The 72,089-nt window shown below is 37.3% G+C and overlaps 2 protein-coding genes across 2 annotated transcripts; both read right to left on the bottom strand.

Annotated features, from left to right (window-relative positions):
* Positions 1-18,823: 18,823 nt before the first annotated feature.
* On the bottom strand, positions 18,824-25,283 carry LOC121951846 (homeodomain-interacting protein kinase 2-like). The gene is made up of 9 exons (XM_042498333.1): positions 25,083-25,283; positions 24,281-24,478; positions 23,420-23,607; positions 23,183-23,306; positions 21,151-21,228; positions 20,877-21,037; positions 20,047-20,175; positions 19,055-19,161; positions 18,824-18,963 (listed from the first exon to the last, which is right to left on the bottom strand). Exons 1-9 carry the CDS (start codon positions 25,281-25,283, stop codon positions 18,824-18,826), a joined length of 1,326 nt encoding a protein of 441 aa, XP_042354267.1.
* A 7,693-nt stretch (positions 25,284-32,976) lies between these two features.
* On the bottom strand, positions 32,977-69,961 carry LOC121951285 (solute carrier family 12 member 7-like). Its single transcript, XM_042497551.1, has 27 exons — positions 69,218-69,961; positions 62,092-62,183; positions 60,840-60,971; positions 54,184-54,330; positions 50,999-51,053; positions 50,340-50,470; positions 50,120-50,244; positions 49,937-50,041; positions 48,622-48,833; positions 47,785-47,952; positions 46,872-46,970; positions 46,601-46,658; positions 46,335-46,509; positions 45,282-45,400; positions 45,094-45,192; positions 44,203-44,322; positions 43,948-44,052; positions 42,889-43,057; positions 42,029-42,224; positions 40,842-41,011; positions 39,419-39,550; positions 38,679-38,786; positions 38,320-38,415; positions 36,220-36,386; positions 35,621-35,635; positions 35,184-35,317; positions 32,977-34,039 (listed from the first exon to the last, which is right to left on the bottom strand). Exons 1-27 carry the CDS (start codon positions 69,363-69,365, stop codon positions 33,948-33,950), a joined length of 3,369 nt encoding a protein of 1,122 aa, XP_042353485.1. The 5' UTR covers positions 69,366-69,961; the 3' UTR covers positions 32,977-33,947.
* Between the last annotated feature and the right edge of the window lie 2,128 nt (positions 69,962-72,089).

The raw sequence follows: 72,089 nt of genomic DNA, 5'->3' as shown, positions 1-72,089 counted from the left end.
CAGATAATGGGGACAGTAGTGGGGAGGGTGGTAAAAAAAGCTGACGGCACTTTAAACTTTTTCTGACTAGTGGCTAAATGGCCTCAAGTGACACTTATGGGATAGTTATGTAGCCTATAGCCTAAAACGTAGTGAATCCTAACTGTCCGATAAGTTAAACGGAGCCAGTAATGCTAGTCATACAGCGTTATTTGTTTAGGGTAATGCTGTAGCAAAACATGTCAGTGAGTTGAGGCAACAGTACCTTTTAGAGCCCGACTGATTTATCGGTCAAGCGATATTATCAGCCTACATTAGCCTTTCACAGACATATGGGAGCATATCAGTGTCAGCATATATTTTTGAAGATATGCGCCAATAAGAAAACTTTTTTTACAGACCATGTAATGCAGAAAACGACGCTTGGGTGGTTTATAAATGGTCAGCAATTGACTGATACTGAACAGTACTGACGTTGGTTTAGCTATTTATTTTATTGTATTTATTCTTTATTTAAATGGTCAGCAAAGACCATACAGTACTGATGTGTACTTTATTTTAATATTATTTATTTGATTGGTCAGCAAAGACTGATGCTGAATACATACAGTACTGATGTTATTTTTATTCATTGTCTATTTTTGTTTGTGTAATGTTAAATAGGTAAATTGTTAAATAAAAGCTGTTTGTTTAAGAAAGCAGCCTTCTTAAATTACTACCTTTGCATAGTCATATCAGTGCAAAATCAGTGCACAATCCACATAGAAATGATCTATTTTCATTTCAGCTCAAAAATTCCCAATATCAGTCGCCTTACCGGTAATCGATGAATTATTCCACTATAAAATCGGTAATCAGTGAATTTTACAACTATAAAATCGGTAATCAGTGAATTTACCACTATAAAATCGGTATCTGTTTTAAAAAATCTCATATCGGTCGTGCTCTAGTACGTTTTATCGTTTACGGATTGAACTTTTCATTTGTAAAAACAAGATTTGTTATCTTTTTTCACAAGTTACATCATCTTTTTTACTTGAGGCAGCACACAAGAAAAGCGAACAACATGTCACCATGCAAAATTCTAAAATTTTTAGGGCGAGCATATTGCTTTTTTTTTTTTTACACGTCTAGCAACATTAGCATTCATTGAGAGTTGTGCTACTGCCCGCCTGTGAAACGTTAGTCCAACATTCAGTTTCCTATTAGCTCTGTTTTTGTCTCCACCAACTCCTGAGAACAATATCTCACAAATATTTAGCTAGATAAATGTCCCACTATGTTCAATAACTAGTCGCTAACTTTGTCTTTTTGTCATTTGGTGTTGAGTAGGTACCTTACAGCATTGGGATACTGGATAATAAACATTTTTGCTAAAAACAGCCTCCTACTGCTACTGGAAACCATGGGCTGAATTATACAGAAAATGCAGGTTATTTTATACACGGGATTTCAAGGTTGGCAGGTTGAATTCCAACCTGTGGCCCTTTGCTGCATGTCATCCCCTCTCTTCCCTGTTTACACTTAATCTGTCATATCAAACAAATGCAAAAGTTAAAAAATATAATTAAAAAATTAAACTAAGTCATTTAGTTTAAATAAAAAAAGGCAGTTATCAGGTTAATCTAAATATCACAAAAGTAGCTGCCAGATGTTATGGTGGTTCGGTGGCTGTTGGTCATGTAAAAGATTCATTTTTAATTTTAGTCATGAAATTTAGTTAAATTTGTCACAGGGTAGGTGGCATGTGATTGAAGCAGTGCAACATGAAAGCTGATTGGTTTAATGGCTTACAGGCTGCCTGCCGATCCACAGGTTATTAAGGCAAAGACCGCTTGACTTGGCTAACACTGCAGATGAACTTCTGACTTTGAAAACAAACATGCACACGCATGCACACGCACGCACGCACGCACACACACACACACACACACACACACGAGTTCACTCAGTGCCATACTGTAAGGCCTACAACATATTTGGGATAAAAGAATGCATTGTTTGGAGTTGTTTTGGGGTCAGAGGTGGACATCTGCAGAGGGACAGTTTCCATTACATCAAGTGTCCTGGATTTCACCCTGTCCTGCCCCCCGATCCCCCCCATCCCCCCAACCCTATCTTCCCACGTCATCCCCTGAGATACACAATCATAGAGACAGAGACAAAGAGGTCAACCAGTGTGCAGTTCAGCGACGGGTTTTTCCCCCGAGAGCTCGTGCCCACTGCGATGCAGCTGAACAGAGGGGGACGGAGCGATGACCAGGAAAGGTAGACTGAAATGACATCAATGACAAAATCTGTCACCCAGTCCTCTCTCCAACCCCATTTCCTCTTTGTCATTTGTTTTTTGGCCATTTCACAAATGCAGCTGGTATTTTTCTGAATATATTTTTTTTTAAACCTCATTTCGCTCCAAACCTCTTGAAAGTGCTTGCTTTTGTTAATCTTTGACATTAAAATTGATACCACATTAAATTTGAGAAAACTGTAACTAATATAGGTGGTACCAAGTCATTGTGTCGCAAGTCACAAGCAAGTTCAAGTCCTTGCATTTGAGTCCTGAGTCCATACTTTGAGTCTTGAGTCCTAAAAAATCATAATGGGCTCTTCACAAAAAAAGTAATGCTATTAACAGTTTACAAAAATCATGCTTTTTAAAATTTGAATTTCTTTGTTAAACAAGTTTGTTAAAAATGACCTTGCTGTTAAGCTAAAGTTAGCTAAGCTTTAGCTCGCTAACTATGTTAACATTAGCCTTGACTTATCATTCTTTGCATGTCAATTGTCAAAGAAAGTGGAAGTTTTTTAGTCTTCGTTTGTAATTTTCAACCTGCACATTCTGGATACTGCAATTGTATTCTTCGTTTACCTTTGCATAGTCTTTATACCTAAACAAAATTATCTTTGATGTCATTTTTTCCAACTGGTGCTCAGTAACATTAGCTCTACGTGGTTCTCGCCTGCCACTTGATTGGATGCTGCTGACTTGGTTAAAGTGAATCTGGGGAATTGGAAGTGTTGACTTGTTTGTAATGAATCATGTTAATGTTAGTTGATTCAGGAAATGAATTCATTCATGGCACACTTTTTAAGTAGCCCAACAAACTTTTTAGTAATCTTTGGACCTTCGAAAAGGTTTCAAGTATATTCAAGTCAAAAGTCAAAAATCCATGTGAAGTCAAAAGTCATTGGTGTTAAAGTTCAAGTTTAGTTGCAAGTCTTGGTTAATTTTTTCAAGTTGAGTCTAAATTCATTGAAGTTACTAGGTGACAGAGATATTTGATCTCAGTGAGACAAACCTGGTTAAATAAAGTCTAAATACATTTTTTAAAAAATTGCGACTCGAGTCAGACTTGAGTTCAAATCAAGTGAGTCAAGTAAGTTGCCAAAAACAACAAACTGGAGACCGGCAGGTTTTTCCAGCTTCAATAAATGTGTTTTTTTATGACAGTACAATATATTTGTTGTATTGGAACATACTGCATTTAAAACTTACCATAACAGTAGTCTTAATGTTGTGTCATAGTAAGAGTTTTGCAGTATAATAACATCTTATAATAACATCGTTTAACACACTTTTATCACTGGGAGACAGATTTGATGTTCAAGAATTTAGGCCAACTTAGTTTTTACCTGTAGTAGATAAAGACAAGTAATTCATCATTCAAATCAAAAAGAAAGTTTTTCTTTTTTAGAAATTAAGTTTACAGTAAACTATTGGTTTCTACCAATACTGTAAACTTCCATTACATAAAATTTCTTCAAAGTAACTTACTTTACTGAGGGTTACACTGAGCTATTCAATCAATTTCTCAAACTATGTGGTATCATAGATACAAGTTGCTAAACTATTTACATCTGCTTATGTCCTGATTATGCATGTAGAGGGCACAGGGCACTAAATGTGAAACTCTCAGTGTGAGTGTGAGTGTGTGTGTGTGTGTGTGTGTGTGTGTGTGTGTGTGTGTGTGTGTGTGTGTGCGCATGTTGGGTGTTGGGAGGTGTTTGCTCAGCTGCAAGTGTTGTTCTCCGAGCAAACAAGCTCTCTGAGTTTCTCGCATGGACTCATCTCCTCCTCCAATACGAATGTTAATGAAACACATGGGAGGCACAGTAACGGGCAATTCTCTCACACATTTAGATGTGAGCTGCCTGGAATGAAAGACAACCTTTAGAGAAAAATGTGACAGGAAAATATTATCTCATGTTCACTCCACTGTCCCTCTGGCAGAGTACCATCTATTGATGTGCACCCACTATAGTCGCACCACAAAATTCACCATTGTTCCAAACTGGGGAAGTAAACTGCTCTGCGGTTTTGTATTTGGTTGTTTGTTCCTCTGTGTAAATGAATCTTTTGGGACTTTTCTTATAGGCTGGTGCAGGTGGAGATGTGTACAGTCAACACTAAACTAAGATGTAATACTAAGTGCACAGAGAGTCAGATCAGTCCCTCATCTTAAAACTCATATTTATATGCAGAAAGAAATATATCTGTGTATCTGCTATGGCACAGGGTCAGACTGCATTTACATGTGTTGCAGTCCAATATAAAAAAAGCTTAGTTTTTAAACTGATCTGTTTAGATGTTCCCCATTACCCCTAAGAGGATCTGGGACGTTTATCTTATAGTGGTAAATTAGTCCTAAGTAACCGTACAGTACACAGAACTGTCCTCCTGTAGTAATAGGAATAACTGAAATTACTGCCTTGCCTTATATGTTTCTGCCAGCAAGTCAGGCTGTAGTAAACAGTTTGTCTAGACTCATATAGCATATGTAGTGCACACTCTGAAGGAATTAAATAAATGGTATCAAGTGTTTTTTTTCCCGAAAGGTGGATTCTTCGCACAAATTATCGACTTGATTTTTCCAGCCCCCACAGATTTTATGATTATTTTAAGATTGGGAGTCCCCAATATTCCTTCTCCACCGGTATGCATGTATTTTTAACACTTTAACACCTGGATCATCATCAATTTTCTTGAGTTCAGATGCCTTTCTCAAGCATTAAAATCTCAGAAACTTAACATTAGTTTTACACTTCTAGTAGCACTACAGAGCAGTTTAGTTACGAGTCGGTCACTGTCTCGTGTATGCATACATGCAAGAAGACACACATGTAGAACCCCATAAAACTCCACATAAAGCACAGGCCTGTTATTATGAAGATGTTAGTTGGTTAACAGACAGATTTGTCCTTAAAGGGAGAGCATGTTGGTGAGTGTGTGTTTGTGTAGCGGACCTACTCTCCATCTGCAAACACAAGTGACCATAATTTCAGTACCCACAGACTCCAAAATGCCAAAGCATACCTGAGCATAAACACACACAGAAGAACAGTGTACTTTCAACCTTTTCCTTTAAACCGGTTACTGAAAGTAGCCTTAAAATGAGAAACAGTGTTCCCTTGTCACATTTTGAGTGAAGTTACCAGCATGACAAACTTCCAGCACACAGGTTAAGGGCCCTGTGTGATTTAGGATCTGTTTGTGTCGTCTTGTAGTTAAAAGAGCTCTATACCGAAGCATATGATTCAGAATGTGGGGCTGGGATTGCTTGCGCATGTTTCTTAATACGGAGGAATTGGAGTCCCCAGGCGCAGTGTCGTGCTTTGAAGCCAATTTTACATTGTGGTCAAAAGTGGAATAACACTAGGCGGGTTTCTATTACAAAACGTGCCAAACATGAGGGGCATTTTCAAAATGTCGACAAAACGTAATTGCGAGATGACTGCGCTTCCACTGAGTCTTATAGTGCGACTTCTCTTCTCACGATAACATTCAAAGAAGCAATGGATGTTCAAAACATCAGCAGGTTTATATCTTTTGCAGCCACCACACTAACTGTTGTTGCATTGCATTTCAAAGGCGACATAGTTTTTATGAGCGATAATGGAAAGGCGAACCCCTTATACGTGGGAGCGGCCACGTGTGAGGGATTTCTGGGAGGTGATAGTCCACAATTTCACAGAAGAATTGTGGATTCAAAACTTCCAGATGATCCGCTTAACTTTTGAAGACTTCTGCGACACAATAACACCTCTTGTAGCTCCTGCTGCATCATGAGGGAGCCAGTTTCTACTGACAAGCACATAGCTATAGCATCATGTGACCTAGAAAAGCCAAAAAAGTGTTTCGATTACAGTTTTGCAAAAATATGGCTTTTTCTAATCACCTGAAATACCACTTCATGCGAACGTAAAACTTTTTTATGATAAATGGGAGTTTTTTTTTAATTGACCTATTTCTATTTGGCATACTTCATATATGCAATTTAAATTTGCACAATGCCTAGTGTAAGGGTCATTCATGTGATGCCATAGGGCTCAAAAACACTCTATGCGCACTGACTTTCATTAATAAATCAGGGGTACATATTTTTTTTCAGTGTTACAACCCCTGCAAAATGTCTCATTTCACTATCAAGATTTGATCCATTCTGTCTAATAACATTTTGAAGGTCTGGAAGAGTTGCAATATTAAATAATTTTATTCCAACTCCAGTTAGCAGAGCACTAATCAGGAAGTTAGCTGCTTGGCTACCCTCAGCCGCTGTAAATCTTCAGTGTGCTTGCTCTATATGCCCCATAATGTAGAAGTTTTGGTAATTTCAAGAGTAGAAACAGAGCTTTTTGGGTTTCATGCGGCACTGACAGACTTTCACAGGAATTAATAGGTGCCCTGCATCAAATGCTGTATCCAGGGGTATTAATACATCCATGGCAGCTAGCAGCTAATGTTGCTAACAGTGGAAACAGTGCTAACAACGGCAACATTGCAAACATAGCAAAAAAAGTTAACCAGGTATGCATCATATGAGCACGGTGCAAAGCAGCGTCAATAACTAGCCAATAGGATACACACACAGGAAGTCACATGCACTCACTTGCACACGCTGCCGGACCGTCCACGAACAAAGAAGCCCAGGATTAAAACACACACAGAGGTAGCATAACTTCATTCTCTGCTCAGGAGGCCATTACTTCTATATCTTTACATGACAAATTCGCTGCTGAATTAATGTTCTGAATGTCATAACACAGCCGAGAGCATCTCTTTTGCTCTCTAAACACACTTTCATCTCTGCATAGAATACAGAGGTGTTCGGCACTCACGTAAATACTCTGACTGAATTATGACGACAGAGTTGAGATGCTGTGAGTGATTGTGGGCTGAGGAGCCAAGCGGAGTTTGTCCTGTACCAGCATGGTTGAATACCCTTATTGTTAGTCGCTTTGGATAAAAGTGTCAGTGAAATAAATGTAATGTCATGTAAGAAAATGTGTGTGTGTGTGTGTCAGAGAGAGAGAGAGAGAGAGAGAGAGAGAGAGTTTACACAACACACAGGGTATTTTTCTTTTTTTACAGAAAAGAGAAGTTTTAAAAATCATGGCAGGATTAATGAATAAGTCCAGGGGCCCAAAGAGTCCCCTGACTTTCACTTGCAACATATCACTCAGATTAACACATACTGACTACTTTAAATGACCAAAAAGAAATGCAAAAAGAGCAAAACAACCATGAAGTGACAAAAAATGACCAGAGAAGCTACAAATTACCTCAAAAAGTTGCAAAACCACAACAAGTTCTGTGGATCGTGCTCTAATTACAAGAGGTGATGGGACCTTTTGCATATCTGTACCTAGGGGCCAATTGTCTCATAATCCACCAGTGGTAAAAAAAAATATAAAAGTACTATATATTGTACCACAAAAAAACTTACTTTGTTAGTTTCAGACTGCATCAAATAAATATAGTTCTCTGGACATTTTCCCCAAGCTTATTAAAAATATAATAATAATTTTCTAAATCTCTCTTCCTGTAATTTGTGGGACATTTCTTGCCAAGTTCCTCATGACCTTTGTAACCCATATTTTCGAAAGAATTCAAACCAATCTGCTCAGTGTTTGAAGATTTAAATACTTGCGAAAGGTGTCTGACTGCAGCAAAAGAAAAGTGACGTTGATCCAGGTTTCAAAGGGTTAAGGAAATAATATGGGAAAAAAAGCTCTTAAGTGAACGCCCAAATGTTTTCTTTAATTTGACAACTAATGTTGTGTGCATTGACATGCGGAGCAGGTAAAGGTCGTAAAGGTCTGAAATAACAGCCGTAAAGTGTGCACATTAACAGAATGTTAACACTCTCCTCAAGTAAATGAAGTTTTTAGATTCTCTGGTAAAAAGGCTTGCTTTGTATGTTTCCTGACCCAGAGCAGAGATAGCAGGGAACAGATACACAATGATGATGATTCAGGACAACTTTGTTCGACAGTAACTATGGAAACAGTGAACCCTAACAACAGTGACAACAGAAAAACAGTGACCTTTCAATGTTTCCTTTCTAAACCAGTACAGTAAGAGCTTTATATAAAAAAATTTTAAAAAATCAGGTCATTTAAAAAATGCGCTGATATTAGTTGAACTGCTACAGCTATAGAACGCCTTTTGCTCTCATTTTGAATCCGAGCACAGTCTCTTTTCCTCTGTACATATTGAGAACTCAAGTGAAAGAATTACATCATCTCAGTGAGCATCACATCACGGAAAAAACTCAAGACCGTTTTTCAACGGAAAGTCAAAAGACCCTTAAAGAAACAGCCATTCTTGCTTTCAAGGTTTCCAGCGACTGATTTTTTTCCCCCATTAAAATCTCATTGAGCGGACCGTTACACACATACAGCAATGACACCTTTTACAGTCGCTCCATTGTGCCCGACCGTGTTAGAATCAAAGTGACTCTGGCTCAATGAGCACATTCCAGACAGGACGCCGCTGCAGCGAGGGCGCTCGGTTCTCTAATATACTGACGACTTTTAGGAAGGGGCCCTTTCATACGGCTCTATGACACTCTCGCCTGCCAGCTTTTGGGACTCATAAAACACTAAATGGAGCTCGGTGGGAGTTTTATTCCAGCTACATCAGAGTAAATAAGGTCAAGAGTGGAGGCAGTTAAAAACGTTTACAGGTAAAACTGAAACTAAAGAAACTAAAATGCGTTTATGACAGCAAGCTTGTTTTCTAGAGGTGATTAGGTTCATAGAGAAATCGTTCAGCTGGAAGCAGAATATGGCTGATTTTGTGGGTCCCAACAGTAAATCAAAGTGACTAAGTTTTACAGTACAGAGGAGCGCCTCGCTCAAGACAGACTCCTACTGGGCTCACCTCAGAATCATTTATATTGGCTAAACATGGAATCCTTTCAGAGCAACTCAACCAACGGTAAATGGAAAGTGAAGGTTCCTGGAAGCAGGAAGAAGAGTGGTTTTGGGGGGACAGGGTGAAGTCTGGAGTGTGGAAAACAGTAACATAAAATGTCCTTTTGCAGCTAGAGTTCTGTGCGTTTGGAAATACAGAAGCCAACAATGAATCTCTGTGAAATAAATTAACAATAAAACAACTACACCTACTAAAAAGATGTTTAAAATGTGGGGAAATGATCGCTGTCGATGCAGAGACAGCCGAACAATAGCGAAATGGCTGCAAGGCCAGGTTTTCGGGATTAATGAACTCTGCCACTGTTTTGGATTTTGACAATGATGGATGTACCCAGAAAATAGCAAGAAATCGCAAGAAAAAGAACAAGGAAATTGCCTAATAATTAGTAATAGATAAATAAATAAAACACCCCACCCACACACACACAGAAATTGGAAAAGTAAAAATAAAAAAGTAAAAAATAAATAAATAATGCAATCATTTGAAAAAAACAGCATAAAAATGTATGTAATTCTGTGAAAATATGTAATTATTATTTTTACTATACTATATTATTCAGATTTAGTTATTGTAATACTCTGTATAATTTATCTATTTTTTTCTTGCAATTTGTGTGACATTTCTTGCCAGGTTGCTCATTACCTTTTTTCCCCATATTTTCAAAAGAATTCAAACTAATTTGCTCAGTGTTTAAACACATCTGCCGCAGCTTTTCTGCAGCACAGCGCCCAAAATGCCCATAATGATCAACTGGAGCCGCTATGTTCACCACGGAAGTCGTGTTTGAATGCGCAGATATTGCGTGGCTCGACACTATATTTATCCAGCTATACCAACTTTTTTTTTTCCAACATGTCATGTCTGTGGCCATCCAACAGGTAAAAACTACAAGAACTGCGAGAACAACAAGCACAATCTATTTGATTTAAAATCAATACCTCATTGTCGCAGAGTTGATGTAATGCAGCAGAGCAATCTTGCCAGTTCTTTCAGTACCAGTTAACGAAGTATAGGCCTTTAAACCCTCCATAAATGCATTATCAGTTGGCAAAACTCAATACACACACACACACAGTGAAGCTGGCAGCAACCTTTGTCCAAATAATCGGTCCAATCCATTGATCAGAGTGCAGAGGTGAAAAAGTAAGAAGGATCTGAACTTCTCATACATTCTCATTCTCAAATCCTACAGGTGCACCGCAGTAAATGCTTTAAAGAAAAGGCTGTAAAAGTGTCTGCAGTTATCCACATATATTTGCCCGCTGTCTAAGATGGCAGGCTCTTATCCCTGCCTGTGAGTGTGGGTGTGTTTCAAATCAACTCAACACTTGCCTTCTGATGTGGTGGCATGCTGCATTTATACGGATTTTCTCAGTTTGAGCATTATCTCACAGTTACATTTCATGTTGCACCACCTCCTGCATTGGTACTGAATGTTGGCACTGGACATAAATCTTAAATGACATGGACAGTGAGCTGACTAAAACGTGTGACATAGCATGTCACATATGTTTACTATGTCGATTACATGGATATATTGAAGTTGGAGTTGGAATGTATCACAGGAATCTGTGATAGACTCAAAATCAGGACATTTACAGTGTTTTGCTCAAGAGAACACTGATGTTCTAAGGTGGTTTGTGGATTTCAGCATATGATTTTCTAATCATAAGGCAGCCTCTCTAACCATCAAGCCTGTGGCGGTCCGCACTGAACACTATTCAGTGTGCAAAATAAATAACTCTTTTATATCCTGCAGAAACACTTGATCCTGGATTCTGTCTCACTTTTTTAAAATGTTCTTAATAGATTTATTTAATGCCATCCTTGTAAAAACAAAGCAAAAAAAAAAACACACATGCTGACATTAAACTGGCAGAAGGTGTTAGTCTAAGTGTGTTCTCAACATCCTGCTTCAAAGCTCTGTGTGACCCGGCCCACGCCGTCCTCTCTGATGTTCTCAAACAGCAAGTGCAGTGCAGCCATTACCATACAAACTAAACACTTGAGTTCTCACCCCGGTGCAGCATTTGACTTGCCTGCCACTTCCAGCTACCTCATTGTACACACACACACACACACACACACACACCCACTCACAGGATACAGAGGGCAGAGGAAGCCTGGTCTATTGCCAAACAAACAAACTATCTGTCTCCTACAGAGCTGTAGAAGAGGAGCCTCACAGCAGGGAGTAACTAAGTGAAAACCACCGCAGCGGATTGAGGTGTGACAATGGAAATGGGAAGAAGGGGAGTGACCCCAAATTATGGGTCTTGTAATGGGTCTGTGGGGGGAGTAGTGGATGGCTGATGAAACTTGTTACTAACATTGATAACAACGTTATTTTAGGAAATGAGCTGCCGACTTGACGTCATAAATGCATAAACATGGTGGCAAAAGATGGTAAGAAGGTGACGTTTTTATGAATTCACGTATTAAATATCAGTTTTTGATCACATGTAAAGTGTAATATGGCATGAATGTTACCTGCTGTCCACAAAGATTGACCTAGATTTAATATAAAAATATTTAACAATGTAACATCTATTGCACGTCTGTCCATCCTGGAGGAGGGATCCCTCCTCAGCCGCTCCTCCTGAGGTTTCTTCCATTTTTTTCCCCCGTTACAGTTTTTTTAGGGGGGGAGTTTTTCCTTAGGCAATGTGAGGGTCTAAGGACAGTCACATGCTCCAAAGCGCTCTGAGGCAAACTGTGTTTTGTGATAATGGGCTTTATAAATAAAACTGAATTGAATTGAACATATGAAATACATAAATAATAAAATAATATATAAAAATATAAATAAATTGGAAACCGCTTCAAATCTCTTGTTTAAATGCTTCTAACATAAAATGCAACCCATCTCCAACTGCAGCTTCCATATCGCTCCCACTTTACGACTTCAAAGCTCATGAAAAGAGCGAAGTTGGAAAAACAACTTTCCAACTCGAAAACTACGACCTTCCGACATCACATGAAGGCAACATAAGAAAACCAGAGTCTGTACCGTGGGGACCTGCCAATACACCCGTCCAGCCGGTTGGCACACACAGCTTTAAATCACAACGTCAAACCCCGATTTTAGCGCTTCAAATAACTAGGCCTAATTGTAAGCAAACATTACAGAGAAATAAACACTTAAAACACTTGAGCTCGAAGGAGCTGCCATTTGTACTTACGGCTGCTATGATACACAATCACTGTTCAGGCAAGCGGTTTTTCAACCAGAGCAAAATGAAATTTACATCTGTGCCTGAAAAAAGCAACCTAGAAAAATTTCCCAAAGGAATCTAAGCTTGTGATGCACAATATACAACACACAGTAAAGCCATAATGCCACAATTCTGCTAAAAAAAGCCATGTCAATCCTTCATTTCAGGACACATTCAAACCTCAAATCTAATCACAGCGTCCACAATCAGTGTGAGTGTGTTGCGCTGCATGATTTGCTCAACAAATCACATGAGAGACCATAACATTGGCATTATTGGAATGATATATATATATGGTCAGCAATTAAGCCTTAAACTTAAAATAGAAACTGGTGTTCTGCATGACTTGCTGAATCGATCACATGAGGAATAACATCTGGATTATAAGAATGATTTTATGGTCAACAATTAAGCCTTTAATTTCATAGTAATGATAGTAACTGGGTAAAGATAGTAGCTTGGGCGCTTTCAAAGACATAAAATAAGGCAATGAGCAAAAAGAAATTACCCAAAATTAGTAAGAAGTGAATGAAAGTACAAAGAAATTACAGGAAATTTAAAATACAAAAAAGGAAGTTAAAAAAACAGAAGGGAATGTCCTAGGAAAAGTGCTTTAAACATTATATTTTTCCCTAGTTTTTTCATTGGCTTTTTCAAAAAATTATTTCCAACTTCTTGCAATTTTTGGAACATCTCTTACCCAGTTGCTCATTGCCTTTTTTTAACATCTTGTAATAAAAATTGCACCGATTTTCTCAGGGTTCAGAGGTTTAAGCCTTTTAAACCTCGGCAAATTGTCTTTCTTTATTTCAAAAACATGGGAGGAAGGCTATAAGCAACTTAAGAAGAGAGACACAAGTATTTGCAAGAAATTAATTTAAAAAAAAAGAAAAGAAAGGAAAATTAACTGAAAAATACTATATGAATAAAATTAAAATGAATATAAAAATAGGTTAAAAAGAAAAAAAGAATAAAGGAAATGACTTGAAAAACGGCTTCAAAATTATAAAAAATGGTAAAATAATTTTAAACATAAAATTATGATAGTTATAAAACTAAAAAAATTTACGACCTTATTTAGAAAAGAAAATCCCAATTCTTCTAATTTCTCCCAATTTGTGGGACATTTTTTTGCCAAGTTGCAGATTGCCTTTTCCCCAGTTTTTCTGAAAGAAATTAAACCAATTAGCTCAGGGTATAAAGTACCGAATACTTATGAAAGGTGTCCGAATGCAGCACAAGAAAAGTAATGTTGATCCAGGTGTAAAAGGGTCAAATACTTGTGATAGGGGTCTGAAAACAGCAGATTTCAAATGAATTGCCAAATCAATCACATAAGCAACTATAACATCTGGATTATAAATCCTTATGTCTGGTGATTCTATGTGATCAACAATCTAGCCTTTAAATTTGAATGAAAACTGGTATTAACTGCCACAAGACGGAAATAAATACGGCGATCAATAATAGACTGAATTACTTTCTATGGTCATAATATCTTCTCATGAGATTCAAGGGTTGGATGAGGCTTAATCATCAACATGAGGGTCAATGTGAAACTGTTTCAGCCTCCATATTCTCCTTAGGAGGATCCACCACGGCTGCATATATCTTTACAGTTACAGTGTTGGGAAAGAGCAGAAATCTTACCGTCTATAACCTGCAGCGCAGTGGCCAGCCAGCACAGCAGGACTAGATGCAGGGCAAGACACCACCTGAGGAGACACATCAGTCACACAATGTAGGTTATGTTTGGTGAAGTTTTATCCAGACTCCAAAGGAAAGAAAAAAATGAATGTAAAAAAGTCATTTCATTGATTTTAAACAGATTACATTTGAATGTAGAGCTAAAAAAGTCAGACGTTGCTGCATCACAGGTCTACTCTGAGGTGTAAGTCAATTAAAATCCATTCTGCTTTCTTTACATGCAGGAAATGTCAAAATAAAATCCAATTGCATTACCCTTTAGACATTTTAGCAAGTAAAAGAATAAAAATCCAGGTTTGGAAGTGAACTCCTTGTGCATGTGTGTGATGAAACTCCGTGGTCCCTCTGCCTCACTGCAGACCTGAAGTCACACTGCTGCTCTCTCTCGTCTCCCTCTCGCTCCCTCTCGCTCTCTCTCCCTCTCTCTCTCTCAGTACAAAGGCTCTCTCAGTTCAGAGTTGAGTGACTCTCAGACCCACTGGGTTGGGAAATTTGACTCCCTTGAAGGAACCCTCCCCATACTACCTCACTCAGTAGACCCTCTCTCTTTCACTAATGGTAATATCATTTGCATTTATGGCTCAGTTAAATCTATGAATATCTTTAAAACCCTGGATCGTCATCATTTTACCTGTGCCTTTCCCAAACATGTAAACCTTTGAAACCTTGAGCAAATTTGCGTGATTTCTTGCAAAAACATGGGGAAAAGGATAAGCAACTTCACATGAAATGTCTTTTAAATTACAGATTACATTAAATTAGCTAAAAAGGAGAGGGAATCATTAGAAAATTATAAGGAAAATTATATTTATAATTATTCTAATTATCAGAAATTAGTAGTCTTGCAAATTTTTAGGTCTTTTTTTTTTTTTTAAAGTTGCTCATTGCATGCTTTCCATGTTTTGAAAGAAAGAAGGTTAATTTCAGGTTTCAGGAGGTTATGTTAAAGTCTATGCTACCATTTTAGTTCACAATAAGTGTAGCCAAGCATTTTGCCAAGCAAATTGTTTTGTCATTACATATTGAATAGCAAACAGTGCGGCTGCAGTAACCTGTAAAATGAACTTGGGGCAAACACTTGCAGTTGGGCCCCTTTTGACACCCCGTACCCATCATCTATGTATCAACTATGCATCCTGTGTATAGCCTCTAAATTCTCATTGTCATGAACAGAAAATTACACATGGCAGCGTCTTTATATGCCAAACAACGAGCAAACAACCAGTACTTCTGTAGTGAAATGAATAAACACTGTCTGAGATTTTCTGTGTGTCAGTTAGTTTTTGGAAATTTAAAATGTGACATGTAGGTCAAGCCAAGTCAGTTATAGTCCAATATCCAAAAAAATGCATCAAGGGGCTTTAGAATGTGTACAGCATACAACTCACTCTGTCCTGAGACTCCATGTCTGGATCACAAAAAGAAAAGAATTCCTCAAAAAACCTTACGGGGGAAAAAATGGAACAACTACAACTACAGAGGAAGGATGTCTCCCAGGATGGAAAAACACGCGCTAGATGTTGTGTGTCCAGGACAGATAAAAATAGCAAAATTAAATAAGGAAAATTAGAAAATCATATTAGATGGATTTTAAATTATATATAAAGTATGGTCTTTCCAGGTAAATACCCATGTAAATTACTGTAAAATCTTGGTGTTTAGTCCTGAAGTGAGAAAAATACTCCTGTTTTTTTATGGATAATTATAAACATGTACATATTCCTGTCTTTTTACTATCTTTTCTTCCCAGCTTTGTTGTCCTTGTTCTTAACCATTATGTCTATCTATTAGTACATACATTGAAAGCAATGCAACTAAACATTCATATTTGTATGTACACACGTTTGTGTGTGTGTGTGTGTGTGTGTGTGTGCATATATATATATATATATATATATAATATATATATATATATAAATATATATTAGGGTGGGAATCTCTGGCCACCTTACGGTTCGATTATGATTCAGAGGGCTACGATGCAATAATAAAACAATTATTGATGCATCTTGATATCTTAATGCATCTTATTTTTGACCAATTGTTTTATTCAATTGTTTTTTATGCATAATTTTTTCTATACGTAAATACTACTTAAACTGTGTATTTGTAATGATACAAAATTAAAATAATAATAATATTCATGCTTTGTTATCACGGTTCTCTGGTTGGCAGCAACAAGTACAGCCGGCTGTTTTTCCTTCTCGTTGGGATGGAAACGTGTAATACGGTTTCTAATGTTTGTCGTGTTCCCAAAATAATTAGCTTAGTGTGACACAACTTGCATTGCGATTATTCCTAAAATCAGTATCACAATGAACTGAATATTTTACCTCAATTACGATTACTGAACGATCATTTTGCTTTCTTGTTTTTGTTTTTGGTTTGTTTTTTGCTCTCATAATTTACTGATATTGTTTCATTTGACCATGGTGTGTTGGAGTGTAATAAACATATGATTTATTATTCTTAAAACTTTCCAGCATTATATATAAAATGAAACTCAATCTTAAACATAGTTTAGGTAAATTTAAGCTCATTGTGCTGATAATAGGTCAACCTCTCCTGACTGCAGGACCTGACTGACTTCAACTTCTGCTCTGTGCAGAAGTAATTTTTTTTAAGATTTTTTTTTTTTTTTTTTTTACTTCTCCTATAGCTGCCTACAGCCTGTCAACATTACTAGTTAGAGAAAGGGTGAAAATAAGGCACTGTGCCTGTGGCCCCCAGGCCCCCAAAACACCGGATCTGCCCCTGGTAATAATAATAAGAGCTCAAAGGGAGTCCAGTGAGCTGAAACTAAAACTAAACAGTCTGTGGAAGTCAAAAGAAATCACTTTCTACCGCTGAATATTTGGATGTTTATTCATTCAGACACTTTGGCACTGTGAGAAACTCCGCGGTCTGTCTGTCTGTCTGTCTCTCTCTGTCTGTCTGTCTGTCTGTCTGTCTCTGTCTGCTGTTGGACCATCAGCTGTTCGATCGGCGATACTGAAACGCTGTGAAAGTTTATATGACTGGGCTGACAAACACTCAGCTGTATGCTAGAGTCAAATTCGTTCACCTTACAGAATTGTTCAGCACCTGTTGTCGCGATGTTTTGGTGTGACATTTTCCTCGGTGTCTTGGGAGCGTGAGACAGAGCCCGACAGAGCGTAAGACACACAGCAGATGTGCTTCCACACACTCACTTTTAATCCAGAGTTAGCTGTCAAACATACCTGTTTGTGTTAAGTGCACTCCAGAGACTTTCCGGGCGGGCGCTGCAACTCCGCATGTCCGACTTCCGCGTTCCGCCTTTTTCGTTCCGTCAACATTACGTCAGAAAAATCGACTTAATTTGATTATCATTACTTACTTTATTTTAAATGGTTTTTGGGGGGGGTTACCCTCTTTCTCTTATTATTATTACTGTATAATGTAGTTGGCATCTAAGAATTTAATCCCCCCATTACATATATATATATATATATATATATATATATATATATATATATATATATATATATATATATATTATATATACACTTATTTTCATTCATTCATTTCATTTTGGTCACAAATACAGGTTTTTCCAAGAGAATCCATTCACCTGACAGGTGTGCCATATCAAGGTACTGGTTAAACAACATCATTTCACAACCCATACCCATATATCCAGGTGTGCCTTGAGATGAACAAAACACTCAAAAATTATCAGATTATCAGCCTGATCACAAAACAAAACGCCACAGATGTCACAAGTTTTGAGGGAGTGTGCCATTGGCATGCTGACTGCAGGTGTCCACCAGAGCTGCTGTCCATGAACTAAATGTTCATTTCACTACCATAAGACATCTCTGAAGTCGTTACCATTAATTTAGCAGTACATAGATAGATATAGATAGAGAATGATTTAATATATATATATTTAAGTTGTATTTAATGCATATAACTGTACTCAAATCAGCATTAGGCTATGTGTTTTCAAACTGATCATGATTTAAGTATAGGCCTATATGTCTGTTTTACTGCTGTCCCCCCCCCATATTAGTAATGTTGACAAACATTTAACGGTGTAGAGATTAACCCCTGACGAAATTGGCATGCAGTATGGTATTGTAGCCTATGTGATAACATGTTGATGTTTTAAAACAACAATTTTATCTCCATTACAAAGAGTCCTAGCACCAAAGCACAGGTATACAAAAAACATATTAGTGTCATGTCACAGATATTTATCTGTTATTTTTAACTGTTTATTGACTAATTAATTGTTGTGATTAGATTTTTCTTTTTTTTTTAATTTAGTCCAACTTGTTATGATAAGTCAGAAGTGCCAAATTGTATCGAATGGGATCAGATTCGGTGTCAATTTAGAGTCTCCAATCAACCTGCATGTTTTTTTGGCCTGTGGGAGGAAACCGGAGCACCCGGAGAAAACCCACGCTAACACGGGGAGAGCATGCAAACTCCACACAGAGAGGTAAAGAAGGCAGGAGCTCTCTGTGAGGCCGCAGTGCTAACCACTGAGCCACCGTGCCGCCCTCAACAACTGTGAAGGTTTTTACAGCACAAGACATGTTGGCTAACATTGATTTCCCACACGCGTCTCCATGGAGAGCATGTGATAACATACTTGGTGATATCACATACATACTCCTCACATTTCCTATGTGAAATCCATCAAGCGAGGTGTTGCGCTGTAAAACCTTCATAGCGTCATTTATTTCTCCGTATTGTTGACCCTGATGCAGCTGAAGAATGTCCTCCTGGTCCACACTAAGAAGAGCCTGAAGCAATTCCTCTTTCGCTTCCTCTGATTCTTCCTCTGATTCTTCCTCTGATTCTTCGGCGCTATGTCATCTAAAAATCAAAAGGACATTAAATACCTTAGATGTCCTCGGTAGAATCAACTACAATGTTGAGTGCAAAAGTGCAGATTAGCATTTCCTACCAAGTGTGGTGGGTGTGAGTTGCTGTCCCAAATTGCACTCCTCAGGTACATGGGGAGGGGGTTCCACTGGTCTTTTTTTCGAGAGCTTCTCCAGGCAATCTGGTGGGCTAAACACACATAGACACACACTGTTAATATATTATTCTCTAATCTGCTCTAATGATGACCCATTAAGTGATACCAAGCCATTTTCGAATTCATTCATTCATTTTCCATAACCGCTTATCCTCGCAAGGGTTGCAGGGGGGCTGGAGCCAATCCCAGCTGTCACCGGGCCGAAGGCGGGTAGGGCCGACACATATAGACAGATAACCTTTCACGCACACAGTCACACCTAAGGGCAATTTAGAGTCACCAATCAACCTGAGCTGCATGTCTTTGGACTGTAGAAGGAAGCCGGAGACCCCAGAGAGAACCCACGCAGACATGGGGAGAACATGCAAACTGGCCCCCCGGCCATTTTCTAATTCACAATAAAAATAAAGTGATTAACTCCTGGAATTGTTTTTGTACTTTAAGTATGCTTAAGGTGCCTGAGTGCACAAAACAGCATCAAAAAAGAGCTTGTCCTAAAGTCCTGGAAATGTCCTAAAGAATGAGTAATGTCCTAAAATGTTGATGTGTCCTAAAATCCTAGATATGTGCTAAAATGTTGACATGTCCTAAAAGCTTCAAAATAATAATAATAATAATAAAATCCTATAAAGCTCTTAAACTTAGAGAAATGTCCCAAATCAAAAAATGTTCTAAAATCCTAGAAATGTCCTCAAATCAGAGAAATTTCCTAAATCCTAGAAATGTCCTAAAATCTTAGAAATGTCCTAACATTATAAAATCCTAGAAACATGTATGAGGCTGCTGCAACTGGCCCCTGGCCTCCTGTCATTTTGCAACAGTGGCCCCCCAAGCAAAGCAAGCTGAGTATCCCCAGCCTGATTTTTCCATCCTCTCCTATATCTGATGACGGACATGTCCAGAGTAAATCATCTTACCAAGATTCACTCTGCCTGCGGTCCTCATGCCCTTGTGAGCAGCACTCAGCTGGTGCAGGCCACACCAGGATAACGCCGGGAGATGATGTTGCTGAAGAGGATCCCTGAAATCCACTGGTGACACTTGAGCTGTGGAAATAAGGCATATGCTGTAAACAGTTGACTAGGAAATCAGTGTTTAAATTTCATTAAGGATTATTATTAGTTTATTAAGCTCCAGTGATGAAGTTGTCCAGAGATGGGCATGTCCTTTTTTACTATCAACTGGAGACCTGTGCAGTTATTCAAAGACACAATAAAAATATTAGTTATAACATCATTGATACAACATATATCATTGTTTCGCTTTATCATTTATTCCATTGCGTTTACTCAGATTCCATTTATCAGGAGTCAGAAACTGAGGATGCAACTTAGCATTTCAGACTGGTCAAAATTCTAATTTAATCATTTCAGATCATAGCAACTGTAACTGGCAGCAAGTCTGCAAAACAGTGTCAAAAGACTTTCAGATTTTTTCTTTTACCCTTCCAAAATCACAATCACACAATGAAATCACACAAAATTAAAGTCTAGAGTAATGTTAGCAGCTGTCTGTGTATGTGTGTGTGTGTGTGTGTGTGTGTGAGTATGCTACAAACAAATTATACTTCAGCTACTGTAGATAGTGAGCTTAAGGTATGGTAACCGTACTGGCTTATGTTAAAACAGATAAAGACTGCTGAACCCATTCTTTAAAATTTTGCTTTTGTGTTTTGAAAAGGCAAAAAATACATAAATAAATACTTGTTAAAAAATACAACATAATTAAATTGCAATTGCAGACTTACTTTGAGTTTTGCTGAAAGGTGCCTCTTGTGATAAATGGATGGGCAAGTACTTCAGTTGGGGTAATCCTCTCACTGGGGTCCAAACAAAGCATTGCCTCAAGCAGGTCAATGCACTCCACCCTTTCATCCACCTCCACCACATGCAGGTTCTCCAGGGGCAACTAATGTAGAAAACAAACAGCAAATCCAACAGCGGTAAAGCAAAATTTCTGATTCATGAATAAAGAACTGATTTATCTTCAGCAGCTACAGAGCAAGCTATGCAAACACCTACCTTCTGCAAATCATCCAGGTTGCGGAATATGATGGGCTTGTATTTGCAGGGAGGACTTGGCCAGTACTCCTCAGGTGTCTAAATGAAGAAAGAAGGTTCATATAATCTTAACCTCACTGTAAAAAAAAAAAAAAAAATGTTATTTTTCCAAAGAAAAAATTGGCTGCTGTGGTTGCCAGAATAATTGAAAGTTCAGCTTTTAAGGAATATTTAAATGTCACACTCAGATGTTTTAAAATCGGTTGTAAAATCCATATGTAGGCTTCATGTTTATCTGTAAAGCATGTATTTGTAAAATAGAATACGCTTTCTTTCTGGAAAAACAAAACCACAGTAAACTGTAAATTCTACAAAGAACTATCATTATTTTGATATATTCTTACTTTAAAATTAACAGTTTTGTTTGGTTAAGTGCTTTACAAAATATTACTGTAAATTGAACACTGTTTCATAGTTTTCTTATTTACAGTTTTATAATGTCATGATTTTACAGCACTTCGCTGTTAATTTTACAAACATTTTTTTACAATGCATGCAGAGAAGAGAATATTGTGAGTGAGAACGCTTTTTTCATACCTTAAGTCTCCAGTGACCATGTTCTTTCACAAAGTATTTATGAGAATCCCTCCCAACGTTTAAAAGATGATCTGGAGGTACACCTCGGTATCTCACAATGTTTCGCATCTGGAGACAAAATACCACATCATATCAAGATATACAGCTGTATCACTTTTTTTGGTCATGAAGCTGTCCCATAGTAATGTTTATAAAACTCTGTATGTTGCATAACATCTTTAAAAGTACCAATTACATTACATCTGCCAGAAGTGCTGCTAAGGACAGCAAGCCAAATGCTGCTTCATACAGTTTTATCTAAAAGTTTATGATTGGATAGATCTTATGTTCCAACTTATGAGGTGAAGAACTGTTTTCTGGGAAGTGGATCAATTTCACTATGTATTAAAGGTCCCCTGTGAAACCTCAGATAGGTACCAACCATCACTATTTTTTGGTACCAACTGAAACGTGTCCATATCACCTATTTGGAACACTGTCAAACACTAAAGACTGATATTAAAGGTCTGGTGAGATTCATAGTTTAACCCTTTGAAACCTGGTTTGGCATCTGTGTTCTTGTGCTGTGCTCAGGCACCTTCAAATGTATTTAAACTTTTGAAACCGATTGGTTTGAAAACACAGGAGGAAACATGAAATCAGTAACTTGGCATGAAATGTAATTTACACTGAAAAAAAAAAAATAGTAGAAGGTGACAAAGAAATGACCTGAAAATTTCCTTAAAAAGAGAAGGAAAAATCTATGGAAAATCATCATATAAATAGAGAAAAATATCAAGTAATCTATAATTATATGTATTTAAAATTAGCCTACAGAAAAGTATCTATATTTTTATTATAATCACTTTTATTTATATTATTTTATTTTATTTTTACTTAACTTTTTTTTCAAAGTTCAGATAATTTTCTTATAACTTATGACTTTATAATTATTTTCTCAATAATTTTTGGGTCATTTGCTTTTTTCCTTCTTTCCATGTTTTTGAAAGAAATAAAGCCAAATTGCTCAGGTTTCAGAGAGTTAAAAACATAGATTAAAATCAGAAAAAGTGGGAAAAGTTTGTTTTCAACTAGGGTATTGCAAATATCATCTTGATACCAAATCTGAGGTGGTTTAATTGCACTAGTAATAAAGACTTGTTGTTTAGGATTCAGTGGATTTTAGTGGTGAAGTTTCAGAACTGAAACCTTCTCATGTGCCAAGTGAGAACGAGAACTACAGTGGCAGGATTCTACGTTTAAAAAAAAGATATCAGCTTTTAAAAGTTTTCTGAGGATGTAAGCGTATTTAACGTTTGTTGGGCCTCAGCATATTTTGATGAAAACCACAGAATGAAAAAAAACTGTATTTGACTCCACAGGGTACTTTTTAAGATGTGATAAGTGAAGAGCACACAGATGCAGTATCACGAGATCTTTGAGAAAGAAAGATAAAAGGAAGCATTCAGTGACTTACTACATCATATTCAGTCTTTCCTTGGAAGAGCGGGGCACCAAGCAGCATGACTGACATCACAACTCCTACAGACCACATGTCTATGGCCTCTGAAAATGGAAGTCCCAAAAATATTTCTGGAGCCCTGAATATGAAACAAATACAGACACAGAGTTAGGAACAATGTCATTGTTGAGCAGATGGAAGACATCTCCTACAAACTCGTAGGATCAGGAGTCACGACTCTGTGTAGCATACCTAAAATGTTTCGTCTGTTGAGATTTGCCCACTCTGTGCCTCAGTAAAGAGGTTGGAAAAGCCAGCCCAAAATCAATGAGCTTCACCCTGAGAGGATGCGTCTGTGGATCCACCAGCATGATGTTATCTAACTTAATATCGGTGTGAATCAAGCCTGTGGTCTTCAGAGCATTTAATGCTGTGGCCATCTGCAAGTACAAATATCAGATATGGGAGTCAGAGAATGGAGTGAGACTAGGCGGATTTCCATTAGAGATTTGCACGACACGTAAGTGATATTTTCTAACTTTCGATGCAACACAATTGCGAGATGACTGTGTTTCCATTGAGTGATAGTATGCAACTTTCCTCTCACGATAACATTTCATGAAGCATGGTGATGGATGTCCAAGACATTGGCAGGTTTAATTCTATTGCAGCCAATCAGTAAGGCCAATAATATCGGCATAATTTCCTTGTCTCGTATAAGAGTTAGGTTTTTTTCTCTTCGTCCGTTCACACACACTGAGAAATGTTTTGTAGAATGTGACTCTGTTTTTTTTCTTCTTCTCTGGGTTTAATGGTGGTTGGCATCCATAAAGTCACATTACCACCCTCGGAGTAACACATCATATGAGCTATAAAAGAGAAAAACGTGTTTCCATTACACTTTTGCGAAATAGGGCCTTTTTGAATCGCCTGAAATACCACCTCATGTAAGTGTCAAATCTTTTTTGCAACAGGAGTTTTCTTTTTCGAAATTGACATTTTTCCATTAGGCGAATTTTGTATTTGCAATTTTAATTTGTGCAATTTGAGGGTTGATGGAAACCTGCCGACTGAGAGCTTTTTGTGTTGTTCCTGATGCTTCTGTATTCATACCTGTTGGACTATACTCCTAATGTCACATATATCCAGAGGGGTATAGTTCCTCTGGTCAACAATATAGTCCAGTAGAGTCACATCCAGCATCTCGAAGGCTAGCGCATCTCTGCCGTCCCTCAGTGTAATCAAGTCCATGAACTTGACGATGTTGTACTCATGCAGGTCATTCCACTTCAAGATGTTCAGTATCCTTAACTGGAGATAAAATTTGTTAGACGCTTAGTTCAATCAATCAAACTTTATTTGTATAGCAAAAAACTCCACAATCCAAGCTCAAGGTTAGAAAATGTGTCAAAAAAAGATGGAGTAAAAAAACAGGTATGGACAAAATGAGGAAACGCAATCTTAAATTCCTAAAGAGGAAACACTGGAGGTAAGGTTAAAATGTTATAAAATGTTATAAAATGTTATAAAATGTTATAAAATGTTATAAAATAAAATACAATAAAATAACTCAGTAAAAATATACTTTAATAAGATTATAAAAAACTCACAGATAAAAGTGTAACATATGATAAAATTATTTAATAAAACACTAAAAGATAAATCACTACAATATGATAAAATTAGACAGTAACATGTCAAACAATAATTAAGAAAACTGAAATGAAATAAGATAATATATAAATCAATAAAACAGATTTAAGAGGATAAAAGAGAAATCAGTTAAAAACCAGACTATAAAGGTAAGTCTTGTTGTTGACATACAGGTGAAGTATTGATGAGCATTAAAGCCAAGGAAAACATTTTTGATATTTAGATGAAGGCAAAGTAAATGCTAATGAATTATTGGACCTACTTCCGTGTGGATGCTGCAGCCCTCTTCAGGGATCTTCACAGCAACAATCTCGTTGGTGTCCTTTTTCAAGCATTTGACCACCTGTCCAAAGCCTCCATGTCCCAGATCTGTCAGTGGTTTATAACTGCTGGGGAGCAGGTCGGAAGTCCAGTGTCTACTGGGGTGGCATGCACTAAAAGATTGACCAGCACAATGTTCCATTGTGAACTAGTTATCTTAAAGAGACAGAGAAAAACAGGTCATTATCTCACGATCAACAGCTTTGCTAAGTTTCATTTAAGTTTAACATTACATACATATGTGGACATGGACAGAGCCTTTTGTCTGTTCCCTGTGGTAATCGTCCAGATTTAGGTATGTTTTACGAAAGCTTACGGACATGAACAAAACAGAGCGGTACTACAAGAGATCATGGGGACAGTGTTGCATATTACAAGCAAGACACAATCATAGGACACAAAGTCAACACACTGGAAAAGGAAACAGTTTGTTTTAACCCCTTGAAACCGGGGCAAATAGGCTTGATTTTGTTGGGAACAGAGGAAGCAGGCAATGGGCAATTAATGTAAAAAAGGGACCAAGTCCTCTAGTTTTGCTATTTTTTGCTAGTTTTGCTCATTTGATACAATTTTCAATGCTAAGGGGAAAAATTTACATGGAGGCCATACTTTTCTTATCAAAAGATCAAGGCTATGACATAACAATGATGACTTTTCTTCCATTTCTTGTTAGTATCATAGAGCTGCAAAAGCTGTAGAAAGTATTAACAATAAGAGAGAATGAGAAAGAACAGTTGGTACCAGTGTATTGACACTGTGGTTAATGAGTCATTAAATTTTCACAATAGATATGAATTAATAATTTTATATTTTTAGTACACTAATCTGGTTTTCTTGTAGATTCTGCAAAGCGCAATCACAGCTGGCCACCAACATTTGATGGTGATATTCGGTTGAATTACTGTTCAGGACAACGTTTATTGTCAGTGTCAATTTGACAGAATATACTGGTGATTGATATTTCCAGTTTTTAGTTTTGGTGTTAAGTACCCATAATCCAAGATTTTCCAAACATCTCATGCCAACACGATCTTGACAGAATAATAACATTTAATCATTTAGTACTTACCTGTATTGCAGAAGATTTGTTGAATCAGCTGAGTTTTTCAAGTTGGTGCAAATTCTTGCTATCGTCATGAAGCCGGGTTCTAGAATTGTTTTAATTTGATGCTTTGCATTGCATTAAACATGGCTCCAAATATGGTAATGAGGTACTTTAAACCAAAACAACTCAAATCATATGGAAAAAGTCTTATTATCTTACACAATATACTCAAAAACATTTTTTTTCATCGAAACAAGTCTCTGTTTAGAATTGAGAAAAATCATTTCTGCTTTGTCTCAGAGTTTGCAGAATGTTCTCAAACTGTGAGCATTAAATGCATCAACAAGAGGTCAGATATCTGACAAAGAGGCAAACAAAACATTTCTATGGATCTATCAAACTGATAAGAATAATAAATTCACAATTGTAATATTTTTTTAACAACAGAAATACTTTTATTTTTACTTTTATTTTGCCCCAAGTTTTGGGCATTCGATATTTTTTAGAGATATTTTTCTACATAAAAAACATACTATCAATAAGACCTTTAAATTGTTGCATTCACATTAGATGTAACTGCAAGTGAGACACAGTGATGGAGGCATAAAACACATACCCAAATTTTAAAAGTCCTTCTGTAAAAACCTATGACTCTAATATGTCAATGAACCTGACGTCATCCAATATTCTGATTTTTGTTCTATAAATGTATGCAAGTCAGTGTATGAAAAATTGCATCATTGGCATACTTAAATATAAAATTTCAGAAAACTTGTGATAGAAAAATAAATCTTAATGTAAGTAATCAAATGTCATAGTTTAACAGTTGTGTTTATATGTTAAAATGTTACCCTATTCACTTGGAGTGTCTCTCCTTAAGCCATTGAAACCTGAGCAAATTGATTTGATAGCTTTCAAAAACATGAGGAAAAGGTAATGAGCAACTTAATAAGTGGCCCAAAAATTAGCTTGAAAGTAGAAAAAAATATGCTAGAAACTTCCCAAAAATAAGCAAAAAAAAAAGGAAAATGAATAAAAAAACAATGACATAATAATACAAAAGAAAGAAAGAAGAAAGAAAAATTACTGAAAAAGTGATTAAATGTTTAAATGTCTATATATATATGTGTGTGTGTGTATATATATACTTCTGTTGGTCATGTTCTCATGTTTTTTTTTTTTTTTTAAGAAATCAAACCAACTAAACAATGCTGATACAGGTTTCAAAGGGTTAAAAGAAATCATTTATGTGTTACACAAAGGCAATTTGCTCCAGAAAAGCTCTTTTGACTCAGACGCGTAGTTTAGACAGCACCATTTGTTGGCTGGTTGCTCTCAGTGTTTATCCTGCTTTAATCAGTCAGACAAAAAATATTTTCATACCATTATAGTCACACCCTGACACTGCCACGCTGTTCTTACTGATCACACACACTGAGGCGTCAAATGACAAATACACCCATTTGTTTGAAGGCCTATTCACACGGGACTCATAGTATTAAGTATTAAATGCCTTTTTGATTAGAGTTATTAGATTATTATTATTAGAGTGGAAGTGGCCGAGTGGTGTTGGGATGGGGAGTTTGACCAGTTTCAGGGAGTTTGTTGAAAAACTGACAATCCCCTAAAAAAAACATGTCCTATACCATTTCAGTTTTATAGAAATCAATAGACTCAAATAGATGTCCCAAACACTGATCATATTTGTTTGTGTAGCCTCAGGATAACCGAGTTCAACATCATTTCTGGAGAGATATTTTAGAGAATAGATCCCAGAAACAACTGGTCCACTTAGTGCCGGACCTTTTCTCCCAAGACAACAGAGACAAAGCTCGGGGGTCAATGAGGTCAGAGGGAGTCTCAGTGAAATTATCCATGCTGTGATGTTAACAGCCGCCTTAGCAGATGCTGGAATGATAATGGCTGGGAGATAAAGAAAGGTACCCTCCCTCCCATTCCCTTCCTGAGCCACTTGTGTTCTCCATCTTTAGCTTGTCTCCCAGATAAAGCTCTGAGATAAAATAGAGAAAAGAAAAAGCAGTTTAAGCAAATCTTCAGATGTTACTGTAAGGTCATGATGTTGGAAGATGATGGCTATGGTCACTGTCTGTAGGTAGACTAAACAAAAACTGCATACATTAGGGATATAATATATGAATACAGAAAATTATATCTTCATCAAGATAAACTTTCTAGCAAAATGTTAAGGTCAGCATGCTTATATGCTCATGGTTAAAATGAAATGTGTAACAGGTATAATGATAACATGCTCACAATCTTAATTTAGTGTGCCTTGGGTACGATTTGTAACACTAAACACAAAAAACAACTGAGGCAAATGGGAACCTTGATTGTTTTGCTGGTATTTGGTAATTAACCAAACTGTTGAAAAAAATCAAATTTTGCCATGCAGAGAGCACTACAGGAAAAGTGAGAGGATGTTTCTGAGGGGGTCAAGACAACGGGAGAATCTTCAGGCTTAAAAAGACACAAAGTTTGTCCAATCAGTTAATAAGGGACCTACAGAGTACCCCTGAGATGGCGTTTGTTTGTAGGCCATAGTGGAAGCTAATATTGCCATGGTTCCATAGTCAAAAATCCTATGGAATTTTTCCATCGGATTTTGGATTGTTGCAGAAAATACCCTCTTTGGCAAACACGTTTATGATACTTACACGTTTTGCTAAGCAAGACGATATTCAAATTAATAACACTTTTTTAAGCTTAAATGCAATCACCAGATGATGCTTTATAGTCTTGTTTAGACTCTTGTTAGCCTTATTTAAGACACAAAAGCTTCAAAGTTTGTGACTGGGTATTTACTGGTGCATTTTATGTCGTAGAACAAAATGGGAGTCCTTTAAGCTTGTGTTAACTTTAGACCTTATTCCAGGCTTCTAACCACTAATCCATTCGAAAAACCCAGTGACTTTGAGACAAGAGAACCAAAGGTGCTGAAATGCTAACTAATTTCTGGGTTTTATGACTCATTACTCGGGAACTCTTTTAAAAAAATTTATAGCGAATGGTCTAAAGTGCATGGTGCAAGTGCATTAAGGGTGTGTCTAATCACTTGCTAAACAAATGATGTATAATCTGGGCACAAAGTACAATGATGGCCCCCAGAACAGGACATCTCTCGTGCTGAACCACTACTGCATGCTGCACTGAACTTAAACAACAGCAACAAGTTCTAGAGGGCTAAAATCTTGTAAAAGCTTTAGGTAGTAAAACATCCCATATTTGCAGAAAATAAGGCTCTGTGAACCCATGATTTTCCCCTCTTGTTTTTCACAAGCTTTGTGAATTGTTTAACACAGTGACACTTTCGGTCATTGTCTTTTTTTTTTTTATGTGGATCTTGGCCACTGTACAAGATTCCCATTGGGGAAACAATAAAGTGCCAAATTAAGTTAACTGTTCTCAATCTTAGCAGAAGACAGCATGTACTTTAACGTGAGCGTAAGGATCACAGACAGCACAGACTGTAGCAGAGTTGTAGATCAGAGCATCAGACCAAGGTCGTTGTTGTTGTTGTTGTTCTGTGCGTGCTGACCCAGCTAACCGCTCTGCAGGACAAACAGGAAGCCATTTATCCAAGGCCAAATTTCCCCAAAGCTTCTTACTGCAGCTCCAAGATTGTCTTTGTTCTTTTGTGAGCCAAGAGACAATGATGATTTTCGGATTAAATTGATTTTTGGAAACTGAGCTTGGGCCAGTTACGCAACAGATGACAACAATCCAGCTCAGCTCTCATCTGGGTCACACCAGAATGGATTCCATCTGACAAGAATGTATCACTTTCTGCTATATGGCACAAATATCAGTGGTGGTATAACCTATAAGTAAATAAATTTAAAAAAACAAAAAGAAACAATCACTGTATCAAATCAATGCTGATTTGAAGTTTCAGTTACTAAATCTGCAATAAGATGAAAAGATCAGCCATCTGAAACTTGAGCAAATTGGTGCAATTTCTTTCAAAAACATAAGAAGGTAATGGAGCGACAAAAGAAATTACCCAAAAAATGAGTTATCAAAATTAATTATTAAAAAAAAAAACTTGAAATAAGAAAGTGTAAATAAATGACCTGGGAAAAATAATATAAAATCATAATTATTTCGGAGCATAATTTTAAATCTGTAATTATGATAACTACACATATAGTTTTACCTAGATTTTTATTATTACTATTATTGCTATAATAATAATAATAACAACAACAACAATAATAATAATAATAATAAATAATAATAATAATAATAATAATAATAATTATTAATAATATTAATATTATTATATTATTATTATTATTATTATTATTATTATTATTAGTAGTAGTAGTAGTATTATTAGTTAGTATTATTATTATTATTATTGTTAGCATTATTAGTATTATTAGTATTATATTATTTTTATGAAATTGCACCAATTCACTCCAGGTTTCAAAGGGTTTAGAAGATGAGTTGAGATGAATAGAGGGCAATCAGAGAAATCACGGTGGTCTAAATGTGACCAACCAGTCACTTGGCTTCATTTCCTCTTTCGTTTCCTGTGTATACCAACATCCTGCTTACATGATTTCTTGCCTTTTTCCTGCGTGTCTAAAGATGTATGTTTCATGTCATGTTATGGGAGTTTCCAGCCAAGTCTGAACAAACACTGATTGTGGGCCAGCTCATTATATGGGTCATAATTTATCAGCACTAATGGTCCGGATAGAGATGAAAAGAGTGTGCAATCTTCTCTGATTTAAACCTGAAACTCATTTTAAAACAATGTTATTTACAGCATCCATTGATTGTGATATCAGGATGTCAGTTTCAGTCATTTTTGCTTTCAAGCCAGACTTCCATTAACCAGTAATAAATTTTTACCTTTTAGTTTAGATTAGGACCCACATGTAGAGCAGTAGGCAGGGAGGTGAGCATAACAAAAGGTGAGCTTTAACGCTCTGAAACGACTTTTCTGGTGGTGCTTTCAGATGCCTTTCACAAGTATTTTAACCTTTGAACCTTGAGCAAACTGATGTAATTTCTTTTATAAGCATGGGGGAAAAGGCAGTGCACAACTTGATAAGAAATATTCAACAAATTGCAAGAAATCAGTAAATTTAGAAAAATATTTTGAAAAAAAAAGCTAAAAATGTCTAGGGAAAAAAGAAAAAAGCTAGGGAAAAAATTTCAGAATGATCATAATTACTTATTTAAATAATTTTGCAGAATTATTAGATTTCTTAGATTTTTTTTATCATTGTTATTTATTTATTTTTGGCTTTTGCCTTTCTTTAGATAGGACAGCTAAAGTGTGGAAAGGAAGGTGAGAGGGGAAGACACGCAGCGAGGAGCTGCAAGCTGGAATCGACAGCAGGCCTCTAATCATGGGTTACCCAATCCACCAAGTGAGCAACCAGGCACCCCAGAATTATTTTAATTTTTTAAGCACTTTTTCCAATCCTTTATTTATTTATTTATTTAAATTTTTTTGTTTCTTTGTTTTGTGTGATGATTTTCTGCATTAATCTCCATGTATTTTTCTTCTACCTTTTGACTTATTTCTTTTTTTTTTTTTTTTTTGGTGATTATTTCTTTTGTTGCTTAATGGCTTATTCACAAGTTTTTGAAAGAAATCAAGCCAATTTGCTCAGGTTTCAAAGGTTTATTGCATCTGACAAAACCTCCAAAACACACAGGCAGCAAAACTCAACAACAAAAAAGAAGAACCAAAACTTAGCTGATAATAAACCAAGGCGTCATGATGTAAGCAGGGATGATCTCAGGGAAGAAATCCAGCATGAAACGCGAAAGACCAGGCAGGACAAAGCAGGGAGCGACACTCTGAATACAGGGATGAACACAGATAGACTAATCACAGAACAAGACACAGCTGGAGGTGGGCAAGAAGTAAAGTAAGACAGATGCATGAAGAGTTTGACTTTCAAAGTAAAACACGATCAGACTACAACAAAACTTAGGATCATAACACTATATTGGTTAATTCTTAAGAAAAAAAAAGGCGCAAAAATGAGGTTAAGTAGACACCAACGGGTCTTTTCTTTTAGTCTGGCACTCCACTGACTCAATCAGCTGTCCAATTCAATGTGGTGACATTTAATTGTGTTATGATGCACTGTGCAAAAGTCTAAGGCCACCATAGCTTTGTTGTTTTAGTGTTGTTTTAGCAAAGTTGTAATGAAAATATCTTTCTATCTATCAATCCATCCATCCATTCATCCATCCATCCACCCATATCAGCTCTGAACAAGGTCTGCCCATCCAGTGCACTAGCTTGATCTGGGATGTTAGGGGTTAACCAGGTGTCTGTGAAGATGTGCAGCAAGCAGTCTCTGATTTTCTGTTGCTGAGTGAGCCTCAATTGCATTTCATCCACTTTATTCTCCTGCAGATCAGCCATTAGCCAGAGGAAGTCTTGGTAGAGGAGCAGCTCTCGGTCCAAGTCGGGTCAGCCTTGCCCTGATGCCGGCTCCCTCTCTTTGTCTGGCACTTTCGGTTTCGTTTCTCCCCTCTGGTCTGACTGGCTGCTCGGCATATGCAGCTGGTGGAGATCCACTTATGGTCTTGCATTCAGTCCAAAACCCACACAGCTTTTCCTGATGTTGATAAGTGCTTCTCTATCATAGAAAAGTTGTGATTCAGCAAAAAAGTAGCAAGGATTTGAGGAGCTACTGGCTGCTGCATCTACATTTGCTGCGGTCCAACTGCATCCAACAAAGACAGCAGACTATTATTATTACTTAGTACTTTTTACACAAAAAGACTCAGAGTTGAGAACTTTTTTGGCTTGTTTAATTAGTGTGTCTTTTTTTGTTGAACTAACACATGACACACTGCTTAACTAAAATAGTGTTAAAATTATAGAATTAATAGAAATACTAAATGAAAACACTACTTTATAGTCACATGTGCACCTTAACAGTTTGCTCCGATACAAACAAATACATCAATATTTAAAATGTACTAAAATGCTAAAATCGTAAAAGTTGCATTCTCTTTGTTGCATTTTCGCTATCTCTTCCTTTTGTATCACACTAATGTTTTTGGTGACAACAAAAACAGTTACAACCAATACTGCCACATTTGCCCTTTAACAGTCCTGATTGTAATCAATGGGAGTTTGGCTTTAACTTCTGACAGAAGGCAGTTATGCGAGGGAAACATGATATTCTGTACAAAAACATCATCCCATGATCCAGAGTCAGTGCTTGTCAATTATCAAAGAAACAAAAGTTTCATCAAAGGTGCTATGTTCGCTATGATAGCATCCCTCATTGAAACCAGCGAGCAAGTTTCCAGCTACCACAATCAGTGAAATGCTAAAAATGACAACGAGCTATAGTTTGTGTTCTTCCTCTAACAAGTGCCTGGTGACACAATATGACATTGAAATGAAAGCTCTTTCAGAAAACAGTTAAACTGAGAAAATAACCTCTCAGCCGTTCAGCCAAACAGTTTTCATTTTGAAGTGTTTAGATTTGCTGGAGTTAAGGAGTCCCAGGAAGAGAAGGAGGGGGTGTAGAGACCTTCTGTGCCCCAAACGTTGCACTGTGGTCAAGCCGGGCTGCAGGTAGACTCCCCTGTCTTTCCTCGTGACCATGGTCCTTCTTTTCTTGAATGACAGTGTGAGAGTACTGTACTTCCTCTTTCCAACATCTTTATCCATGTCCCATTGTCCTCTTGGGTCCTACTGTCCAACAGTGTATCTATCCAGTGCCCTTCCAAACAACTAGGAACTTTTTGGTGCTAGGAGTAGATGGTAATGACCTCCCGACCTCCTCCACGAACCAACAACACACGGTCGAGACCATCCATGAGGACTTCAAGGAACTCCATGTCTGAGAGACACATTCTGGTTAAGGACATACCAGTTTTAGATCTGTCAGCTCGTAGAGTGGTTGCTACTATAGACTGTATATAAAGATGGACAACATGACTGCTCTCCCAAAGTGAAGCTTTTCAGTCTCGATCGCCCTCAGGTGTCTGACTGCAGTATAGGTCATAAAGCCCCTCCTCTGTGTAAGTGAATGGGGCGCAGGCCAAACTAAGAACTCAAATTAAACTCAAAGGTAGTTCTCATCACCCTGATGTTTGTTTAAGTGATTGTTTTTATAAGTTTGGTTTTAATAGTTATTAAATTATAAAAAAGGGGGCTTTTCCGCCATGATAGACAGTTGGTTGGTCTCGAATACTGGTCTCCTGGGTCAAGCCCCGTGCTTGTTAGACCCATTCACGCACCTCTAGCCCACACTAAGTAAACTTTTGCTCTCTTTAAACTATACCCATTTCTCTGAGCATCTTATAATGACACAGATGGGTTTACATTGGAGATTTTGGAAAGCCTTGTATGTGTAATACAAAAGCCTAAGGGTGTCTCCATGTATTTTGACCCCCTGGTTTGTCTGATACAGATGCTAAAGAAAGCCTCCATGTATTTTGATGACCTGGTTTGTCTCATACAGATTCTTTAGGGTGTCTCTGTGTATTTTGGCTGCCTGGTTTGTCTCATATATGTATAAGCCAAAGTGTATCTCTGTTTATTTTGACGGCCTGGTTTGTCTCATACAGATGCCAAAGTGACTCTCTGTGTTTTATGATGCCCTGGTTGTGAGACCACCTCTATTGTGCACCGATCATAACATGTTTTGTCTTGTTTAAGAAATCCCAAAACAATAACTTTTGGTTTAAGGCACATAACCTTTAACTGAAGTCTTCTTTACGCTTCAGCTTTCTAAAGACCTCTGGGACTATGCCAGCTGTTTTGAAGTTTTTATGCTAAGCTAAGCTAGGCTAAGCTAACCGCCTCTTGTCTCTAGCTTGAAATTTTTCGCATTGTCATGTTTGATTTCATCATCTAACTTTTGGCAAGAAAGTAAATAAGCCTATTTCCCAAAATGTTAAACCATTCCTTCAATATAGCCACATTTTTTTCACTGACTGATCATTTGACTTGTCGACTAAATGGCTGATGAAAAAGGATACAGTTCTCATCCCCTTTCCTGCTCTTTGGTGGGCCCGGCATGTTGAGCAGCACCAGCTGTGAATCCTGAGAATTCTTGACCACCACCTCATTCAGCTTCACAGCTGTGTGCATCCTCCGCACGTTGGACTGGTTGCTACGTTAAATCACAGACATTAACAAAATCACCAGTTATCCTGCCATTTCTTGCAAAGTCAGAGGTCTGGTTCAGTATGATCCTCTAAATCAGAATTCTAAAAAAAGCACAGTATGATTGATTGGGAATCTAAAGATCTTGTGGGCAAAAACAGAACAAAAACACATACAGCTTCCACATTAGTCATCATGCAAACTGAACTGGTGATCCATCACACAAAAGCATGCTGACACGTATTCTCACACCACACATGCACAGAGGTCATGCACATGCAAACAAAAACTAAAATATTAAGTGACTTACAGATTCTCCCATTCACTAGAGGAGGGAGCAAAAAACAAGATATTCAATCATTAAGATAATAACATGAGTTAATAAGATACTTATTATTTATTTTTTGCAAGATCTTAAAGCAACAGTGTGTGGGATTTAGTGGCATTTAATAATAAGGACTACACATAGCAACCAGCCGAAACTTCTAGAATCATGGTGGTGCAACATGAAGGACTTCATGGATGAGGACCTGCTCCTTGTGTACATATAAACAGCTCATTTTAAGGTAACGAAAACAAGATACTTTTTTTTTAAAGTGATTATACATGAAAGAAAAAATACTTCTAATTTTCCATTTCTGTCAGTAAACCTTGCACTCTGGGCCTCTAAGTCATTATTTTAGATTATCTAGATAAGTGTTAGCACTCCTCTGCCATTAAAAAAAATTACAAGCACACAAACTGAGATAAAATAAAACATAATCAAAGTAAAAATATCAAACTAAACAAATAGATCATACTGTTTAGCACTGATTTGAGTATAAATATAATGTATGACATATTGGGCACTATAATAAAATCGGGGAGTGAATCTCTAAGATTTTTTGCTGCGAGGCTGGATTTACTTACGGTTTCATATTAAACATGTCTTTTACTCCCATGGTTTCTCTGTGTCTGTTCCTCTCATTGATCAGTTTGTCTTTTGTCCAGGTCATGTGGACACGATCTGGTGTGGCACCTGCAGCTTTGTCATTCGCAGAATGAGACGCTGTGTTCCGGTCGTGGATTAGCTGGGCCTAAACGTAGGACAGGTCACATGATGACAACTTAATTATGGGTTCTAAGCCACGTTGCGTCCTCCCTAATTTCTATTAATAAAACATTGTATTTTCCTAATTAAACCCTTTATAGTGCACTCAAAAGATCAAACTCTCTCTGGTAGCTCTTAACACTAATATGATTTTACAACCTTTCTTCAGTTGAATTTTAACTTAGTATAAATGCACTTTTTTTTTAACACAATACAACATGTCATTTCAAATATGTCATTGTTTTATAGTTATGAAGGACATGAGAATATGAGAAGATGTAGATGCAGTTATTTTTAAGGCAGTCAGGTGATCGACAGGTTTACGGCGATGACAGAACATGCAGGAAAAGAACGCAGAAACACACAACACTGTCTTTAAAATGGTACACAGTGAACCTCCTGCTCTGTTTCTGTGATCTCCTTGAAAGACGTCCTCCTGTGCTCATTGTGCACAATAATGCAATGACTAAAAATGAACATGCGTGCCTAAAAATGACAGCCAATGATGTTTCACTCAGGTGTGACCTCTATTTGACGAGTTAGGAGTGAGACTGAGTTGTGAATCCCCCTGAAGGAAATTGTGATTTGTCATATTGAGCTATATAAATAAAACTGACTTGTCTGGACAATAGAAAAAAAATTATTTGTATTCTATAACGGTGAGTTTCTAGCATTAGATGTTACATTGCTTCCCAACTTAGCCATGAAAAATGTTAACCATATCACTTATTATACTATTAAGTGGTAGGCAAAAACCTTTCTCCCTCCATATCAGCAATTGCACTATTTGTTCTCCTCCTCAAGTGGTCAAACACATTAAGTCAAGGGAAAACAGGTCATTGCATTGCATGCTGTCCAAACATACATTAAGGTCTGCACATATTACAGTCAAACAGCTGCCTTGATATATATAAAGCAAGTGGGAATAAAATCCAAATTATACTTGACTATTCCACTACTGGTTAGTAACGGCAGGATGACAATCCTGAAAAACCCAAAAAGCTGCTGTTGTTGCTATAAATCCTTTGAAACCTGAGCAATTCCATTGATTTCTTTCAAAAACATTGGAAAAAGGCAATGAGCAAAGACAGAAGAAATCATTTTAAAAATTAGCACGAAACATTAGTAAAATTACCTGAAAAAAAGATTGATGAAATAAATAAATAAATACATTTATTTTTAAAAATTAAATCTCAATTTGAAATAATATAAAATTAATGTTTAAAAGAAAAGGGAAAAAAAGTTAAAAAATGACAAAGGAAATGACCTGGAAAAATTGTCATAATTTTGTCACATAATTTTAATTATGATCCTTCTAAATATATATTTGTTTCCCAAGCCCTTTTCTTTTATCCCTAGACATTTTTCCCTAGCTTTTAATTTTTTTCTAAATCTACAAATTTCTTGCAATTTATGGAACATTTATTACTAAGTTGCTCAGTGCCTTTTTCCCCCATATTTTTTTTTAAAGAAATCGCACAAATTTTCTAAATTTTCTTTTAAATACATATGAAAGGCGTCTGAAAGCAGCACAAGAAAAGTGCTCCAGGTTTCAAAGGGTTAAATAAAAACATAATCCACAACATTTTGATCCATTTTTGTCTGTTAGAAAGGGAAATGGTGTAGTAGTTAGTAATGCAGCAGCAGCAGGTTGATTGGAAATATCTGGAGTCTCTGTAGACCTCCAGCACTGAGAGTCTTTGTCTTCCTCTAGTGGCAGCTTTTGGTCTCTGCCCAGTCAACATGTCCCCAACAGAGACTGAAGAGAGAACAGCAAACACACTAAGGCTGAACATCACCGTCAGAAACATCGCAGCTGTGATGAATGGATTATGTTAAGAGAAAGGATGGCATGATAAATGGAGGGACCAATGGCATCGTGATTGGTTACTATGGGTCGTTTTGGTCGCCGTGGCTACCTCATCTTCTGGTATGCTCAGGGTGTAGAGTGAAGGGAAACATGATGTCTTCTTCCTCTTTATGGAGCCGCGTGACACGTCTGTGATGCTCTGAATCTGAGCCCGGGGTTTAATCACAAAGCGGGATTGGAGGAAAGGTTCAAAGGTCACCAACGGCAGAACAGAGCATAAGCGGTTATACCTCACCTTTCTCTTTGGGTGGAGGACATCTGCATCAGTTTAGCTCACATCTTGCTATTGTTGGTTAGAAAATGTCCTTATAATGTTTTTTGTAATGACTCGTAAGTCATGGGTGTTGAGCCTGAAGTTTTTGTCAGATTTTTGAACAGTGCGATGTAATGATGGTAGAGTCACAGTACCTCTCTCTCCCTCTCGGTGCGAGACAGCTGCATCTGTTTGAGCATGTCCGACCTCTGCTCCATCATCAGCGTCTTCTCATAGGTGAAGGCTGAGATGTCGCTATCATGCTAGAGGGACACATAAAACACACTTACAGTTATCTGATGCATTTGCTGTAGCTGATGTTCTCATCAAGGGCGTAATCAGGTAGCTTTCTTTATATTATTATTACATTTATAATATTAAAACAATAATCACAAGATGCACCATATTACCACACATCACAAACCATCAACAAACCACAAACAGATGCCACAAAACAAGTGAAAAAACACAAAGACACTATTACTTAAAAACAAAAGAAACAAAAACACAGTCATCATGATCATCAGTCTTTTAATGTGTTCCATTTTCTTTCAAAGTCCTTAATTGTTCCCTGTTTATTTGTAATAATGCCCTCTAACCTAAAATAATGTTTCAAATAAAGAGAGAAAATTAGGGGACGGAAATCAGTTAAAAAAAAAATCCCTTACCCTATAAAATAAATATTTAAAATACTTGGACATCAATTTCTTAATTCACCAAGTATTATTGTTTGAGGGCACATTTATTAAAAATAGGAACCATAAAGCCATTTTTTCCAGGTCATCCAAAATGTCACCACATGTGGACAGAACCAAAAGACTCCCACTTCCAACCCCAAAATGAAAAGCATTTTTCTCGTGAAATTATTGTGATTTAGTATCTATAAGAGTCTCACCATCTCCACCACCTCCACCTCTGCATCCAGCCGTAGATGATAGAGAAACATCTGCAGGTCTTTCTTCATCTGGATGGAGTTGTCATCCATTTGGGCCACGGTGAAGATTCGCATTTTACATTTCCTCCATACCTGCCGAATGAGAACATGTATCAGTATCAGCACGGTTACACACAGTTAACCTTTTGAAACCTGGAGCGACATCACTTTCCGTGTGCTGCTCTCAGATGTCTGTCACAAGTATTTAAACCTTTGAACCCTGAGCACATTGGTGCAATTTCTTTCAAAAACATGGGAAAAAAGGCAATGAACAACTTGAAAAAGAAATGTTATACAAATTTCAAGAAATTAGAGGATATTTTAAAAAAAAAACCCCAAAAAAACAGGATAAAATGCCTAGGGAAGAAAGAAAAAAGCTGGGAAAAAAACTCTATAAATTATCTAAATTATCATGATTACATATTCAAAATTATGTTACAGAATTGTTACTTTTTTTATAATATTATTATAATGGTAGGTCATTTAATTTTTTTTAATTCATTTTTATTTATTTATTTTTCTTTGTTTTTCAGGCATTGTTTTAAATATATATATTATATAATTCCAAAACAATTGCTCATTTGGTTGTTCATTGCCTCTTTTTCAGTGTTTCTGAAAGAAATTAAGGAAATTAATTTAATTAATTTTAAGGTGTCAAAGGGTTAATAGCAACAGCAACAGCTTTTTGGGTCGTTCCATCCTGTTGTTACTAACCAGTGGTGATTGAAATAGTCAAATGTGATTTGGATTTTATTCACACTTTGGTAATTTTCTTGCACTTATTCTAATTTCTTGCTAATTTTTGGGCCAGTTCTGCTTTTGTTGCTCACTGCCCTCTTCCCATGTTTTTGAAAGACATCAAGCCAATTTACTTAGGTTTCAAAGGGTTAAACTGCCAATACACGAGCATTTGATCCTATCTGTGACCTTCCCTTGACATGACAGCAAGAAATTCAGCAATAAAGCAGCTGTGTGAAGCATGACAACATCCATTAATTTATTAATAGTGACGACTGCCACTATAGTGACATGGTTTGTCAGGCTGCACTACATGGCAATTCCTATTTTATGGCACAAACAGAAGCTGCTTTATAGAAGAGGACAAGACAACATTATGTTTATGTCCACATGGTGTTAAAATTTTTAGAGTATGAGGATTAAAGGCTGGTGAATTGAACCACTTAATGTTAGGGTCAACATTAGGGCAAAGTTGAAGAAGATCATAGACTCACCAATGGCACACTGATTTTGTTTTTATTTATTCTGTATGTTTTACTGGCTTTAATCAATTTTGTTTTGGTCTCTGTTAAGCCTCTTTGAGTATTGTGAAAGGTGCACTATTAATAAAATGTACACACACACACACACACACACACACACACACCTTGTGTTGACTCAGTAAAAATGGCAGCAGCATGAGCAGTCCACCATCATGTACGATCCACCACACATCGATGGTTCCCTCCTTCAGACGCTCCTGGTTACTGGGGAAATGGTCGATGTTCTTAGCGACCAGCAGAGCCTGATGAGCTGCCGTCGTCTCTCTCACCGTCTCTGCAGACAGAGAGGGACAGAGGGGGACAGAGACAGAAAATAAGTGAGCATTTCAAATAATTTTATGTCAGGGCTGTGAGATGCAGCCTCATACAGGAAGTTTTGTGTCTCCCTCTGATCTTCCCCGGTGCTTTCCCCTCGACTCCTCTTGCAGAGATAAAAATTCCCCCCTACTTGCTGCTGGATTTAATACTACAACTCCTTTGGGTCTTTAAAATACTGAAATTAAAAAAAAAAGTAAAATCATAAGCCAAACCATAAAAATTCTTCGTAAAATTTGAGTGCCAATGAGAAATTTGGGCCATCTTAACAAAATGCTTTAATATGATAGTAAATAAGAGGCATAAGGATATAATTTAACAGGCACTCAATACTTAATATTAAAATTCAAACACAATTGAATTCATAGTTTTTAAAAAAACATTTCAAAACCATGTGTCTGAATTTCTTTGTTCTGATTTCACCTCCTTGAAATTAAAGTATAAAATCTTAATATGCAATTACAAAAACTGAATTCTGGAATTTGGATATATATATTTTTTTTCAATGTTCACAAAATCAAATCTCAAAATGTTCAATTCAAAAAAAAAAAAAAAAAGATTTGGATGGCTCAAAGTAATTTTTTTGACTCAAAGTTTTAAATCTGAATTGAACCAATCAAATTTGAGCTACCTCTTTTCTGATTCTGAAACTTGAATTTCAGGAACTGAATTTGAAAATACTGCAAAACATATTTTCAAATGCATCTCTTGAAAATGTAAATCATAAAATTTAATATTAGAATTCCAAAGAGGTGAATTCAAAACAAACAAACTCAAACGTGGATTTCAAAGTAAAACATTTCAGTTCAGTTCTGTTCAATATTGTGTGGTAAAATTCAAAACTGTATGTCTCTTGTTTGCTTCCATACATTAAATGTGAGTAAACTTAATTGAATTAATTATTAAAAGGGTATACAACTTGAAAATTAATTCATTTCTTCACCCACTTCCTTCAGGACGCTGCTGTGTAGTTTACCTATGAAGTTCCTCCTGGAGGAGGGGTCGCGGGCTTGCTCCCAGCCGGTTGGCCAGGCCATCAGGACAGCATTGTGTTTCATCCCTCCCAGTCCCGCAGACTGGATGAGCAGGGAGAAGCCGTCTCGCAGGTTGGACGACACCACCACATGAGAAAAACCCTTCATCTTCTCTGCAGACATGGCTGCTTTCAAATTCTGCACAGACGGATGATAAAACAGTGTCAATAATGATTTGTGCGCAATATTTTAAGGTGCTGTCATTCATTGTAAGTATCAAATGCTGGCAGCCTCCTTTGTAAATGAAACTTGTCTTAATGTATATTCAGGTTAGGTGAACATAAGCAGCATTACCAGGTCTAAACTGATACAGTTTTTTTAACCCTTTGAAACCTGGACTGACAGCAGTTTTCTTGTGCTGCATTCAGACACCTTTTACAAGCTTTTAAACCTCTGAAAGGTGAGCAAATTGGTATGATTTCTTTCAAAAAAACATGGGGAAAAGGCATTTAGCAATTTACCAAGAAATGTCACACAAAATACAAGACATTTTTACAAGGTGAAACATGAGACTGAGGAGGAGAGAATTATTTGAAATATTTTAACAAGGGGAAAATATAAAGTTATAGTTATATTTATTATACATGTAGAATTATGTAACAGAAAGATTACAGAAAAAAAGATATTTGATTTTCATTATTTACCTACTGTTTTCCCTGGGCTTTTTATTGTTTATTTTCCCTTTTTCCTTTTTTTAAAAAAAAAATTATGCTATTGTTTCTGTAATTTTCTTGTAAAAAAAATCTGGAAAACTATGCAGAGGAATCAACAGGCAGAGCAGATGACCAGCAAACAGACAAACCTGCTCTCCAGACTTTGCATCATTGCCTCGGTTCATGAAGGTTCCCTCGAGGACCGAGCAGACGATGGTCAGTCCCTTTCCTGCTTTCAGCTGCGTAGTGAAGGACAGGAGACGAGGGTGTCTTACCGCCAGGTCAGAGTCCAGCTTACACAACACCAACAGCTGAGGCCTGAAGACAGAAAAAATGCAACTAGTAGAGTAAAACTAAATAACAATATTGAGGGAAAAAAGAGAACATTGTACATCTGCCTTTTCTCTTGTTAATGCATATTTTATACTGATAATGCTCTATGAAAAGACACGAAAAAAACATTAAACATTAAAAATGTATAATATTAAAGGGAAGATGTGCTAATGTCACGTTCTGGAAGTATGTAGAAGAACTACAGTGGCCAGCGAAAAAATGCAAAAATGCATCTACAGCCAGTGATATGTCTGTTGGTGGCAACTGTAGAGCAACATAGCAGAGAAGAAAAAAAAAATTATTTAACCTTTATTTAACCAGAAAAAACTAAAATTAATTTTTAAAGTGTCCATGAAACCAAAAACGATCTTTTCCGTAGTATGAAATTCCCCTTATTTTTTTGCATTATGGGGCTCATAGAACATGTACATTAGAGACTTAGAACAACTGAGTGTGGCCGAGCAGCTAACTTTCACAGAGTGGCTAACTTCGCTGTTATCGGAGTGAATGGATTGTATCCGATGGTGAAATGAGTCATTTCGTGTGAGTTCTGATGCTGAAAGAAATGTATCCACTAATTTATAGACACCTCTTTCGCACTGTAAGTTGTGGGAAAAAGTTCTTTTTGGCCCCCATGGCATCACATGATGTTGTTATTCCTTTTTTGGCCACCACAAAAATTGACTTCAGTGCCCAGTGCTGTTCCTGTGGGCTTGGAGAGGAACCATTTTATATGTAGATATAAACGACTCATATGTTCATACACTCATGAAAACATAGTTATGAATTTTATATACTATATCTGATAACTGCTGCCCCTAAATCCTACACATTGGACCTTTAAAGAAAATCACGACATACACGCAGACACTCACCTCCAGTTTTTGGTGTGTAGTGGTGCTTCCTCCAGCCGCACGAGAGCATAGCGTGCTGCGTTTAAGGACAGACCTCTGATCCCGTCTCCCCATTCCTTCACTGCCCTGCAAACAAAAAGTCCAAACAGGAATGTTTGACATTTATTTTCCAAATGTTTAAGAGTGTAATAGACATACAGGTGTTTTATTTTATTAAGGCTCAATGGCATGTGAGATGTTAAGCATATCATCTTGACCTGAAACCCTCAGACTCACCCTCTGTACTCAATGTACTTGTAGATACAGCCGGCTATCACTATGGCAACCAGAGCATAGTACCAGGAGGAGATGAACATGAGAGAGAGACACAGACTCATTCCTAAGAAGGACAGTGTCCTACAGGACACACACACACACACACACACACAAAGTTAATAATGATAATACCAACAACAACAACAACAACAACAACAACAACAACAGCAATAATAATAATAATGATAATTACCATTATTATTATAATCATAATCATAACCATAACTCTATTTATATAGCACCTTCAAATTAAAATTTACAAACAAAGACAAAGCAGAAGGGTTTCTTGCAATAACTAAGGCCAGACAAAATTTAAAGTAGAATTAAACAAGAGAGAAACAGTTACAAAACAAACATAACAATAACAACTTATACCAATAAGATTAATACAATTCAAAGAATATTAGCATTAAACACAGAAATAATACTTTAATACTAAGTATTAAATGGGTTTTATGAAGTGATGAGTCCTTGATTTCGTCAGCCTTATCTTCTTGGGCAGGTTGTTTTAAAGCCGAGGGGCCCTTTAGATTCAAGCCTCGGCTTTGGAACGGCCAGAGGGGCCGCACCTGAGGATCTATGGATGCAAACTGGCTCAAATGGGGTCAACATTTCTGTTATATATAAAAAAGAGCTTTAAAAGTGATTATTGAAATCTTAAAATCAGTTCTAAAACGAACAGGGAGCCGGCGGAGGAAAGCCAGGATTGAGGTGATGTGATGTTGTCCGTTAAAACCTGTGTGTTAGTTTTTACTAGTTTAAGGACTACAGTTTGTGGTTTTAATCAAAGCTCTGGAAGCTTAAATAAAATGTGCAGAATGTATTTTGTGTTTTGGTGTAGGCAGTTCTTACCAGTGATAGAACTTGAAGCGAGGTCTCCAGTTGGGGGTGCGGAGCAAAGTCTGAACGGCACAGGCCAGGTTCACAAACAGATAGCACATGAGGAAAAACCTGAAGGAGACATCAGTCAGGAGAGAAAGGAGCGTAGGTAAATGCACATTACTAATGCAGAATGTTTTTGTGTGTTTTCAACCACGTACATGGAGAGGATGGGGGCCACAGCATCCAGAGAAGCAATGAGGATTCCTATCTCACAGATCCCAACTGTCAGCAGCAGAGCCCACGTGGGCTCACCATTAGCTTTACCATGACCAAAGACCTGAGAAATACAGACAGAGAGGTGATCCGATACAGTACTCCATTAAAACACAAAAACATTGTATAATCAAGGTCAATCAGTATAATAGATACAGTTCCATGTTTTTTTAATCTCCACTATTATAATGTACACTCCAGAATCAGATGAAGACAGAAGGATTTCATGTTAGTTTTTTCCCTTGTGCAGAACAAGACCCATGACGTATATTACAGGTCTGGACTAACTGTGGATTCTGTGTATACAAGTGATTTTTGAATGAGTCCCAAGTTAAAAGAAATCAGAAAACTCCATTGGGCAAGTTTAAGTCAAACAAACTAACTGAAGACTATATTTGTCTTCAGTTATCATTACATTTTTGCAAGAATTAGCACATATATGCAGAGAAGAAACTGCTACAAACTGGTGATAAACTGCCTTTTTTAAACGGGTTTTAACTGTTTGATGTAATGGACGCACTAGAAACCAGAACAGTAGAAAGCAGCATGGAGGCCAGTGAAAATATTAGTGTTTATTTTTTCAATATCTGTTGCTTATTAAGTCTCTCTTTTAGCTTTGGTGCAGAATAATATGGAAAGATGCGGTTTCCTAAAAGGGGCAAGGATTAGCGCGTCCACCTGTGTGTGCCATCATTGTAAACCGGAGTCAATTGGAGTTGGACCGCAGAGTAACATTTCCCACTAAAGACAAAAGCCTGATGTTAGTGGGTGTTATTGGATTTTTGTCCAGAGGGAAAGAGGCTTAATTTAGAATTTGACTGAGGTTAGAAATTGGTATATTTCAGAGCTTTATTGAGGCAAAAGTCTTGAAAAGACCTGTTGAAAACCAAATTAAAATGAAATATAAACCAACAGTCACTTTGTGTTTGGGTGGTGCTTGATAGTAAAAGCATGTGGGACTGTAACACACAAAGAGCAATTATATTTTTAACACTTACCTGTAAGAAGGGGATGATGCCATCCCGAGCGATGGCCTGCAACAGGCGGGGGGCGCCAGTGAGGCTCTGAAGCCCCGCCCCACAGCAGGAGAAAAAGGAGCCAATCACAATCACCCAGGGAGACGGCCAGGCCAGAATACCAATCACTGGATTCTTCTTTACTGAGAGTCCAAACCTGAAACACCCACAAGCATGAATAAAATATGGACTGTATACTAGAAATATGTATTTCTGTGAGCCACATCAAAGAGAAATTTCACACTTACTTGTCTCTCAGCACCACTCCTTCTATACAAGCTCCGAACAAAACCACGCAGGAGATGTCTGACCATGAAGTTAAAATCAAAATACTTGTATTTTTTGCACTGTGTATTTACCGCAGTAACAAATCTGTTCTGACAGTATGACACAATAAATACACATGTAACTGTACTTTTCCATCACCTCCTTCACATGCATTGTGTCAGAGATTGGTTAAACTATTTTGTGTACCCACTATTAACAGCTGCACACACACTCAAAGAGTCCGGAGGATACAGATGAAAGAGGTGGTGAGAATGGCCATGATGGTTCCTATTGGGATGGACCTTTGGGCATCTCTGAGATCACCAGACCTGTTAGAACCAGCCATTATACCTGGAAAAAAAACACACACAATGTAAAAGAGTCAATGTTGGGGGAAGTATTAAAGTAGTATTAAAGTATTAAAGCTGGTCTGGTCAGGAGTACATTTTAGTGCATGTCCAGTCAGGCTCCCCACCAACTCCATGTTTAGAACCATGTGAAGGCCATACCAGGTCAGACTCTGAACCATAGATATGCTCCTAATGTCATATAAAGCTCCTAAACCTTTTGAAACCTGAGCAAATTTGCTTTACTTTTAAAAACGTGGGAAGGAGGCAATGATCAAGTTAGCAAGAAATGGCCCCAAAAAATAGATAGAAATAAAATTTAAATAAATAAAAAGGAAGAAAAAGAAAGAAGTAAAAGAAAAAAATATCCTTAATACATTTTTTTTTCAAATATACAATTATAAGAATTTTTCTAGACATTTTTTCCCTCATTTTTTTTGTGAATATGTAAAATCCCACATTTCTTGCCAAGTTGTTAATTGCATTTCCCCCCCATGTTTTTAAAAGAAATCAAACCAATTTTCTCAGGTTTGGGAGGTTTAAATTCTTGGCGCATGAATGCAGCACAAAACTGATGTTTTGTTAGGATCCTTAACTCACACAAAAGGATCAATGCCATAATCTGAAAATGTAAACATGAAAGTGCAAAAGTAGCCCTTTAAAAGAAAAATGAAATTAATGTAAGAAAACTACAAGTTCTCATTATGCATATTGTCTCTTCTTCAAATGTTTTCCTGACACATTATGGAATTTCTTATCACAAACACTTCATATCAGTATCGCCTTCCATGTCAGTATTTGTTTGGTATTTGATCTACCTGTGACAGAGGGGAAGTATATTCCCACCAGCAGAGTGAAGTAGGTGGTGATGTCATTGAAGACGTAGGGCCGATTCATGTCATTGGACACGTCCTGGGCTTCGACTGAAGGCTGGCTCTTCTTCTCTATGAATGTATCAGCTGGACCATAGTCGCCCCACAGGTTGTCTAACGGAAAGACATACAGATAAAAAGCATCATCAGCTGGAAATACGTTAGTTTCAATTGCAAAAAAAGTTTTTACACTCGCATGAGGTGATATTTAAGGCGATTTGAAAAAGCCATATTTTGCAAAACTGCATTGGAAACACTTTTCAAGGTCACATAATGCTATGGCTGTGTGCTTGTCAATAGGAACTGGCTCCCTCATGATGCAGCAGGCGCTACAAGAGCTGTTATTGCATCACATAACTCTTCAAAAGCTGAGCAGACCATCTGGAAGTTTTGAATCCACAATTCCTCTGTGAAATCATGGACTATCACCTCCCAGAAATCCCTCATATGAGGCCGCTCCCACGTATAAGGGGCTTGTCTTTCTATTATGGCTCCATAACACACCTAAGTTGCCTTGGATTGGAAATAATGTCAGCTACTGCGGTGGCTGCAATAGAAATAAATCTGCTGATGTCCTGAACATCCATCACCATGCTTCTTGGAATGTTATTGTGAGAGGAGAAGTCACATGACATCACTCAGTGGAAATGCAGTCATCTCACAATTGTTTTTTATCGACATTTCGAAAAAATCACTTAAGTTTTGCACAAATCTGCAACCCGCCTATTCTCTGGGGCAATGAACCTCTTGTGGACCGATCTGATCTTCTCTCCTCCTGCTCACCTTTGATGACTCCGCTCAGGAGCCCAGGTATGGCCTGTATCTCCGTCAAGTTGTTTAAATTGAAGTATTCATCACAGGTTGCGTTGGGGTATTTACTGTTACAGAAGAGGCCCGAAAGCTCCGTGATGATGGTCTTGTTTTTCACGACCTCCGTCTTTGCGCATGTGTCAAACAGTTCGTTCTTCAGAGAGCGGTTTCCCAACAGGCAGACGCTGTAGAGAAGAGAGAAAAGTGCGGTGTGGTTAGAAAAGAAGCTTCTGTATCTGTTGTGGAAGATGGAAATCTGGTTATCTGGGAAACAGATGCCTTAGGACAAGTATAAGTGAATGGAAGAGGAATTTTCCATTGTGATTTTTACAGTGGAAACACCTGAACTCTTGAACCTGTGGTGCGTCTATCAGAAATGGCATATGTGATACCAACACACCACAGAGAGACCTCCTCCAATGGAAATCAAGTATTTAACCTTTTTAACATGTTCGTATGATGTTATTTTGTGCTACAAAACATATCACGAGTGAAGTAAGCAGTCAAATGAGTATTTCTGCCATGTAGAGTACCACAGACAGTCTCATTGTCAAGAGCATACGTTTGATTCTGGTGAAATTGATATGTACCAATTTGTGCTGTTTCTGCATTACTTTATAAGGGTTAATGTTTTAACCCTTAAAAAGCTTCTCATAATTGCTATCACAATCCAAAACTAAATCCTGCGTGAACGAAGTTGATGACCATTAGGTACGTTTTTTATTAACTATTTTTTTTTATATGTTTATAATATTTGGGGGGAAATTTTGCTTTAAAAATGTTTTTTTTAAAGAATGATTTTATATATTCTCATTTAAAAATAATAACAGCTTTAAAAATTAGGTTTCAGTGTCTATATCATGGAGGATACGTTGCCAATAGGGGGAAAGAGTAAAATATCTATCCTAAATGGGCAATGAACTGAGATGCAAACTGTAATTTGGAAACTAAAGGTCATATTTTGAAAAAACAAAACAACTACTAATTTAGCATTATTCAACAAATACTCGAAAAAAAAATTATGTGCCTGCCCATTTAAGGGGTAATTTTGCAAAATAAAAGTCGTCTGTCATTTTCACAGGGACAAATGCACGTTTTAAATAGTGAGGGGGACATGTGTCCATGTATACCTATCAACTAATTAAATTAGACACACTGAACTTGCAATAGGAATCAGTCATAATCAGTCAACATAGCAATGGAGGAGTTAAATTTGGTATTTTTTAAGAAAACATTTCAGTCTTAAAAACATGCCTAATGAGAAATAGTTATTCATCTGTTAACTCACTTGAATTCTGGTGGTTCGATGACTGTCTTGATGACTCCTGCATAAGTGGCCATGATGGAGAGAACCACACAGGCCAGAAATACCAGAGCCAGTTTGTTCACATACCTGCAGAAAGAAGAATATGTGACTTTTTGTGCTTGTGTGCGCGCACGCGTGTGTGTGTGTGTACACGCGGCTACTTACTTCACCCCTACAAACACTACCAGAGCCATGAGGAGCAGGCAGCATGTGCCATAGACACGCATGTTGTTGGCCATTGCTGCACTTTCGCCTTCTTTAAACACTGTTGCTGTTGGAACGATGTACGTCTGGCAGTGGGGAGACAGTAGGAAGAGAGTGAACGTAACATGACTGAAATGCTGCTGGTGTGGCTGACCTCTGATCTGTCAGAGTGGTAACATACCAGCAGAATCTCGATGGTGCCCAATATGTACATGGATCCAGCGAAGGTGGTGCCAAGGTAGAAACAGAGACCCACTGCTCCTCCAAACTCTGGACCCAGTGATCTGGAGATCATGTAGTACGAGCCACCGGCTTTGAAACAAAAAAAATCGAATGTATTCCTTGGTAGTCTAAACTTTATTTTGTTAAACTTTCAATCACATTTAATTTTGCAATTTAACTTCCACTGTGTATAGGAGACACATGACTCCCTCACTATTTAAAATTCTATATATTTATTTGTATTTGTATTTATTTATATGTTTATTTGTAAAAAACAAAACAAAAACACAAACTTGTCTATGTGAGAAGTAAGTTCTAACAATGATAATAATTTCCTTTATAATTTACTTGGGTTTGAACAGATCTCCATTTTTTATTCTGATTGTGACTGTCATTGTTTTTTGATTTGTTTTTTGGGCTTTATATCTATATATATATATATGCATATGTATATATGTATATATATATATATATAGATATGCAGCTGTTGGACAGATAGTTGCAAATATATGTAGATAAAAGCTTTCATATTTATATATTTCTAGAAATCTAGTAAAATAAATACATAAAAAAGAAAAAATTACAATAAATGCAACTTTTCATAATGTAATAATGTACCTGGGACAACTCCGTTGGTTGCTATGGCGCTCATTGAAATGGCTGTGAGCAGGGTCTGCATGGAGAAAAAGAGCACAGATGTTTAATTTCGGATGGAAGAAAAGAGAGAGAAGTATGCAAACTGTACTTCATAATTTGTGCAAAAAGCTGATAATTTCAGAATACACTGTCAGTAATTACTGCGATTGTGTTATTCAAGCTTGCTCAAACAGTAATGTCTTTTGCTCGTAATAGCACAGTGTAATATGATCACTTATTACTGTATAAACCTGAGTATCATTTTTTTCTGTGCAGACTCCTGAGTCAGTAATGACAGAAAAACAATCTATTTGGGATGTTTTGGTTCTTTTTTACTTAAAAGAATATGATAAAAAAAATAAAATAAACATACTTTTTTTACTCCCCCCTTTAATAATATTACAATACAAGCCAAACTTTTCTTTTTTAAGAATCAACAAGTTATGGACCAAACACCACATTTTTGCACCCTAAAATTGATTGTTTTGAATGCAGACATGCGGATGGCACGCTGAAGTCTTCCCAAGAACCTGTTTTTCAGGGTGCAAGTGCTGCGGCCTTATATAAATAAAGCTCAAATTTTGGAGACGTGCACTGCATGACATGTGATGAGGAACAACCAATCCTAAATATCAGTCTACAAATAATATGCAGAAGAAGTTGAGCTATGAGAAAGAAATAGGTGAAACTGTAGAACTGAAGCTGTGTGTCCTTCAGGAAGGTCAGAGTCTCAAAGTCCTTATATTATTTTAAATTAGTATCATTTTAATTAGCATTTCAGTGGCTTTTTTTGTAACAACATATCCAGCAAACTCTGACAATGTCAGTCAGTCAGAGTCACCTATAGGAGGCGTTAAATCCTTTTACCACAGAGAACTACAGAAGTCCTCTCTCACAGACTCAAGGAATCTGGTTTGGAAGAATATTGTTTGTTGTTTCAGTTTCTTTTTTTTCAAGATGGGAGGAAATAAAGCTTGTGGGATCCTGTGTCGACACAATTTTTTATGCCTGGGGAGATAAAAAAAAACTCTAGGCTCAAGGTCTTTATCCGAGTGTTACTCCTCAGTAGATCCCCAGTTATACAAATCTTTTTGTCTGCCTTTGGGGAAATGGGTTGGGCTTCAAGGTCAGGTGAGAATCAGGAATCAGGAAAAAAGGTAAGAAAACACAGACCTATCAACAGTAGTCCCCAAACTTCTTTGTTCCTTCACACTTTATTTTGCAACCACAATTTCCCTCTGACTTCAGACAGCTGGACTGCGTTAAATGTTGCTGTTCTAGAACTTTGTTAAATCATAAGAATGATTTACCATCTTTATAAAACTCTAATTTATAAAGTAACCATGAATAAATATTTTTTTACAGAAGACTTTTCACTGTTTCATTGAGTCTTAGTAGTAGTAGTAGTAGTAGTAGTATTTTATTCAGTCAGCATACATAAGACAATAAATACAAACAGCATAGTCTGTGTATGATGTAGTGACTGAACAGGCTTAGGCAGAAGCAAAAAAAGAAAAAAGACAATAAACAGCCTTTGAATGCACATTTAAAGGTAAGCACAAACTGTTGAGTATATGACAGTCTTTGACACGCAGTGCTATAAGCATATCTCAGTCATTACATAAACCAATATTTCTATTTAATACACAGCAGGACCTTGTGAAATGCATAATATAACCATGAATGGATTACTGAATGGGACAGGCCAGGGCCCAAAAGGTCACCCCAAGAGACAAGTACACACCAGAAACAGACTTAAAATGACCACAAAGAAATTAAACACACACAAAGAGACTGATAACCATCCAGAGCCAAAGCTGACTATAACAAGACACAAAATGACTAAAAGAGACGCAAAGCAACTACAAATAGACTCTAAATGTCCATAAAGAGTCACAAAATGACTACTAAGAGATGCAAATCAACTACAAAGAGACTCTGAACAACTACAGAGAGACCAACTGTCTACAAACACATGCAAAGCAACAATAAAGAAACTGAAAATGACCACAAAGAGACACAAACTATCTGTACAATGAGACACAAAGCAGCTATTAAGACAGCAATAATGACTACAAGGAGACACAAAGAGACAGCAAAAAGATGCAAAGCAACTACAAAGAGACTCAAAACAACCAACAGGGGACAAAATGTGATGACAAAAATACTTAAACGGACTACAAAGAGACACAGAGCAACTACAAAGTGGCTCAAAATGACCACAAATAAATAGAAATACAGAGATGCAAAGAGACACAAACAACCGCATTAAGACAAAAAATGACCACAAAGAGATGCAAAGCAACTATGAGGAGATTTAAAATGACCATGAAGAGACACAAAATGACTAAAAAGAGACAGAAAGCAACAACAAATACACTCAAAATTATAAAAAAAAAAAAAAAACAAAAAATGACTACAAATAAACGCAAAGCAACAGCAAACACAGATGACCACATAAAAGAAAGCATCCAACAATGAGATGACAAAGAGATTAAATGTAGAGAGATGCAAAAAGCAACAAAAGGAGACTAAACAGTGGTAAGGTTTGTGTGTCCTGCTCTTTGTAGCAGAGGTAATGGGGCCTTCTGCATGTCTGTCTCCAGGGGCCGATCGTGTCTTTCTCCTCCTCTGAACATAACAGTCTCCTACACCACCACTGCCACGTCATTAAGGTCTGTGTCTTCAGTGTAAAGCACGGTAGCCTGACAGGGTGGCTATATATTGTAGAGGGGTGTTGGGTGCAGATTGTTCCTGTCACATCACATGAGTGCTGAGCATTTCAGTTCAGACTTTTTTAAACAGTCAGCTCTCTGTTTGGCTATGGAGCTTCTGACGTACAATCCGCAGCTGTAAACAAGACAAATTTCCTGCTTATTTTGGGCACCCTCTTTGGAGCTCATGAATTCACACCCGAAGGATTGACTGACTGACTGAAAGAACTGATCATTCAGGCTTTTGTAAAATTATAAAGAATTGCCAAAAGGGACTCTGATTGTCTTTCCTTCTTGCACAGATGCCACCAGTGACATTTTGATAAAAAAATAGTGAAATAGACCATCTCAGATCTCTCTTTATTTTATGTTGTGTTCTTACTATATTTAGTTTGACATCAATCATCATCATTGTCACAGTCAGCAGAAAGTTTAGGTTTATAAGTGACTCACACAGATGCAGCACATGGAGACGATGGCGAAGGAACCCAGGATTCCTGCTGTGCCAACGATCCAGGTGAGACGCAGAAAGAGAATGACACCGAGGATGTTCTGCATGCAGGGCAGGTAAACTCCAATGAAGGTGCCCATTTGGGGGACCTGGGGGCAGATGAACACATACACACACACGCACGCAGGTGAGAATCAATAAGGTAGAGAGGAAGAACACCAGGCTACATGAAAATACAGCCATCAAAAAAAGCATATGACCTCTTACTTGAAGTCATCTGCTTTATTGAAGTCATCTGCTTTCGTTTAAGGCAGGTGTTAAGCAGAAAGGGTTGAATACAATTCCTTATGTCCTTCATTTTACATGACAAAATATGTGCTTTTGGCATGTTGCGTATTTAAGTAATTGTTCTTCCCGTATACACGTTTACTTTTGTACATTTTAAAAATAACACTAAATATTACTACTCAATCTGCAGCAATTTAAAGTTGTTGTCAAATCTAGCTTGGATTTCTATTTCCTTTTACAGGTTATATGTGGTGACTAAGCGTAGATTTTTTCGGGGGAGATGCAGGGGTACGTCCTCCTAAAAATTTAGAACATCTGCATTTGTCCCTCCACCCCCAATGAAAACACGGGAGTAGTAGAGAATTTTTGTTTTGACATTTAAGTTAATGTGGAGAAGGTACAAATTGGTGCATAAACATCTAAATGCAGCAAACTGAGTTTCTGACACTTTCTGCCCCCCTCCCCCAGCCCAAAATGTTGAAGAAACAAAGCCCTTGTGTAGTGAAAGAGTTAAAAAAAAAAATTAAGAAAAATAAGAAAAATACTCCACTGAGTAACAGTTTCTGATGTGTGTGTTTGTGTTTTCCACAAAAATCAATTGCTGAAAAATCCTTTTTAACTTACAGCTATTTGCTTTTCCCCCTTAAAAAAGCCTAAAAATATGCAAATATTGCCACTGAATAGTCATGTCTCTGTATTTGTGCAGTGGGGGATACAATGTCCCAAATTCACACAAACTCTGTAAGTTGCATATTGCACCACAAGTGGCTCCAAACTAGTTGTGATGTCACAAAACCAACTTGTATGTACATGTCTTAAAAATAAACTTGTAAGTGGATGAATGTGACAGCACATGCATCATTTTGCGCAGTGAAGCTTTAACATCCAGGTGGAGGAACAAGAAGCAAAGCACATTTTGTAGTGGGGGGGATTTATAGACTGGCACAGCACAGCTGTTAACTGATCAAGGCGCAAGCCTGTTTTGTTCCTTTCTCTACTCATTTGAATTTAAAAAGGAATGAATTGATTAGATCAAAAAATGATGAATGAGAAATGTATGTGGTTTAAAACAGTTCAAACAGAACAATCAAAGGAAAGGACAACAAAGCTGACAAGAAAAATAATAAGTGCATTTATATTTTATAAAAATGAAATAAAAAAAAGTTTAAATGACACTGAAAATGTATTTTTGAGACATAGACCAGGAGTTATGACTGCAATTTTGTGTTTTGCTCCTGTTGTAATTAGAGCATGAGATACACTTTTCTTACGATCTAATAGTGTATTTGACGCAGTAGAAAAGTCACATTATTTTATTTTATTTCCAAAAGCAAAAAAGGACTGCATAAATAAAAGGAAAAAAGGAACTCTAAACAAGGCCAGGTCCTTCAAATTCCTGACTGTAACTAACCTAAAACATGATCCCTGATCCATACAACAGTGTTAGCTCTAAAGTATTTTGCCTAAGTTCCTGCAGTCTTACTTCATTACGCCTATGTTCTTTAATATTCACAATATCCATCACACTGCACAAACCTACACATACAGTATATATTATATAATTCCCCTAAAACAAAGTTTACGTACCTTTTTCCGAGTTACAAACACTTCCTGTGCTTTCTCCACTGCGCTCAGTTGTGCGTCTAAATAATGTGAAGTGCCTGATGTTGATTTCCAGATCTCCCACATCTTTCTCTCCTGTGTTTCTGCGTCTTCCTCTCTGCTGCTGCTGCTCTCCCCCTCACTCTCTCTCTGCAGAGTCTGTCTTATTCTTTTTAGTCTCAGATCTTCCCTCAGTGTTCTGTATCATTCAAGGGGCGGGCTTCACCAAAACATCATCAATGCTTCTACTCAAAGCTACAATCCAACATCCTCTGAGTTTCACCCAGAGACACACAGACTTCAGAGGAGGCGCAAATATGCACCAGTTGTTGTAAGTGGAACATATTCCTGATGATGTCATATCATTTCAATTTCTGCCTTTTTTGTGTAATTTGTGGGGACATGGGGGGAGTTTACATAGATTTACAATTTATACACATTGTGGATATTTCACAGTATTTCTTAGACTTAGAATCAATACATTTAAATCTGAATACCCTTAAAGTAATGCAGGACCGGAGTCTTAATCTTACAAATGTAAAGAGGGCGTTGAAAACAGCATTCAGACTTCCTTTTGAGGACACATCATTTTACAGAAAATTTAATTAGAAAATTTGACAGATTCTCTTTTTGGTGTTTGGTGAAAAAGTCCTGGCGATTGTCCTCAGCCTAGCTGACGCTGACAGAGTGAAAACCTCACCAGAATCCATCTGCTCACCTTTTGTAAATCTCTTTTAGCAATTTGTAGAACTTTTCATGCCAAGTTGCAAATTGTTTTTTTTCCCCATGTGTTTGAAAGAAATCAAATCAATTTAGTCACGTTTCAAAGGTTTAAATACTTGTGAAAGGCATCTGAATGCAGCATGTCAATCCAGGTTTCAAAGGGTTAAGGATGTATGACAAACAGCTTCGAATCAAGTAATATTTTCTGTATCCTTGGAAGCTGTTATACTATGCTGCAGCCCATACTGTACTTTAAAACCTCTGCAGTCCACGACCCTGAAAACAAACAAAAAAAAACAGTCCGATGTGATTTCTTCTGGGCTGGGCAGCTTTGACTGTATCGGACTGTCTTCTATCTCATTCCCAGGTCATCAAATACCGATGCTTTGACGCCCCTCTGTGTCTCAAAGTGATGCTCAGGTCAACCTTTAGTGCACTATGTGACATACGGCTAAAACACATTGATGCATGTGCTCCTGGCATTAAGTATTGCCACAGATGGGTTTAAATTTGAGTTAGTAAAGATGAGTTAGTTGAAAGCCTGGTGCATCTCATAAAGACACTTCAAGGTGCCTTTGGCATCAATATTACTCACCAAGGGGTGTGACAAAACAGCAGTATTTGACGCCCTGGGAAAAAAAGGGTTTTCTGTCCTTACTTTTAGGCTCCTATGGTCCTGTAGCAGTACCACAAATACAGGTAGTTTAGTGAGTAGTAGTATAGTAGTCACATGACTTGACTCACCTCAATTTGAGGACCTAAAACTTGGTTGACTTACACTAGTTCAAGACTCAACTTGACTTTGACTTGGCATTTATAACTTGAGACTTAGACATGAGACAAATGACTCAAAAGGACCTGGCTTTTTAAAAAAAATCCAGTATTTGATATTTAGAGGTGATGTTTTGTTTTTGAAACATGATGAGCCATGGGTGATTTCTAGAGCAATGTGTGCCAACCTGGGCTCCTTCAGCAGACCAGCAGAGGCCAACACATAAGGCAGCCCTCCTGGAGGGGGCTAGTCCAAAAATATTGCTTTAAAGGATTATGTAATTGATGACAGTGGTAATAAGTGAACATTGGCATGCAGGACTGCAGCTCAAAAATGACATATGTAAAACAATTCCACAATTTATTTTTCACTCTTATGCGTGATGACCAGCCTTAGACAGACTGGCTTTTACAGAACTCTCTGACCCTGATGAGACATGGAGACAATCCACCTATTCCCACGCACAACAGATTTTACAGACCAGGTGATATTTAAATTATACACAACTCCTCACATGCATATAAACTCTGCACATCACCCCAGAATGGAAAGACATTGTGAAAAAACCTTATATATCTATTAACATGCAACTGTACCTCTCTGTGTGTCAATCTCAACACTACGAGAAGCAGCTGTGCCAGCTGGCACTAAAAAGAAAGGAAACACCTCCACTCTCCACGTCCACCTGGCTCTCAAACACAACCTCCCACACCACAGACACACTGTAGTTCTGAGGGCTGAGGGGAAGTACATTGGCCAGACTGAACCACTGTTTTTCAGTCTGAGCTCTCAGCTGCGCTTTGTATTTCAGCAGAAGAAAAGTGTCCATTCAGTTCACGACCTTAACATGAATGTTACCAGTCATGTGTTGGTGATGTCAGGTCTTTTGACCAAGCAGGCTTTTAACACCACACACCGGCTAAGTATAAAGGAGTTGTTATTGGTCTTGTGACTTTGCTCAAAGGTTGATAACAACTGCAGATACCATGTAAGTATCAGAGAAACAACATTAGGTTGCTTGAAAACCTTCGTCCCCCTCCCCCCTCCTTCTTTGTCACTATCAAAATATAATAGTAATGTTAAAAAAGGTATCTGGTTCAACTAGTTATGTATTCTGCATTTATTTTATTTTTTAAAAACTTTTCAGAAAGATCTTCACCGTGTCACAACAACCTCAAGTGATCAGATACATTTGAAAGGTCAAAATATCATGCCTCTTGCTATCTGCCTTAAAATACCTCTCTACTGCCACTTATTTAGCTACCAAACCAACTTCCACTTGTTTTTAACTCTGTTTTCGTTCTATTTAGCAAACCTTTAACAGAGACCAACTGATATCATCAAGTTCATTCAAGTTCAGAGCTGAGCAGCACCCTGACAGTACTTATGGTTGGACATCTAAGAGGTGTAAAATGTTAAAAGCAGGATTTGGGCATTCATAATGCGAGGAGTTTGACAGAGATTTGTGCTGAATTCAACATTCCACTTTAGATAATGTACTAGAAAATGTAGTGTGTGTGATACAGAGGTTTCTCTTAGAAAGGACTACCTGGCCCAATGAGCAGACTGTTTCTTTCTGGAGCTGAAACACTCAGTCAGTTAATCAATTATTGCCAAAAAACAGAAAATGAATCACCAACAATTTTCATAATCAAGGAATTTGTACCATTTCAAGGGTAAAACGCTGCAGGGCAAAGCTCAGCTCAGCTGTACTTGACTCTTTGTTGTTTGAGTTTCCATTGGCAAAAGTTATGGATAGTACCTGGTACTTTTTTGGCAGCACCTTTGTTGAGGTTCCAGGTGGGCTAAGCCGATACTAGAAGGTGTAGTTAAAAGACTGCAGACCACCGATTAATCAGAGAATCATCACTTGAATCGTCAGAATGAAGAATCTTTCCCAAACAAGACCCTACTGACTCTCACTCCATAACAGAGAGCAAATCAGCACCAATGCAGACTCACTGTTGGAGTGTTTCATAACCCACTTTCACCGTACAATCTGCAGCTGAAACCAAAATCTAGAAATGTTCCTGGTACCAAGAGTTAGTCAAGTAGAGTGTAGTCAAGCCATACCATGCAGTGGAAATGATGCATAAACGTCTTTACCAGCAAATGTTGGAATGCTAGTTAGACAAAAGCAGCTATTCAAAAAATCACCATGGGCAAGTTGTTATTGCTAAAATCAAGAACCAAGAAGGGAAAACTAATCAATCATGGAAATGTTCATCAATCGCAGTCCTTTAAAAGGACAAGGACAAGATGTTGATTAATGTACTTTGCAAATTGTAAGTTCTGAAAATGCTGAGAAGTAACTATACATCATTTTTTATGCTTAGGTTGAACAAATGTAAAAAAGTAAGATATGAAAGATAAAACAGGCCATCAAACATCCTTTTCATGTTGTCCACTAGTTTGTGACAGTCTCCTCAGTGGTATATCCTGTGTCATCTCTTATAAAGTGTATTTGCTGAACAGCAGTGACACGGGACTTTAGTGAATGGGACATAGGCCAAACTAAAAACTCAAAGTACATGCCAAATAAATATTTCCTAAAAATGGTTTCTGTTGCTGAAGGTAGTTCTCATCACCCTGTTTGTTCAAGTGTTTGGTTTTATGATAAGTTCGGTTTTAATGAGTTATTTAATGAAATAAAAGGGGGCTTTTCTGCCATGATTGACAACTGTGACAGCCAATGCCCGTATCTTGAGTATTTCAACCTCACTTAAGCATAGATGGAGTAAGTAGGGGCGTGTCTTCGCCCTTTATATACATGCTATGGTGTTATGTAAAATCTAGTTGTCATAATTAATCTTAAAGTATGAAAGACTTTAAAGAAAAAGGCAGATGTCTTTATCACAATACAGTCTATTCTTTAGAGATGTTTACGAGCTGCTTTATCGCCTCAGATCATCATCCTAAAGATCAAAGTCAGCAGCAAACGGTACTGCAAAACTGAAAAGCTGGACTTACATACTCTGGAACTTATTTTACTGCCTATACATAAAATCAGAGGTACACACTGTACACAGTGCGACATTGTATGGCGAGCCCGAATAGCAGAATGCATTTAGGGGCTTATTAGCACTGAGCACATTAGCACCCTTACAGAACAGCTGGACCACTTCTGTTGAAGCATCATTGAGATGATGAGAAACTTGTTGGATTTTGATCTGCTGTGAGTATGTCAACTGCATCAAAATAAAACCAGTCCCTATAACAAAGTTTCAACTTGCAGTATCAAAATTTTCACTGGCTCAAAAAAGAGGTGCGTACCATGACAGTGACCCTTCTGACCCCGTCCTCATTTTCAGCCTCCTCATGCTCACGGACACCCTGGGTCAGGTTGGTGTAGTTGGCCAGCTTGTTGAGAAGAGAGGATACCATGGGCGCACTGTCCATTTCCTCCTGCAGAGACGGAGAAATGCAGAGATAAAATAAAGCATGGGAATTCAACACCTTAATGCATGGGCACAGTAGCTTTTAAACAGAACCAAGAGAAATGAACACATCACCTCTGTTTTACCTCCCTTACACTGCCTCCCTGGGTGTTTAAGATCTTACTGATTACTTCAGCCTTCATCAGCCAGGCCAATTATCAGGGATGATATTTGTATTTTGCTGATTATCTGCATCAGCATTTAATTTTAATGATCACTGATACAATTAATTGATGAAAAAGCATGCGTATTAAACTCAACCAACACCAGGGAAGGCAGTCTGTAATACATGCAAACTAAGTGTCAGCATGGGAGGAACTCCTGCTTTTTAAAACCACAGGGAGCTATTTTTATTCATTCATTTTTTTTAATTTAAATTTTCACTTACTACACCAATTTACACCAAACCAAAAAGTTTCCGTTTTTGATTAAACATTTGTTAAAGGCATTTAAACAAAGTTTTGTGTTGGAGCCTTTAATATTCATTTTTATTGTAAATGCATATCAGTTTGAAATAGCAGTTTTTGGTCTCATTAAGTACAAATAATTGGGATCTGCCCTGAAAAACCAATATTGGTCGACTTCTACTTTTTAAGCTCTTCATGGCTTTTCTCTTTGTTACATTTTCTTCTTAACTAACTCCATCTTTGTACCAAATTAACTTGTACGTACTCCGAGGCTTCGATTCAGAGGTTTCTGTCCCAACTTAAGATTACAGGGGACCTGAAGCTTTGGAACAACCTGCCCAGGAAAAATACTTTTGCATACTTTTTTTTTTAGATTCCTTTATCAATGTGCTTACTCTAATTCTACTTAGCTTTTTTATTTAATTTTATTTAGATTGTCTGTTATTTTCTTATCTTTCCTAAAACAAGTAACCTTCTGATCATATAGCTATGTATTGTCAGCAACTTCAAATAACGCACCTTTTTTAAGTTAGTTATAAATGTGACGTGGCAGACAATAATGACATAATCTTCCTGTACTATATGCGAGATGTATATTTAGTTGATGGTGCAAATTACTTAACATGCGAGTCAAATGCTTAAACATGTATGAATTTGGAGAACCATCATTTTTTGTCTTACCTCAAACAGGGCCATGTTTTTGCCTTCATAATAGCGCTCTCTTTCATCATCTGAGTTGATGAATGGACTGGACTCTCTCTGGCTGTCATCTCCTAGTGCGAAACAGAAGAAAAAAAACATGCTCTAAGATGCAAATTATTGATAGAGCGACAAGAGAACAGAGGTACTGTATCCATAACAGTTGTAGCCATGATAGATTGTACACACAGTGATGAACTGGAGGATTAGTCATGGGTGTGTCATAGCAGTAATGAGACAGAATATGGAGGGGTGATAAACACATCCCACTATGGGTTATCTAAACTGCGGATTTCAGATAAATATTTTGGTGTCAAATTTGGTTGGCCAAAAACACTGAGTGATCACCTGCTTCACGCAGGCAAAATGAAACTCAAAACTACTGTCTGGTTAGAGAACTTTCAATCAACCACAGATGGCTTTGGGGGAAAAAAACCTTAATTTTTAAGTTGCCTTAACTTGAAGTTGAATAATTGCAAAATGACCTAATCTTGTCTTCTCATATTCATTTGGCTTACAATTTAAAGGCAGCCCGAAGACTATCTTTTTGTTTAAGTTAAAACACATAGTTTAACAGTGTAAAGCTATGTTTTAGGGAGACTGCTGTCTTCCAAAATACAACCTCATCGTTTTAACAAGCTGAAATTACAACCCATAGCCTATTTCCTTTTTTTTTAGGCAGCATCCTCTAGTGGTCTTAGTAATTATTACGGGACCAAAAGAGAATGTCTGATGATGTCGTGAAAAGTGTGACAAATTCTGAGGGTGTGAACATAGTTGTATCACAGAAGCAAAGGACTTTCTCCCAGGAGACCATGGTTTGTGTCCTCTGTGAAACCAAAGTCAAAGTTTTTTTAAGATTGTTTTGTTGTATGACGTGTATTTTATCCTACATTATATTAGTAACAAGAGTCAGCCACTTAACATTTAATATGTGCTTTTCCTCTCACATATTAAATGAAACTCATTTGCGTACTATCCAGAAAACCACATACACATACAAGTGAAATGCTACTCGAAACACAACTAGTGAAACTTTTAACAAATAACACTAACGTTAATGTTAGCTTGAACTACTACATTGGTCAATAGTCAGATAACATCAGTTAGCTTTTGTGACTTTTTTTTTTTGCCTGCGTAACAGCATCATGACTTACTGAGCCAGAGCCATTTAACTTCTGGCTAAACCTGCTAGAGCCATTGACTGCGAGCACTTCGTAGTCCAAACCACTTTGAAAAAACTGTTTCTTCTAAAACTTTGTGAGAAAAGAGTCCTATACTGTCTGTAGAGGGATAAGGGGTCAAATCAAAAAACAAATTAAGGCTCTACCCACAGATATGGCTTTTGTCAGCTTTTGTAAAGGCAAAGCTGCACAGAGCAGCCTAATATTAAGAAATGCCTTTCAAATTGCTTCCCAGTTTGGAATCTTTTGCCCCTGGTTGTCACGCAATGGTCTCACTTTGTTGGGTTTGGTATGTTATCACACTCAATCACACTGTTATCAGCTCATATTAACTGCCTTGAAGAACCAGTGACTTCACAGTGGTTCAGAGATCACTGAAGAGCATTCAATAAGAAGAACAGCGTTCTCTGGATGCACATGACATGGTGTAATAAAATCCAGCATGCTGTGATAAGCTGGGAAGTCCCTCAGTGGGCACCGAGCCAGAACCTCATCCTTTAAACTAACTGAGAGGATCAACCAGTGTACAGACGTTCGGCCTACCAGTGGGCGGAGTTTTTGCACACTGGTCTGGTATCAGCGTTTTTTTTTTGTGTGTGTGTGTGCTTTAAAGCCACTTTGTATCCAAGACACAAAGGAATACATTAGGCTGAACAAAGGAAATAGAGAAGTAGAAAATAGAGAATAGTATGAGTGTACACAATACATTAATAATACTACAGAAACAATCAATAAAGAAACACCTAAGCAATATTTAACTTAGTTAAACTTTGTCATTGCAATTATATGGATTATCCTTGAATATTCATCTCATTGATGTAAAACCACTAGGAGGTGCCAAGTGTTGTAAAAACACAAAACAGGAGAACATAATAATTATCAGAGGTGTGGACTTAAGTTATATGACTTGGACTTGAATGAGACTTGACTACATTAAAAAAAAACCCAAAAACCTGTGACTTGACTTGGACTTGAGCCTTTTGACTTCAAAATACTCGATACCTTCCCTAAAGCTAAAGTTTAAAGAGCACAATATTTAAAATGTGCCAAAAATCAATTCATTTCCCTTAATTTTCTGAACAAGCATGTATGCTATCCCAGCAAGCTGACACTTAATTCCCCATATCCACTTTGTTTGAACCAATCTAACAGCATCCAATCAAGTTTTAGGAGAGAACTAACGTTACATTACTGGTTACTGGTTGGAAAAAAATTGTACCAAAGATTATTTTGTTTATGTACAAAAACAAGCTATGGTCAACAAAAACCAAACTAGAGTAAGCAAAATGCTCTGATCGAAACTAACAGATGGAAGCACAACAATAATGTTATTACTCTGTTGTTAAAATTGCATTACATTTGATGAAGAAAGAAGTATGACTTGTTAATGACTTAAAACTTTGACTTTCAAGCCCTAAACATGTCATGCTTTGCTCTTTGCTAATTGTACACAAGGTAACTTGTTAACAGATGCTTCAGCAGCGTGAGGAACCAATCAGTGCTGACTAAAGGTTTCTCATACACACAAACTTCCACTTTATGTAAAGTGTCCTAACTCTGCGACCGTAGGTCGGATCGTTTTACGATCTTCGGCAGTGTGAAGCTCCCGGCTGTGCCTTTAACGGGGATGACAGAGGTGCACCCGGTGCATCGTTGATCTTTTAGAAGCTTCACTATTCAGCCCTGGAAGTCGAGTGTTTTTACGGGACGTTGTTCAATAATTCCGTGATGACAGATCCGATATTGGGTGTCTTCCGTCCATATTTTAATGATATTTCGGTGATAAGAATATATTAGCATCGATACTAAACGCCATATTGGCCTCCCATGGATCAGCACGAGAGAGGTCAGAGGTTTGCTTTGGTCTTGTCCACCAATCGGAAGACCGATCGACGCTTTGTATCCGCTTTCATTAGCATACGTCATCTGAAGCAAACTGCACTGTGATTGGTCTAATCCTGCTGTATCTATTTAGCTGTATCTATCGCTCTGTGTTATTGGCAGCGCCTCCCGCATTAGCATAAACGCTGGTAGGCCCTATAATAATAATAATAATAATAATAATAACAATAATAATAATAATAATAATAATAATTATTATTTATTATTATTATTATTGTTGTTTATTGTTGTTGTTGTTGTTGTTGTTGTTGTTGTTGTTTTATTATTATTATTATTATTATTATTATTATTATTATTATTATTATGAGACCAGGGTAAATCAGGAGACAGTGTAACAAGCAGCAGGGCCTCATATGGATGTAAACTGTGTTTATTGCAGGCAGAGCAGGCAGGAGGATCAGGGCCCTCAGAGAGGAGCTGCTTTGCAGAATGGCACAGATAATGGGATACACAAACAACTGCAAAACAAAAAACGATGGGACTTTTTTTTGGAAAAGTGTGTCCATTTTTTTTTTTAACTATAACAGTTTTAATGTTTATTTTGTCACTTTCTGATTCCCAACACTGTAGAGAGGTTTTTGGGTGATTTATCACTCAATCTCTGTACAATTCAATTTCCATCTTGTTTTTTCTTTTGTCTTTATGGTCTCATAACTATTTGTACATTAAAGTGACATCACTGATAGCCCAGGTTGTCCTGAAAAAAAACCAAAACAAAACTGTATATAACTTCATTGTGCTTTGATAGACTGAGGTTGCATTATTTCACAAAAAGTCCAGGCGAACCTAAACAAGGTAAAAACGGCTTAGGGCTCAGGGGGTTAAACTGTGGAGTCAGTCTAATACACACAAAAAAAGTATTACTGTATATGTTTGTATTTGAATGGAACATACATTCCCTTATGCTAACATTGTCCTTCAAATATAACTACTTAACCTAAAGTCTTACATTTCAGAAAGTCTAATTCTGAATTAAAAGTTTTGTCCTGATGTCTGTCTAGTCTTACTGCCCTAAAGACCCACAATTTTAAAGAGATAAAAAGCGAATGAAAATGGCAGGAATAATTGTAAAGTACAACATCACGAAGGGTTACTAACACACTCTGACATGTGCTTATACAAAATCCAAAATACTGAAAAGCTTCCCATGCAGTAAGTGTGTAAACTGGTAGATGTCTATATTTAGTTATGAACAATAGCAGAGTCTCCCAGAGGGTCAGTTCACCGTGGACAGCACAATGGAAGCAATATAGAAACATGCTGCTAAATGATTAATACAGATTAATTAATAAAGAATACTGCAATAAATTTGAGATTCTGCAGATAAATCCCATGTGCATAAACATAAACTAACTGTAACAGTACTATGCTAGCACATTACTAAAAGCTGTCTTGTGTTGTTTTGGTTTTCTTTGACATGAAGCGTGGAAGACCAGTTGGATGCCTATTTTGGATTTCTTGCAGGATTTCTGGGTATTGGAGTTAAAAGTTACTGCTACCATTTTGAATTAGGAGTGTAGAGCCAAAACTGTTGTGGCAATTATTCAAAGTTGTATAATGAGTGATAGAGGTGAGAGAATTCATTTAAAGTTAATAGTCCATGAACCCTGCTGTGACATACGCATAACCGTAACCATGCACACAATATGCAGTTCAGTGAGTGTCAAACTAGCTTGTAGAACTAGAAACTAGAGGCATTACAAAAAGTGACAATCCAAACAAACAAAAGTCACTAAAAATAAACTTCCTTTACAATCCCTGCACTGCTGGCAGCCAGCCCATCGCACCAGGCTAACTCATGGGAAACATGATTAACATCCTTTTCCGCAGTACAGTTGTTGAAAGTGCCTGCGTTCAATTGCCAGGGGAAAGGACATGACGATCAAGGAACAAAACTGCCCTTAAAAAACACAACAAGACTTTTTACACAGACTTTGGGAAGTTTGTCTCATTGACAGCCTCACCAAAGACGATTAGAAAGCTCTTCTTGCTCTGAACGGTGTGTGTTTACAGTGATAGAAGTAGTGTAATGTGGTCATGCTTTAATGTTCAGCCATTCCAACGAAGGAAGACAATTTATTATTAGATATTTAATATTCATTTTCACTTTCAGTCACTATAAACAGGTTGTTGAGGATTTTACAGAATAGTTTGACATTTTGGGAAATTATTTGTTTTTGGAATCTAGTGGTGGTTAGATCATGGATGTACTGTATAAAGAGACCTGGATACAGCATTGGAGGTGTTCATTCCTATGGAAGTTGATTAATGGCACATGAAGCCAAAAGTGTTCTGTTTCGGTAGGATGACGTTACCATGATTTTCTGAATTATGGGGCCCATAGACATGGCAGTAGTAGGCCTATTGATCTTCTCACCTCTCTCTCTCTTCAAAAATGTTGATGTCTGTTTTACTTTAACCCTATTCTCTCTGTTTATCACAACTTTTTAGCTCAGTGTTCTTCATTTATATCTGTCTTCATGCACAAATGAATATTTGACCTCAGATTATGAGTTTCAACCATTTTTGTGAACAGATTTGAATGCATTACAAAACCAGCTATGATAGTCCAAGATGGCAATTTTCAATTAAGAAACATTGGATTGCGGATATTTTACCCATGTTTAAACTTTTGGCTTTTCTTTGAATGTGTACATTTTTCTCCAAAACCCACAGAGACCTAAAGATGTGCCTTGTGTGCAGTCTAAGGAGTAACAAAGGTGAATACATCGAAATATGAAACTGGTCATAGGAAACTGCTTTGGAAAATGATGGTACTGAGATGTTAGTGTTTATACAGATGACATCTTGTCCCATCAGCACTCTTTACGCATATATGGTTGTGTAACCTTTTGAGCACTGCACATTCGGTGACATCTGCTTTTACAATGAAAGACATTAAGAGATAAAGTACCCACTGTCCACTGTTACATTTATGATTAACCCTCAGTGGGGAAAAAGTAGACTATATTTTTCTAATTTTTTTCCAAAAGCTACACAAATTACACCTTAAATTCAGTTTACTCATCAGTCTATCATGTCTCTGGAGATCTCTGAAGTCTCAGACATTAACCTTAATGATATCATCAGGGTTATTATGTTATTTATTAATCTGCTAGCTTAGCTGATTCTAATAGCTGCCACATCAGACTCCATTGTAATAAAAAAAAAATAGTAGTAATAATAATAATAATAATGACAATAAACTGAATTCCATATTAAGATATATTGAAATGTATATCAATTCATTATCTTAAGAAAAATATATATATAAATACATAAAATATAAATATTAACTGTAGACAGATGGAAGACACCAAGCAAAACAGATAATCTCGTTTCTTAGGCTTACAAATTTAAATGGACAAGAGGGCGGATATTGATGGCCTGCATTTTCTGCTAACATTCTGCTGATATAACATGGCAGTGTGCAGTTTCTGATTTTTTTGGGTATCATGTACTGTAGGTTCTCTGGAGGTAAGAATATCTGCATAAAAAGTATGAAATGACAATATCACTGTATTTCTATCTCTCTGTTGTCACAGTCTCCCAGTCTGAATCATAAAATCCCCATTTTTGCTAGTTCTGAGCTCTTTGCCTTTATAGGTTATGCTTTTTTTTTATTATAGACATATGACCAAGCACTACAGCCATGATTAAGCAAATACACCCAACTACTGATTTGCACTGGTTTAAGTATCAACAGCACACACACCCCTCCCTACTACACTAATCAAGCTGCACTGCAAGTTCAAGCTAGCTGAACGATGTCACACTCAAAGTGTGTGTGTGGTTATACAGCATGTGCCTGCTGTAGCATGTATCTGACTGCTTATGTCAGCGTGCTTCCGTTTTCACTTGTTCAGTTACACAATGGCGTATACAGTTTTCTAAACCTACACATTTTAACACATATCTTTTCACCCAGCACATGCTGGGATAGGTTCCAGCTCTCACATGAGCCCAAAGAGTATATTCCAACAAATGTATGAGTGTGTTTATCACATTCATAATACTACTACCTGAGTTAGATCCTTGCAAGTTTTCCTCATCATCTTCTTCCCTGAAAATTTTGCCCAAACTGGCTGGTTTGCTGCTTCCAGCTGCAGCCGCGCTGTTACTGCTGCCTTCTGCATCCTCCACAGGCACTACGGTGAAGTTGGTGGGCATCTTGGCTCTTCAGTTGTCAGCAAGAAAGTAAGAAGTGAGTGTCCAGTGACAACAAGCAAGAGGGCACTAGCTGCTGAACTTTCAGCAAAGTCAAATCAAGGCCTCGGTGTGGCAGTTGGAGCTTTAAGTTTCACCTCCACATGGCTCTCCTGCTGAATCTTGTGTCTTATTTCTTGTTGTTGTGGAATGCAGTGTCCTCTAAACTCAGGGTGAAGGTGCCGCCTCCTGAGCATGAGTTAGGCCAAAGTCCTGCAGTGTCTCTCTCCTTGTTCCTTTCCCTCCCTTTTCCCCCCACTGCTCCAAGACTATTGCCCCATGTGACCCTCTGTTTACCATATGAACAGAGTGTGAGTCCTTACATGGAGAGCCCTGCAACTCCTCCCTTTACTCTGACTGTTCCACTTCTCTCACTCACACCTTTGTCAAGCCAAAAGGTACGTACAAACTATCTGTAAAAGTATCCAAAGTATGTTTAAAATCCACTCAGACTGAAAAAAAAACAGCTGGCTTATTTTCAACAAGGATAATCCAAACACAAACTTCTGCTCTTTTTAGCCTTTGATTTTGCTTCCTCTTCTCCCTCCACTGGTAGCTTCCGTCTCTGGTTTCCTCCAGGTAAACAGAATGGGTGTTACCTTTCCCACAGTGCATTGTGGGTAGCAGTGAAGTGTTAAGCACAGAATGACACCACACGCTTGCATGCGCACAAGCATTGTGCCTGCAAAGGAAACACCTTGAAAACCTTGGACGCTAACTTTCCACTGTATTCTGAGTTTCATCAGAGATTACAATGGGCAGACCGAGGGGAACAGGAGCTTTGAGCTTTGTATAACAATGGAAATAAGCAAACATGAACTGTTTGCAGTTGGCAGGATTTTATTGGCACTCTTATGCAAGGTTTTCTCAAAGAGTTAGGACATTTATGATAATGTACTGTAGGCTTTTTAGAAAACCTCCTTTAGAAGGACAGTGAGTACACCTACTGTATACAGTATAAATATGTATTTTTTGTGTATTTTATCAGCTGAATGTCCTCATCAATCACTATTTATCTGTAGCATTTCTTTTGGACACTTCAGTGCAGTAAATATGACCTCTCCATTGCCATTTTTTGTTGTCATGTTGAAATGTATCATAGAATACAATTGAATAGTCAACAACAATAAACACTGTTATTGCTTACTGATGAAGTTTTCTTTTCTTTGTCTTTATGCTTTTTTTATACATTGCTTTTCAAGGTTTAAGTGGCTGATAGACAAGTAAACACACAGCAAATAATGCAAATTAAGTTTATTTTTATTTACAGTTTGTTTGCTGTATTTTTTAATTTGTAATGTGTAAATTTAAATATATTAAAGAATAAAAAACAAAATAAAAGAAATAAAATAATAATAATAATTCTGATATTATATGCAGGTGCAAAATAATATACATTGCTGCACCTCAGTAGGTTGTTGTTTTCGGCCTAATCCATACATAAACTTGCATCATCCGTTTTATTGATAACTTATATTATTCCACAGGCTGCAATATTAATTTTTGTGTGTCACAGAACACCCCCCCCCCCCCCCCCCCAAAAAAAAAAGCTACATTAACATGCTAATCATTGTTTGTTGTTGCTCCCTGCTTCCATGGTAGACATACATCTCTGGCTAGGATAACAATTTTGTTAAGCTTAGTTTAGCTTATTCTGCCTTAGGCCGACTTCACCTTAGCTTTATTTTAAACATAGACATACAGTATGTCTGTGAGTTTAGCAAAATCGTAGCCTAAGCTTAGCTTAGTTTGTTATTCTACATATAAATTTAGCTTAGTTTAGTTTATATTAACGTATCGTAACTAAGTGTAAAATAGTTTAGGTAAACCTTACCAAAAAATTACACAATAATATAGCTGTTTTGTGGTTTTACATTTGGAGCCCCAAATTAAAATGATCTGATATGACAAATATGTTAAAGTAAATAAAGACAGTAATTTTATTAATGGATTTTTAATTAATTAATTATTTTTAATATTTAATAATACTTTGATAATTTCATTTTAAAAAAGGAATACATTTAGATTATGACTTATATGGACGCAAACTTTTTTATTTATTTATTTTTTTGCTTTTTTGCAGTTTCTCAGTTGTCTCTACGCCATATACTATATTTCTATACTAGAGTCACCAAGTCACATTCCTGCATATTATCTGTGACTAATGCTGCTGCTGCCGTGTGTGTGTGAGCGTGTTTGTATTGCGCATAATGTGGGGGGTGTATGTCCATTTACACCCTTATGGGGACTTCCCCTCCTTTTGGGGACAAAATGCAAGTCCCCAGTTATGTGAATCAGTACATTTTTGGGTAAAGACTAGTTTTAGGGTAAGGGCTAGGGTTAGGTTAGGGTAACAATGAGGCATATAGTGTTTAGGGTTAGTATAAGTCTCCAGAAGTGAATAAGTCAATGTAATGTCCTCTGAAGTGATGGAAACACAACTCTCTCTCTCGCTCTCTCTCTCTCTCTCTCTCTCTCTGTGTGTGTGTGTGTGTGTGTGTGTGTGTGTGTGTGTGTGTGTGTGTGTGTGTGTATGTGTGTCTGTGTGAGAGACAGAGTGAGTGCTTGGCTCAGCATAAAGTGTTTTTACTTGGTCCATGACACCTACTTTTCTTGGGATCTTAAAACTCTCCCGCTTTATGTACATTTGTAGAGTTTTTGTCCTTCTCCCAATTCATGAACAGAGGA

Source organism: Plectropomus leopardus, chromosome 12 (genome assembly GCF_008729295.1).
Source record: "Plectropomus leopardus isolate mb chromosome 12, YSFRI_Pleo_2.0, whole genome shotgun sequence".
NCBI classification, from domain to species: Eukaryota; Metazoa; Chordata; class Actinopteri; order Perciformes; family Serranidae; genus Plectropomus; species Plectropomus leopardus.
Note: the sequence above shows the minus strand (reverse complement) of the source record. Positions and strands in the feature narration are given on the sequence as shown.

What these genes read in the sequence shown, in the direction of transcription:
- LOC121951846 (XM_042498333.1), bottom strand. Translation starts at nt 25,283, where the DNA reads ATGGAACATTGTGCTGGTCAATCTTTTAGTGCATGCCACCCCAGTAGA. An exon ending in GCTGCAGCATCCACACGGAA is followed by an intron (nt 24,479 to 25,082) that starts GTAGGTCCAATA and finishes TTTTATCTCCAG; the next exon opens with TTAAGGATACTGAACATCTT. An exon ending in TTAGGAGTATAGTCCAACAG is followed by an intron (nt 23,608 to 24,280) that starts GTATGAATACAG and finishes TTGTACTTGCAG; the next exon opens with ATGGCCACAGCATTAAATGC.
- LOC121951285 (XM_042497551.1), bottom strand. Translation starts at nt 69,365, where the DNA reads ATGCCCACCAACTTCACCGTAGTGCCTGTGGAGGATGCAGAAGGCAGC. An exon ending in CTTGCAAGGATCTAACTCAG is followed by an intron (nt 62,184 to 69,217) that starts GTAGTAGTATTA and finishes GTTTCGCACTAG; the next exon opens with GAGATGACAGCCAGAGAGAG. An exon ending in TCAGAAGGGTCACTGTCATG is followed by an intron (nt 54,331 to 60,839) that starts GTACGCACCTCT and finishes ATCTGCCCCCAG; the next exon opens with GTCCCCCAAATGGGCACCTT.